Here is a 72,089-nt window from a genome sequence, read left to right on the forward strand (position 1 = left end):
GAAAATACTTTGAAACCTGAGGCAAATTTTACACATTTAAGAAATGACCATTATTATTAACATTATAAATATATATGTCAGTTGGGATACTAATTTCTAAGTAATAAAAAATGTTTAGGATAGATTTAAGTGTAAAAGAAAATTATTGGAAGGATATTGAATATGTCATAGAAGCAATGAGAAGGCTTGAGAATTGAGCTCAGGAATTATAGGAGTTTAAGAAGTAGGAAAGCCAGCCAAGGTCACATCCCAGGAGTAGTCTAGGAAACATACCGTCCTTGGCGCCATCAGCTTACTTTCTCTCTCTCTATTAGTAGCTCCCAATTGATAGAGCACACTATCACCGCCACTGGTCAATGTCACAGGAAATGAACTGCAAACTTTATTCTTAGATGTCTAATTCAAGTTTTAAAACTATGTGACTATCTGAACATTAGTCATGGGTCAATTCTACCGGCTGGGGTCAGAAGGGGAATCTCTTAGCCCAAGTCAGATTTTGTAGCAGAAATCAGAGTCCACCAAGATTCCATTATATCCGAATGAGTTACATCAATAGCATTTTCTTAATAAAGTTGGGGTAAAGGGTCATCCAGGGACAGGGAAAACTTCCCCTCAAGTTTTGAATAGCCATCACTCTGCATTAATTATCCCTATAGAGGAACATTTTGGCTGACAAATAGTGATAGGAAATATGCTATAACTGTTAGTCTATATCTATAATAATTGCTGTCACAGAAATGAAACTAGATAACGTAGCTGGCAAGGATAAGGTAAAAAATACAAAAGGAAAGAAAAATGACTTTATAATTATACCGATTGTTGAATTACTTGTGAACAAGAAAAAAATGCACAGTTCTAGTCAGACAATGGTAATTATTTTAAATGCACATTATATGGGTAATTTCTGAAAATGGGCTAAATTATTTATTAATTGCCTATATAATGGGCTAATTTTCCAGTTTTCAGAAGCAAATGTATATTTATTCTTTATAAAACCCTGAAAAGTGCGTGTAATTTTTAATAATACTTTGAATGTGAACCTTACTTCCATAGCTTTTTATTCTTGCTGATCAACATGAAACTTTTCATACAAAGTTTCAGCTTCAGTGACTGATCATATTGCAAGAAATACTCAGGTTACGAATATATATATCCATATATCCATATATAGAAATAAATAGATTTTATTTCATGACAACTTTCCAAGTAACAGAATTGTCTCTCAGTGAACAAAGGATGCTAGTTTACTACATGGAGGGGTTGAAGGCCTTGCATTGAGGAGAGGCATTAGATTATAGATTATGCTAGGGAAAAAAGAAGCACAGATTATTTTGTGTTTTCTTTTGAGATAGCTCAATCCAAATTGTGAAGTGTATCTCGCACAGCATATCTATGCTAATTCACCATGAGGAAGCAGTTGATATAGGAAAAATTCCCTTTTGGATTTTTTTTTATTTGTGAGGAAAACTTGGTATCATATGGACCAAAGGCTCAATCCCACTGTGCATCCCTTTACAGAGATTGTATAAACTTGAAGAAAGTACAAATCTATTAGTGTGACTTCCTGAGAAACATGGGTGACTGAGCCTTTCCCCAGTTTGTAACGGATGAATCGATGAATGGGTGCCCTGCCGTTCCCCTTCAGCACTCCCTGGAGCTCACCTGCTGTTTCAGTGGGAAGGTAACATTTACACCCATTGTGCTCCCTTGAGCACCTGTGCCTCTGTGTCTGAGACAGTCATTTGACCCCTAAGTGGGAGAGAACAGAAGTGCTGCTAGGGAATTAGTGCCCCAGGAGCAACTCTCAACCAAATTCAGTGGGTAAATTACCCAGAGCTGGGCTTTTTGGGTCCTGGAATCCTGAGATGTGCTCGCTATGGCTTCTCAGATGACCTCCAGGGAGACTCAGCCTCAGTTGCCTATAGTGGTAACCCTGTTATTAGCATTCACTTTCTGACTCTCTTCCCTCCCTTCCCTAACTCACTGCCCCATTCCCTCATTGTGCTTTCTGGAATCACCTCCCAAATAAACTCTTAGCACCAACACTTTTGTCTCGGGGCCTGCTTTTTCTTCTGTTTAATATAAATGTCCATTTGATTTATTTTTTTAAAAGCCCACAGTGTCACTCTTCCGGAAGGACAAGATTGATCAAGGAACAGTGAGTCTCTGCTACCTGATTGCATTTGTGAAGGGCTGCAGCTCTCTGATTGTCTCTGTATTCTCACCACGGGGGCCCCAGGCTGCTCTTTTGCTTGGATGTCTGCCATGATCTGAAGCCCTCTCTCAAAGCATAGACACAAAGGATATATGAAAGAAATTCATCTGTCAAACTACAAGAAAAAGCTGCTTCATTGAGACATTGTTTCTGATAGATTGCAGTACTCACTTCCTGTTAATCATACTTTCCTTGGACAGTTTCTTTATGACTGTTCTAAATAATTGCCTGTGGAAATGAGTCTTAAAATATTGAAATTCTGTGGTCCACAAAACTCAATATCTCTCGCCCTCATTTTCCCTTTGCTCAGTCCACCCCAACATCCCAACTTCTCTGTAAGGAGGGACTTTTTTGTTTATCACTAATACAGCAACAATAACCAAAAGTGCCTGGCAAATAGTAAATGCTTCATAAATGTTTGCTGAATGAATCAATTCAATTATTTGGTAGCCTTACAAACTTGGGTAAATTGATCAACACCTCTGTGTCTCAATTTTCTCATACATAAAATGAGGATAATAAAATTCTCTCCCTTAAATAGTCACTTTGAGGTTTGAAGGAAATTTTGTATGTTTAGTGTAATGCCTGACACATAGCAAATGCTTTAGAAAGCATGGCTTTTGTTATTATTATTACTATTAACTTAATGTGTATTTACTGAAGGACGACTGTATGCCAGTCACGGTTAGGTGTCAGTATTGCAGCAAAACATACAAACAAGTTGGGAGTCAGGGTAAGAGGATGAATGAAGACTCATGATGCAGCTGGGGAGAGAGGGATTGCTCAGAGCAGAAGTGAAACATGAGGAAGGCTTTCTATGAGTTTTCAAAAGGTGGTGTGTGTCCTTATTTCAAGGTTGTCATCACTTGTATTTTTAGGGTGACTTCATTTCTGATTCCACCCACAATGTCATTCTTCAACCCCCAAGAGGGAGGGAGTCGAGAAGCTTAGTTTGGTCATGCCAGGTCACCTTACTCTGGATAAGATGTTATTATTCCATCAGATCAGATAATGCTTTCCAATTTTTTTGTTTTCTTTTTAATCTCTAAAAGATAAGGATTCTTATCTTTTAACATAAACAGAATACCATCATCATGCTAAAAATATTTTTTAATATCATCAAATATCTAGCCAGTTCAATCTTTGTGTGTGCGTATGTGTGTGTGTGTTTGTGTGTGTCTCTCATCTATTTCTTATTTTGGCAATATATCAGCCTTAAATTTTTATTATTTCAAGACTTGGTTTTGTTCCTCCTGCCAAAGTAAAAATACAAAATAAAATTTTGGATTTTCATAAAGATTCTCCCACTCCTGTGGGGATTTAAATAAAATACCACTAACTAAAATCATCTGAAACAACCAGTTTCTATGATCACGAAAATGTAAACATGTCAGCAAAATCAAATATGACTCTTATATATCTAGCCCAAAGGCATTAAGACCTAAAGTAGAGGCCAGAGAGTACTTGCTTTCTAAGAGAGGAAAGGGCATTGCAAGTTCAGAACTAAATGAAAGCCTTGAGTAATTTGAATATATTTCTCAGGAACCAGGGGGCTTTAAAGGTGACTATGCAAGTCTTGTGCAAGACTCTGAATAAAGAAAATTAAATATTTTAGAAGATAGAAGTAGATGTCCTTCCACCAAGATTAAACACTCTAAGAAAAATATCTTACTTTGTGGCAGCCACTGTGTTAGGAATTTTATTTATGTAAGACAGTCTTCACAATAACTCTATAAAGTAAGGATTATCAAGCCCACATTAGATTTGTAAAGCAAGATTATCTAACGTGCTCAAGATCACTTGAGTGGATTTGCTCTTAGGCTTGCTAGGCTTTAAAATGCCTGCTCTTTCCTTGACTATAACAGGCTGCCTCCTCTGGATTTCATCAAGGTGTGATATCACCTGCTTAAAGGTGAGAAAAACCAAATTTGAGATAGACCTATGTAAGCATGATACCGACCTGTCCTCTAAGGAGAGGATCTGCCCTGTTCATCCCAATGACAAATGAAGTAAAGGATGCACTCTTAGAGCAGCTGCACCACGTGCTGGAATTCAATCATAACTAACTTTCCTATGTACATGTGTGGAATTAAATTTCCCCTTTCAATTGAACTCCTGCATCAATCAGAGTTCAGTCAGGAAAACAAAGCCACAATAAAAATTATGTGAATATGAGATTTATGATATGAATTAGAATAATTCATTATATTAATTAGACTTTAACACTAATGTGTGGCAACCTGGGGAAACGAAAGTCTAAAACAAGAAGGGACAGACATCAATCAAGCCATCAGACACACAAATACAGCTGTCCAGTCAAAACTTGCAGGATAAAGTTGCCAGATTTACCAACTAAAAATACAGAACAGTTAAATTTGAATTTTAGATAAATTAAACATAATTTTTAGTATTGGTCCCATGCAATATATGAGATATACTAAACTTTTTCCATTGTTTATCTTAAATATAAATTTAGCTGAGGGTCCTTTATCTTACCTGGACACATAATAATGATTCCATTTGGGAAGCCAAATATGTTTCCTCTGAAGTGAGACTATTCAGGGGAAGTTTGTGGTGTGTCTATAGAAATAGCTACCAGCTCTGTAGCTATACAACTAAGTATCTGGGTGTGGGCCTAGGGTTGCTATCTGTCAACAGGGTCAAGAAGAGGAGCTGGATATGGGGTAAAGGAGGGCAAGGACAACCTGGGACCCACTAGGTACACCTCTGTGATGGACAGATAGGATGTATAACTACAGTCACCTCTGATTCATTTCTGCCTTCTGAATTGTACAGGGAACTCTCTCAGTCACACAGGGAAGGAGGTCTGGGAAAGGCAGCTCCTAGTCTTTGTCAAATCAGTATAACTCAACGTAGTATATCTATTCTTTTTGTCCAAAACAGGCTCTCTCTCTCTTTTGCTGAGTTAAAATGTATCTAAAAATGGATTTTAAATATAGTTATATGAGTTTTGACAAATTTATACATCTATTTAAGAACTACCAAATCAGATATAGAATATTTCATTACACTAGAAAGTTCTCTCATACATCTTCCAATCATTCCCCTCTCCCATACATAAACACTACTGATTTCTTTTCATCATAAATTTTGCTGCTATGGAGTTCCCTATAAATGGAATCATAGTATATTTTTCTTTTGTATCTTTTTTTTTCACAGTATAAGATGCTCATCAATATTTCTTCAGATAGCTGTTTATTACTTTTTATAACTGGATTGTATTCCATCATATAATTATAGTTTACCCTTGAACAATGTAGGGTGCAGATTCCCCATGCAGTCAAAAATTCGAGGATAACTTTTGACTCCTTAAAACTTAATAGCTTTAAAAGCTGTTGACTGAAGCCTTACTGATAACATAGTTGATTAACACATAGTTTGCATTAGATGTTTACATACTGTATTCTTATAATGAAGTAAGCCAGAGAAAATAAGCTCTTATTAAAAAATGAGGAAAATACATTTACTGTATTTATTGAAAAAAAATCCACATTTAAGTGGACTCACACAGTTCAAACCCATGTTGCTCAAAATAGCCACATTTAAAGTTAAAAATGAATGTATTGGAAAGGTAACTTTATACCAAAACTTGAATAGAAAACCAGCATAATTGTCATATATAGAAGGTAAGCATGCAAAAAGTACTATAAAAGTGTAATTTAATTACAGTAAATTGTACTTATTTGTCAAATGCTCCGAAACTCCTTTCATTTCCTAACAAAACTACAATGGTATCCAATACATAAAGGCACCGACCACAGATTTTTATTTTTAAGTTATCAAAGCACTGATAGATAAAAGGAAAACATAATTTTTTTGATGTCCTAACCTTAATCTAAAATCATCTTGCTCACAACCAGTGCTAACTACCATCAACTCAAGTCCCCACACCCATTCTGAAAAATGTTACCCTGAAACATGATGTAGGAATCCTTGGGATCAAGGAAGTGAGATACTGTGGGGTTCCCTGTGGTCCATACTCCAACTACAACCCTGGAAATCAACTCTTCCCAAGGCTAGAAAACATTTTAGCAGAGCCTTGAATAACATTTTTGGCAAGAAGCCAGAACCAATTTATTGAGCTGGAAGGGACTAGACTTGGATATGACTTTGGAACAGCCAATGAGTGAGGGAGGGGGTGGCAGTTTTTAGTAAACGAAGGACACTCTTACTGGATGCTTAAAACCCTGACTATACTTCTCTGGTCTGCTCTTAATGCCTATTTTCTCCATCAATGGCCTACCTTCCTAAGGATTTAAGCAGTTTTTTAAGTTTATGCATCTCCATTGCCTAAGGGTGCATAGCATTTGCAGGTACTTGAATGAATGGCAGTGGCAATCCCAGAACATACCAGTGTCTGGACACAGCCTGTGAGGAAGTTGGTGAAACAAAGTGATGACTGAGAGTGATGGAAACTCTGACTATCAGGTTCATACTGGACTTTGGGATGCTCTGCTCTGATTGTCTAGAGAGTAAATGTTTCTTAAGGTGAAATATTTCAGATCTTGTTGAATATTTTGTCTGCCAGATAGCTATACCTGAATGGAATCATCTAGACTCAATATGACAGGTGCACTAAGAGGAGTTTATGAGTCCTGATGAGGAAGAGCCTCTTATTTGGGGGATAAATGGAGAATAGGGTTTTAAATCAATGCTCTCAGCAACTGGACAATCCATCCTCTAGTTAAAAAGCAACTGAAGCAAATACATCTATCCACAGATTAAGGAGGACAATAGGTCTTCTAACATAGAGTTGTTTTATACATTGACTAAGGACACAAAATGACAGTAATGAGCATGGGATATGTCTCCTTGCTGTCAACTGGAGGGATAGATAGATGGGTGATGGATAGATAAATAGATAAATACCAGGGTCTCTGTACCTGTTTATATCTATATTTATAGAGTTTACCTATTCTTTCTAAACTTTTATACAATTATCATGAATTATTTTATAAATAAATAATAATAAAAGCTTAAAAATACAACAGCAAGTGCATTTTATAAGACCAATGTACATTGAGAAGGGTTTCTCACTCCTGATTCCATGTTGAACAAAAAAGAAGTGAGAACTAATGACAAATTCATAGAATATCTGATATTCCATTTGTGCTAATATCAGAGTAATATTTTCAAAGATAGGAAAACATAAAGCATATTGTGAAATGATCTATAACTCTCCCAGTGTGATGTCTGACCTTAGGCAGTCGATAAGTATTAAGGCATTAATGTCTTTTCATCTATTAAAATCTCAGGATTAGAAAGTCTTGTATAGCCTAGAAAATAAAATTGATAACTCTCATAGATAAAAATAGTCTTACTTTTTAAAAATGCTTAAGACTGATAAAGAAGATCCTAAAACTTTTTTGAACTTTAACCTAGATTAGATCTACAAAAATGAATGAAGAAAGGAAATCATTTTGGTGTAAAATAAATAGTCATGTTATGAATGAAAGCTGAATTTACTTCATAGGTTCTCCAGAGGAATCATTTTATTCATACCATGTGTACACAAAGGAAGTTTTCAACACTGTTTTGTTATTTGGCATGGAAATTGTTTTTGGATTCTATATCTCTGTTTATAAGGCCCGGCATATTTTGACTTTCATATGCAACACCCAATAAATATTTACAGTTTGCAGGATGACTGGAAGGAAAATTAGGTAACAGGAGAGGCTAAGTGGGCAGAGAGGGCTCTCTTTACATGAAGCCAGAATCACGTTGGGAGGAATTGATGTTGGAAAACTTCCCCCAATATGTCAGGGGGGAAAAGTGCATAACGCTTTGAAGAATCATTTTTCCTACGTAAGACCAGCTGTCAGCAAACCCATGTTATTGATGGGTCACTTTCCCTTCCCTCCTGGTTGTCTTCTTGCTGGTTCCATTCTAGCCTCAACCCTGTGCCCTGGTCGGTGCAACCTAAACAACGACTGATGTGAAATAACCTGTGTGCCCAGATGAAGCTCCTCTCCCTCGGCCTCACTTTCTCCCTTGTCCCTGCCCACAGAGCCAAGCAAAGTGTCTGCTTCACCTACGAATCTTGGCTACACTCAGTTGAACTGCTATGTCTCCCAGAAGTATTTGTATTTTATACAGAGGACTTAAAATTCAAAATAATGCATCACTGAACTAAAAATTCCATGTTTAGGGGAGAGATTTGATAAGATGTTCTTCCCTATACCTTCCAAACGGTTTTTGTGGAGTTTTGCTGCCTCTGCTTATAGATGTCATCAAATTATTATTTGTCTTTGAACTCTAAGCCTCATTGTCGGTTTGAAAGCCTTCGTACCAATCAATTGTACCCAGCCTGCTTCTGTCAACCCGTACTCGTGGTGTTCATAACATCACAATCTCTGGCAGTATTCAGACTGCTCTGCAGGCAGGGATAAGTACATGTTCTGAAACACCTCCCATGGGGAAACCCAGCCTGTTAGACGGTGGAGAAATGCAGTTTGTTAGAGACTGAGCCAGTTACACTCAGCAGGACGCACGCACTTCAGGATAAATCAATCTTCATAAATTGGCTCCATCTGAAGTCTTTTTTCACAAAGTGCGAAGAAAAGTTACAAGATTTCTCTTAAATGAATGGCTGGAGGACAAGGAATGAATAGCGATTTGGGATTATTTTAAAGAATTATAACATTAATTCATTATTTTACTGCATATTCATAATCCACAAAATGTTTGCACTTTTCCCCACATGGCTTTTTAAAACTAGTATGCATATATATATTGAATCCATACCCAAGGATGTGCTTATTGATTTTAGAGAGAATAAGCTGGGGGCGGGGAGAGAGAGAGAGAAAGAGAGAGAAACATTGATGTGTGAGAGGACATCAGTTGGTTGCCTGAACATCCCATATGTGCCTGACAGGGAATCGAACCTGTAACCTTTCGGTATACGGGGTGATGCTCCAACCAACTGCGCCACAAAGACCAGGGCTAGTATGTTTATATTAGATCTTTTCTTTGTCTCTTTAAAAATGTTTGTTCAAACGACAGTGTTGGAAATGCATGGCTAACTGTAGTGCATCCCCACGACTCTCAAGGTTGCCAGTGGTGAAGATAAATAAATAAACAAATAAATAAATAACAATCCAATCTAGCTAAAGCAGAAGGCGAATCTATGAATGGCCTCAAATTTCTGGAGTAGCTCGGGTGTGATAATACAGAAGATCCAATGACAGCATTCAGGACACCTTGCTTGTTTTTGTCTTGCTGCTTTAGGTGTTTTTGTTCTTCGTCGTCTGTGTTGGCTTCATGCTAAGAAAGCTTCTCTCCTTGTGGTTAAGGGGTGGCTACAACAGATGCAAACTCATATTTTCTCAGGATCAAGATCAGTGATCCTGTAATTCCCTCTGTTGGAACTCACCCCAGTCTTCAGCCCATCCTTAAGCCAATCATTCTACCCCTACCTGGGTACTAGTAGATTAGGAAAGGTAGAGACAGACAGAAAAGGCAAGAGTGAAAGCCAGAGGGAGACTGATTTATTTCCCTGGAGGCAGTCACCATTTGGCCCTGAGAGCATACAAATTGAATTGACGTTAAATTAGTACCTGATTCGGTTCCCGCATATTTAATTTTTCTCTTTATTACCTTGTTTGATTATTTTAATCTGCCAAGACAATTTTAAAGTTCCTTCAACTTTTACTTATCTAACTTTACTTTCACTTACCTTTTTTTCTTTGCATGTTATTTTATTATTTTTGCATGATAGCTTCTTTTCTTATAGATTTATGCTTCTTTTAAAGTGGCTACAGCTGGTAGTAGCCTATGGAATATCATAAGAAGTTTTCTAACTTGTTAACTAAAGGGGAAAGGAGAGGGGCAAAGGAACAAGAGATAAACTGAGGGTTTCTGCTGGCTCTGTATACTCCATGTGTATTATCACCTTTAATCCTAAGAGCAAGTGCTTGAGGTAAAAGAATCACCTCCGTTTTACAGATGAGAAAACTGAGGCATAAGAATGGTAAGTTACTAGCCTATGTTTTCAGAATTAGGAGTAGATGGGTCACTCCAGAAAATAATTAATATTAGTAAGTTTGTTTGGGGTTTGGAGTGGAAGGGATAACATGCCCTGCCTTTGATGGTGCAATTTTCCTTCAGAGCTCCCATGTTGTGCATTAGTGGAGTTTTAAATATTGATTTTTTTCCTAATAAGCGGAAATGCATTCAAACCTGTATTTGCAGCCCTAGCCGGGTGGCTCAGCTGATTGGAGCTTCCTCTGGTACGCCAAAAGTTTGTGGGTCCGATTCCTGCTCAGGGCACATACCTAGGTTGCGGGTTGGATCCCTGGTCAGGGTGTTTGGGAGGCAACCAATTGATGTTTCCCATCGATTTTTCTTTCTCTTTCTCTCTCCCTTCCTCTCTCTAAAAATCGATGGGATCATGTCCTCAGGTGCAGATAAAAATCTACAACAAAAAAATACACCCTGTATTTTCAAAGCTGACTTGGGGGCTAGGTATTTGAATACCAGTCAACACCCTTTCTCAGTCAGTCATCTTGAGAACAGGACAATGTGCATGTTTCCCAGCCGAATTTTCATATTTTGCAGCTGTTTCATCTAGGAAGCTTCATATTCTTGGTGGGATTTTTTTTTTCCTGATCCTACTAGTTATTCTCTGACATGCTGTATGGGGGAGTATGTGAAAATTGCAATCGCCGTTTAGCAGTAAGCGATAGGGCAGCTCTCTGTGGGAGCAGACCCTGGCTGTCTGAGCGAGGGGCTATGCATTAGACGCGTGCTATGTGTCCTCATGTTCCCTCGGCTGGGGTGGTCATTATGTTCCATGAAGTAAAACACCCAGTTCCCTAATTTATATTTAGTAGAAAAGCCTCTCATATTCCAATAACATATTACATGATAGTCTTAATATTTAGGTCTTATTAATTGATATCTTTTTCTGGATCTCATAGATAATTTTATGGAAATTTATAAGGCTATTAGCCAGAAACCATTTTAAATCAGACAACTCATTCATTAGGTTCATTGATTTTTCTAATTTAACTATCAGAAGGCAATCTTCTATATTTCCCTTACTTACAAGTTATTGGTTGGGGAGAGGAAACTCATTTTTCTCTCCTGATTTCTAACATTATTATTTTACAAACAACAACATAAATATAAAGTAAATAGGAAGAAAAAGGAAATTTATTTTTAAAAATAGAACCATCTAAGTACACATTATGGTTTTTTAAATTTAAAATCAATCAATGCCAGTGATTGCTCAATTCAAATTTAACCTCCTTTCTACTTTAAAGTAAACATTTATTTATTTATTTATTTAGTAATTTACTTTGCTTCCACGAATGGAGAAATGCAAGGGTCTCAAAGGATTCCTTAAATTCATGGACTCAGCAATAGTAGGTACAGACCGGAAGGCAGGTATAGTGTTCTGGAAATCTGAAGTCAGAATACTGAGGACTAAAATCATAGGACTATGTTTCACTTTACACTGTTCTCCTCCAAATAATCACTTGCCATTGTTCAATGTTTTTTCTCTTCTTTAAAATGGGAATAATAAAATCTATTTTATAGATAATATCAATCAAACTATATGGATATTTATAAGAGATTATAGACATAGATGTTATAGATTTTAGGTAATATACTTAGAGATCAGATAAGATTATAGATAGTAGATTATAGGTATAGATAAGATGTCATCTATGCATATGAAGAATAATATTTAGGAAAATAATTTGAAGTAACAAATACTATAGAAATGTAGGAATTATCCTTATTAATAATTGTAATAATTGTACCCTGACCAGAGATTGAACTCACACTCTTGGTGTATTGGCACAATGTTCTAATCAACTGAGCTATCCAGCCAGGGCCATTAACAACTTTTTAAAAAATGACACCACTTGCCTGGCTGGGCGTGGCTCAGTGGTTAAGCGTCAACCTAGGATCCAGGCGATCGGGGTTCGATTCCCGGTCAGGGCACATGCCCGGTTGTGGGCTCAATCAATGACTCTCTCCTTATTGATGTTTCTCTCTCTCTCCCTCTCCTTTCCTTTCTCTGAAATCAATAAAGATATATTTAAAAAAAGAAAAAATGACACCACTGCCCAGCTGGTGTTGCTCAGTGGTTGAGCATTGACCTATGATCCAGGAGATGGTGGTTCGATTCCCAGTAGGGACACAATCCCCAGGGTGGGGCATGCAGGAGGCAGCTGATCAATGACTCTCTCATCATTGATGTTTCTCTCTCTCCCTCTCTCCCTTCCTCTCTCTGAAATCAATTAAAACCTTTATTTATGCTAAAAATAAAAAAAAAATATGACACCACTGAGTTTAAAGATGCTACTTACTTCATTTTATTTTTTTGAACTTTTGAATGCAATTAAAATATAAATAGTTAAAAATATGTCAATTTGCATCTCTGTTTCCATTTAAATAAAGTAGGGTCTAAACTCCTTGTATTTATCCTCCAATAAGAAAAGTGTACATCCATGACCAAATTACAAACTAATTGGAGCATTTTTATCTCTTCTTAAAGACAAATCTGCATGGTAAAGGTTTGTTCATTATTTCTCTGCTATTTAATAGCCTTTCCTTAAAAATGTTTTTAAAAAGATTTTAACATATTTTATATAACCTAACACTGCAGTACATAAAATCTAAGATTTAAAATACTCCTGGAGAGTTCTCTCACTTAACTCTCTCATCTCCCACTAATGTCATCGTCAGCATGCTTCATACATTTCAGCTTCTGAATCAACCCACCTGTAATTTATGTCCAAATGCCCTCCCTCCTTTTCCTCACCTAATTGTGTCCCTCTGCTAAGTACTCATCTCCCTAAAGCTCTCCAAGCATAATGACGCCCTACTCCAGGCACCCAATAGTGCCACTTTCACCAGCTTTCCCAAGACAGTGTATTCAAATTTTGCTTTTTATATTTTATTTTGATATTACCATAGAAATGTAAGAAATGGTTGTAATGAGATGATTGGTTTTTACTTTCTCTTAACACATGTTAGTGGCATTTCCTGAGTAATTTTGCCTCTCTAAATTTACACCCAAAATTTGCCATGAGGAAGGACTAAGCAGTGAAACCAGTTCTTTGTTCCCAAACATGCTTCTCAGTAAAATGGAAAGGCACACTTGTTACTGGATGACCCATCAATAGAACATGTCTTATGATGGCCTATGTTATCAAAGCTTTAAAATCAATATTAAGCCCGGCCGGCATGCCTCAGCAGTTGAGCATCAACCTTTGATCCAGGAGATTACGCTTCCATTCTCAGTCAGAGCACATGCCCGGGCTGTGGCCAATCAATGACTCTCTCATCATTGATGTTTCTATCTCTCTCAAATAATAGCTACAGCCAACTATTGTGACTTTAACAACACATTCTAATGCACTTTCACATTTATGGATTAAAGTCACATTACGGTCAACTTCAAAATAATAAATCACATCGAAATATGAGTATCATTTACTTTTTACAAAAGAAAACGCGTGATTTATAATGTTACGCTTTGAATTTATGGGCGGGATACCTATATCAATCATCTTAATAAGCTCTATTATTTAAGAGCTTTTTGAAGGCAAACAATCTGAAAACATTTTGCTATTTTGATTTTCCTATATAACGAAAACTTTATACAATATCTCAGCCATGATACAGCCATTTAATAGTATAGCAGGCTTTATATGGTGATTGCTTGATGTTTGGATGTATATAACTCACAATAATTCTCTTTTCAATATTATACTGAATACTTCAGAAAAAAAGAAAATAGAAGACTAGTAAACCTAGGCATAAATTATACTCACCAGTTTAGTTCTTTAAAAGCTTCCCAGTTTTTCGTAGGCTAGGTTATTTAGATTAGGAAACAGCAAACTATGGCTTGTGGGCCAAATCTTATCTATCACCTGTTTTTGTAAATAAAATTTTGTTGAAATAAAGCTGTGCCCATTTGGTGACATCATTTATGGCTGCTTTTTCATGACAGTGGCAGAGTTGAGTAGTTGGGACAGAAACATTAGCTCTCAGAGCTGAAATGATCTACTAGTGTCCCCTTTACAGAAAGTGTTTGCTGACTCCAAATTTAGATGATCTTGGAAATGGAGCCCTCATTTTTCACAGTGACAACTGTTTCAAGAATTTTTTTCTTAAATATCAGGAAGACAGAAAAGAGTCATTGCCCTTCTATTTAACAAACATCTTTCGGATAAGGAAACACCAATTTCCAGTCCCAGATGTTAGGATGATAATGTTGGTTCCCCACCAGTTTTTATTATGAACCTGCTCTATACCAAGTTATAGTTTGTGGATTAATTCTCCTAGAAATGCTTAGAGATTGATATTATTATGTAAAATTATTGTATTGGTGGCCCCAAGTAATGGCCTCCCTTTGTGCTGCAACTTTGTAGTTTACAACCAATTTGACTGTGCTAGTCTTGTAAATTGCATTGGTAGAAGTAACACTGGACCAATTCTGGACCTAGGCATCACACTCTTAGAGCCCTGCATTGATATGATAACAAACAGACTGAATAATCTAACCAAGGCTATCTTAGGCTAGCCAGTCCTCAGCTAACCTGCCAGCTGAGTGTGTATATACCTGAATAAACCAAGCTGAGATCAGTCAGGTCCAGCCCATATCATCCGACCAGCTCATACAAACCACAGAGCCATGAGAGAGAATAAATGGTTATTGTTTTATGCTGTTATGTTTTGGGGTGATGTGTTACACAGCAAGAACTAACTGATGAAGTATTGTTTTATATCTCACTTTATATATGAGTAAAATGAGGCAATGTTAGGTTAATCAAAATGATTAGTAATGCACAGATAGTAAGTGGAGAAAGCAGGGTTAGTACCAACTAATCAAATTCCAGAGACTTTTATGAAACACTAAGATCAAGGTAAGCAGGTCCATGCATGAAATTCCCAGTTGCAAGGGCTCGTGCAGTTCCTCACTGGTAAAATGTGGTTGGAGGAGACTAGAGAGCATGCTGTTAGCACTTCATCTGTGGGGTTCAGTATCACAGGGACCAGACAGTAATAGTGTTGTCTGAGTGAGAGGCTGACCAATAAAGCAATATGTTCCATCCTTGAGGTAGTAATAAAACTGCCGAAATGGTCTGTAAAATGCAGTAGCCAAGGGGGAAAAGTAGATGAGCCTCCAGGAGGTGCAGGCATCCGAGAGAGGAGAGGAGCTAAATAAATCAGAAGTGGACACTTGGTGCCAAGAAACTTACATTGACAGAAGTTTCTAAACAGAAATTCACCAACAAATTTCACAAATGTTTCAAGTAAAAGCACATACTTTAATACACTCAGCGTGAAATAATAAGCAGGAGACAGAGAAAACAGAAAGATTTCCTTACTGTTTTCCTTACAATGGCCAGGACATGTTTTCTTTTCCAATGTGAAAGGAAGTTTATTTTTTTCCAGTAGGTTGGGAATCCTGGGGAAAGCAGTTTTGATGGCAGAGAATGAGAAGCTAGGTCCAGACTAGAAATGGGGGAAGAAGACAAACGAGCCTCCCTTTACCAAACCCCATGAAAATCTCCTCAGTCATAAAGCTAAAGAGACATCTGTGGCCTACCTCCTAGGTAGACTCAAACAATGAATCTTGCACAAAGTAGTTAATTTCTTTGTGGACTTAACATTTCCTGATAACCTAGATTTTGTTTCACATGGAACAATGTCTGATAAAAAGAACCAAGCAATTTTTTCATAGAGAAAAGAAAACAACCTGGAAAACTGGAGGCACATCAAGTGTCCATTGACTAAAAAATGAATAAAAAGTGTGATATTTATACCATGGAATAGTATTCGGCAATGAAAACAAAGATTAGTCTATCATTAAATGAATGTTACAGATTACATTAAATAAACAAGGCAAATGCAAAATGAATGTATGATTTCACTTATATAAAGTTAAACACATAAAACTACATACTATGTGTTTAGGAATACAGATCTAGCTGGTGAAACTATCAATAAATGTTATGAGTTACCTCAGGATGGGAGTGAAGGAATTGCTATTCAGGAAGGGCTTTGAAAGCAGTAATGATCAGTTGCTATCAGGAGCAAAATGTGCCCGTGTTTATTTTTAAATATTCTATATACCTTACATGTAAGAATCACTATGTGTTAATGATAGTGTCCTTTCAACAGGATTGATTAATAAGTACATTTATTTCCACAAAAAACTTTCGTATAAAACAGTGTCATTCATCTTCTGTGAGTGACAATGGAATTAGGACTTCATCCAGATTGAGAAATTACTTATAAAAACAATCTTTTGGTGCCCAAATATTAAACCAACAATTTTTGGTCCACAAATGCTAAATTGAAGGCGTGTCAGGATATGAGTATTCATTGTTCATTTTGATTGTTGCATGTGAAGCCCATCAAAATAATTTAGTTTTCTTTGAGACTGATCTCAAAAATAAAAGTGACAGAATACTGAATTTTAAAGAGCTAACTAAGAACATGAGACAGTCTGTTAGCAGATTCAGCATGCATAAAAAAGAAACATTTCCAGTAAAACAGCTGGGTTTTACATCCTGATAAACTTATGATAAGGGTCTCTTTGTTGCCTTCAAAAACTACAGAACTCTGTATCTCTGAGCAGTGCTGGGTCCTGCTCTGAGGGTCACTAGGAGGTGACAAATAGTTGCATAAATAACAAAGTTTGTGTTTTCTCTCACACTGCTAAGAACATGGAGATTTTATATCTCCATGAGAGATCCCCTTCCTGTCTTGTTTTCTCTGTGTGTCTTTTTTGGTCATTGTTCCTCTTTCAAAACCATAAAGAAAAGATCTCTCTACTATCTCTCTCTGTCTCTCTCTCTCACACACACACACTCACCACGTAAAGAAACTGTAGAAGTGCTGGCATCATTAGAGACTGGAGCACAGGTCTTGTCAGGCACTGTCAGTTGAACCAGACTGTTTGACAACTCTGATAAAAAGCATCTTGACCTGCAGTGCAATTTCTTTGCAATTTGGGATTGCTCTCGGGAATAGTTCAGTGTCTTGGGAAGAAAGATCTCTCTAATAAGAACAACTCAGTAGGGGCAAGCTGAGGACCAAAACACCGAGGCCAGGATTCTGAGGGCCTCAAGCCCTGCACACTACACTATCTCACAATTTCACACTGGCTCAAAACTCCTTCCAAGTTCAATTTTGAAAATCAGAAGTTAGAGGGAAAAAAGGTACTTCAGAAGGCAGAAGAGTAGTTTATGATGTTTCTCTTTTGATGGATTACCTGCTCTCTGGTACAGCAACTGAGAGAGACCTCAAGGTTACAGGGAACATAAACAGAAGGGGAGCACTGGCATTTGCTGAATTCTATACAGGTCCAGCAGCTTTGACACATGACTGCTCCGCACAAAGCCATCAATTCTCTGTGTGGCACCATGCTGGGTGGAATATGCAATATGTATGATTATAGTTAACATTATTACATCAAGCTGAACAACATTTTCAGCTCTGTGAACTAGAGGGGGGAGAGGCTCCAGAGGGACTTGGATGCAGACAAAGGAGTGGAAAAGGGAGAGGACGGTTTTGGGAAATTCTTTTATTATTCCATTTTCTTCTGGTTTCCAATTCTTGACATCTGAGTGCATATCTAGGTTGTAATAGGACAGATTCTGATTCAGTGGCAAGTGGGCCAAAAAATTTTCATTTTTATAAGTACCCCAGGTGATGCATAGGAAGTTTTCTAAATGCCGCACGACTGGATACATTATAGTTGGTTCCTGGTGAGATTAAGTTCCCTGAAAACATTTGTCTCTTTTCTCCTAGAAACCTGATGTATATTGGTTAAATCTTTGGATTTTGTTTGATGATGGGGCATAATCTCCTTGAGTGACAGGACTTGGTTTGGTTTCCTTGCCCCTAGAAGAGTGCTTAACATGAAGTAGGCATCAGTCAATAATATAGATTTAATGTAGGAGGATATGTATACTCTGAGTCAACATTATTACTAAACTTTAGATGTATTTGAAAGGTTAAAAGCTGTGCAGGCCAGCTAAATAGTCATCTCAGATGGGTGAATAAAGAAAAATTAAATTTATTAAAAGGGGATGGGAATATCCAAAGGGAAGTGTTATCCAAAGGGTACTGGGTCCATAATGGCAGCAAAAATATGCTTGAGACAGTGAAATAAAAAAGAACATAGAAGAGGCAACAAGAAAGCCTAGGCTGGGCTGCTTTGTCTCACTGAGAAGTCAGAGAGAGAAGGGGGCCTTGGAGACAGGTTCGGGGACCTTGGAGACAGATTCAGGAGGTAAGCCCCAGATGAGTTGCTGCTGCCCATTGCTCCCCTGGTTGCAGGTCTCGTGGGGTCCCCTCAGAGGGATGGATGTGGTGCTGGCATACTCCCCTAGTGGGGATCCTGCTGCTGGGCCCTTTGTCCTGAACTGTTTATCTTTCTTGCAGATGGGAATCTTAGGGGAGGTCTCAAGGGAGTGTCTCAATAGAATATTCATCAGTTTTCCAAGTGTGCTCTTTCAGGTCGTGGTCTCCACTGATTGGTTGGTGCCAGCCAGGGGGTCATTAGTCCATGTAGCTGGTTCTGAGGCAGCCATGGTGCCACTTGTCTGGTTTCACTGCCTATCTGGGCCTGGAGCTGAAATACAACTGAGGCCTAGATGTTATCTCTAGGGAGGAAACGCTCAGGGGGTCTAAACTGAATGACCAGAGATATGCTAGGGGAGGTTACCCTGGGGACAAGGTTCTTGTTTTCCCAGTTTTGCCCCTTGTTAGGCATCCAGGGCTTCCTGCCCTGGTGAATTTCTGTACACTACTTTCTCTACCTGGTCCTTCTAACACTATTGGACATGAACTTCTTTATGTGGCATCTATTTTGGTAGATTGAGATACAACTTATTTCTGTAATGTCCTGATACACACAAAAATTAGGCTCAAGCCTCAACCTAAATTTCTCACTCATTTGCTCTAAGGTCTTAGACTGTAATTTAAGAAAAGGTAGTGTCAATGGATGTAATGTTGTATCTCCTAGAAGTAAAGTAAAGCCTCTGCTTCTCTCTTGAGAGCATGGCTCCTGTTGACAACTGCTTTATTCTTTATTGGAATATCTTCCCCAGTAACTACGGCTAAATTTTAGTTTTGGACATGAGCTTTAGACAGATCAAAAGGATCTGTGTTCGGTGCATTTCTAGGTTTTCTTGTTCTATAAAAAGAATGAATGCTACTAAAATTGAGGTTGAAATTAAATTTTAAAAAATAAAACTCTTTGAATTGATAAAAATCAAAGATCATTCCAAATGTTTCACATTTTGGATGTGAACTGATTCAGTTTAAGTAGACTATCCTGAGTATGGAAATGTTCTTTCCTAAGCCACTGACTCTGGCATGTCAGCCTGTCATGTCTTTGTTTTGTTTTGCTTTACCCAGTAACATTTTAGGGAGTCTTCTTGAGGATACTATAGGGGAGTATCAGGAGCACACACACACACACATACACTCACACACACGAGTGGGGAATACCAACAATAAGAAAAAATTATGTTGCTTGAAAATATCTAATAAAAATGCTTTGAAAATTCAAAGGGAACAAACCTTATAAACATTGTAACAACAGGTAACTTGAAAATACATAATTTAAACTTACTTTGCTGGATAAATAAATGGAAATTAATTCATTTCAAAGATTTAATTTTCTTAGGTAGATGAATTCAAAGGTCAAAATTTAACTAGCGTATTGGCATTATGAAAATGCTAACTATATGTACCATGAGCTTATAGAAACGTCCAAAGGACCACAGCATTGTCAATTATTTAAAAATTGAAAGCTGTGACCACAGTGCCAGAAGTTATATAATGTAAATTTTAATTTAAAATTTTTTATATATGTTATATATAAGGTACTATATCAAATTATAATTTATTCATAGGTAACAATATTTTGAAGAAAATGTGTAGAGCCTTGAGCTTCCTCCAAAATAGACATTTTAATGGGTTCTAATAAAGGGATACTTGGGAGGGTAAATACTGTTTTATCCTACTTCTAACTGCATTTGAATGAAATGTTAGAGGAAGTTCACTGACATTTTCATTTAATTACTTCTGTTTTTGTCTCGGTGTTTTGTTTGTCTTCTTAAAGTCTACTTCCTAGAAAAGTGCTAAAACTGGTAAAAGTTCTAATATTGGGAGACACCAGTCTTCTCCCAGCTGAGATACTCTGAAATGTGTGTTCTTTGTGAAGGATCTGGCCTGACATTATGCTAAACAGTCAGTGGTTCTTCTGTGGTATTTTGCTCAGTTTGTTTCTTATCAAAAAATGAAATTGTTCAATCCATGGAGTAAAATATTAATTTAAGTTGTTTCCCAGGAAATTAAAATAGCTTCTTCCTATATAGTTTGTAAGAGTGATTATCTCTTTTACATTTTTACACATGTATGAGCACATACATCATACATATTTTCTCTGTAAAAAATATCACTTATCTTTTAAAAAGAAATGGCAATTAAAAACACACACACAAGTGAATAACGAGTGATCTCATTATGCAAAATGAAAGGGTAAAATGACTTTCAATAAAACAGTATTCTATCTGGCTGTATTGTGCATATTCTTGGAAACATATTGAAATAAAAGTTCATTCACATCAATAAATAGTATTTAGCTTCTACCAGGTGCCAGGCACTGGTTGAGGTGCTGGGATATAGCAACGAACAAAGGAAAGTTTCTGATATCAGAGAGCTCGCCTTCTAGTTTGGGATAATAGACAACAAATGATGTAATATGTCCAATGATGACAAATGCTGTAAAAAAATACTAAGAAGACATGTTGAGGGGATGAAGAGTGATGCAAAGGTTTTGTATAAGCTGGGCAAGGAGTAACGAATACATCTGAATAGATAAAGAAACATTCCACTGGAAACATGATTGAGTGGGTGAGTCAAGCAAATATCTCTTGGAAGAACTTCACAGGGAAAGGATGTGAGTGGAGTCCTGCTTAACATTTTCAAGATGAAGGAGGCCAGAATGAATGGGGTGGACTTTAAGAAGGGATGTAAGGCAGAATATAAAGTCGAACAGGTTAGCCAAAGGTCAGATTATATGGAGTCTTGCTGGCCATAATGTTCTGAGTGGGATGAAAGGCTGTAGGAGGTTTTGAGCAGAAATGATGTGTTCTGTTTCATAATTAATAGGATCATGCTGGCTGCTATGTGGACAATAGACTGTATCAGACAAGTGGTAGAAGCCAAGAAATCAATATGGAACCAATGAACAATTCAGGGAAGAAATGATGACTCACTCTCCCTGGGTTTCTGCCTGAGTAGTTTTTGGGTATTAGAAGTTCTCAGCTTTTCTGAATGTTTTCTTGGGAGGTTTCTTCTGTGACATAAGTGAGTCTCATTTGCTTATTATATAAAGCAACTGTGAACAAAGCTACCAGCCCTGCCTTGAAATTATATCTAATTTATTGCCTGTGATGAAAAACAGCATTATAAATTTTGACAAAATTTAATCTTTCAATTTTATATAATCTTTCAATATTATATTTAGTATATAATTCAACCCTATTGAAAAAATGCTTAGAGAGTAAGAATATTAGCATCTAAATGATTTACATTAAAAGCTATTATACCTGTTTAGGTCCAAAACTAAATATTATCATTATGGTGTGGGGAAGAAGAGAACAAAGGATCTTAAATTATGAATTTGAAATTGTTGAATCTTTTCTCTGCAGGAGGCAGTGTTTCTTGTATAGGAGGGTCAAGCGTGTCCAAGAAACCAATGCAGAAAGAAGGACTTGACCTCTAAGAAAATGTATATCTAATTTTGGATTTCTCATGGCAGCATTAAAAAGGAGAAATGAAGACAAAGGGTAGAAAAGGGTAGATCAGATAGCAGAGTAGATTGTTTACTTGCCTTTGCCTCCTGGATTTTTATTCTTTTCCTTTATCTCTGCAGCCCGGAGGATTTATTGGCACCCATTTCATTTGTCTTTCTCCAGATTTAAAATTGAGGTGATGAGATGGAATATTACCTGTGTGCTTCAAACATCTATGAGTGACATGTGATAGTTGCCTGGGAAACTAGAGATGAAATTCTACAGGCCTTTGAAATGCTTTTCATTTGAGAATAAAGCTCAGCTGAAGTTTAAACAGCATCCTGACAGTGAACATTGATTCCTCATGTTATCTGTTAGGATATTGAACTGCATATATCAGAAAACCCCCAAGTGAAAGTGGTTTAACCAACAAAAAATTTTATTATCTAATATAACTGGAAATCCCGAGGTAGGGTGGGCTCCTAGCATGTTGTAGTGAGAGGCCCAGTATAATCAAGGTTTCAGGTCCTGTTCTTCTTTCTCCTCTGCTGTACTCAGCTATCTCCTAAGGCTGGTTGTCCTTGTGGTTTCAATATTACTGCCAGTAACAATCTGAGCAACAATAATTCTTACGTATTGCTAGCAGGAGAGGAAAAGGGAAATTTCTCCCTTAAACATAGAAAATATTCCTTCTCTTCAATCTGATTGGGAAAACTGGATTCACATTTCCCCCTCCAGACTAAGAAATACCATAGTTTGACTGGCTTAAACAAAGTAAAACCCCCCTAAAGGATAGAAATATTATAAATCTTTGGACTAAAGGGCTTCTATGAGGAAAAATGTGGGAGGATGGATTGGGTGTTAGGTGTCATCTATATGAGAGAGGCAGTGGTTAGGAGCACTATAAGTTAGGAGCAGAATAAGTTTCATTATTCTGTCCCTTGTCATCGACCTGGGGAACATGTATTTCCCCCATTAAGGATAAAAAGAGAGTAAAGAGAAAGGGGAAGGGGAGAAAAGGGGAGGGGAGGGGAGGGGAGGGGAGGGGTAGAGGAAAAGGAAGGAGTTCTAGTGACTCCAACTTTCCTCTTTTCTACAATATTTTGAAGCACTCTATTAAAGAACTTAGAAATAGTTACTTTTAAATGTAAGTGATTCTAAGGTCTTTGATGAGTAGCTAAGAGTTAAGATCCATAAGTACTTATGATGTAATTGTAATCTCTTTCTAACAGTTTATTGTACCCTGAATTCCTTACTTAAGATACTGGTAATTTATTTCAGTATCTATATTAACTATACCTAGAAATATAAATATTATTAAGCAATTAAACAAGTCTTCTGAGACCTTTTTCCCTTTCTTTCTGGAATCATAAAAATTTCTTTGTGAAGAATAAGTTTAGCAGATGACATCCTAACCAATCAACAACAGTTATATGGCAAACTTCTTTGCATGCCCAGGTTGTGGGCTTGATCCCCAGTCGGGGGCGTGCAGGAGGCAGCTGATCAATGACACTCTCATCATTGATGCTTCTATCTCTCTCTCCCTCTCTCTTCCTCTCTCTGAACTCAATAAAGATATATATATTTTAAAAAGCAGGCATCCATGAGAGAGTAGAGAGTTGGTGTCAGAGTTCTACAGGTTTGAAATAAAGTTAGAACAAAAGAAAGCACTATAGGAAAATAGAGGGATGGAAAAAGCAAGGTAGAGATGACAGAGCTGAAAGTAACAATAATGATGACATTTGTGGCCATGGAATTGCTTTAAATAAGGCACTCTGCTCCATTGTCCTAAGTAATTTCCTGTGGTGAAGGAAGGCTGATGGCAACACATATTTGTGTATATATCTTGATTTTGTTAACCGCATTTTTCAACATTCATTTTGTTATGGTCTGGTTGCTGCTTCGAGGAGCCAGGCAAAGCAGTTAATATTATACTTAATAAAAACATGTGAAGGCCAAAAACATAGCTACAAACAAAATAAATAAAAAATAGCCCAAGGTAGTCTTATAATGAGTCTCCTTGCAACAAATTGTTTGGATAAGAAGGTGAGAATGTATATAGTTCGGTTTCTACTTTTTCTTTTCAGTATACTAAAAAGAATAGATGCAATTTAAAAGCAACTTCTTAAATCCATTTTCCCCAAAGCACCATAGAATAAATATTGCATATGGATACCAACTGGTTCTTAGTTACTAAATCAGAAAGGATCAAATGAAGTTAATGACAGAGGGTTGGCTAAGCTGAGACTTTTGCTATCTGGTTTGTGTTGTGTATGTATGCATGTGTATGTGTGTGTGATATCCAGTATACATGTGTTTCAAATAGCTGTCCTTTGATCAGGTTATACGTACCTCTCTGTGGGGTAGAAGAGGTCAATGGGGAAAAAACAGGGACATCTGTAATACTTTCAACAATAAGGATAAATTTTAAAATAATAACAAGATAAATTATGACTTATTGCAGAGATATTTTTATTTTAAGAAGGAACTTATAATATCACAAATATAGGAGGCTTCATTCTGGCTTCTGATTTTTTTGATGTTCCTGATCCTTTAGGTTGTTAGCACCATAAAAGAAGTCAGAAGCTGAGCAGTCCTATGACATCATCAGTTAGTAGCAAACAAAGTGAGCATATATTCCTGGCTGTTCCTAATGTCCTCTATAAAGATTCACTTTTGTCTTTAATGAGACACTGTTGACCATAAAGTTATGCTGTTGGCTCTTGTTTTTTTTTTTCTTATTGGAATTTGTAAGAGTGTTACAAAGAAAGGAGAGAGATTGAGAGTCAATATCTCTCTCTCTGTGTCTCCCTCTCTCTTTCTTCCCCAAGAAGTTCTAGGACATAGCAGTGCTATGATTCAGAATCCAATATCCAACATTCTTGTGACTCTGATGCCCATTCTAATTATATAACTACTTGTTTGAACTTTTGTAAAACATCTCCCTTAAGAATTAAGAGGAGTTTTTCTAAGACTAGAGCTAGAGATTTGCAAGAGTGTTGGTAATGGCTGCCAAAGACAATGATGCCAAGATCATTAGTCTAAAACAAAAGGCACATTTAACCTAACATTTTATTGAATTAATTTATTAATTACATTATCAACATTATCTTCAGGTACGTATTACTACTTTTCCATCTGGCTTACAGATCTGGCTCCCCGAATATGAATTACCATTCATGGATTACCACGAGTTGTTTCTCTCAAGTCCTCAAATTTAAAAATGTGTTCTCTCTATTCCCCATGCCATTCAGGTTTAAGTGTTTGTTACTAAGCTACCAGAAAGCTCTGACACTTTTTGGTTTGGGGGATATGTGTGGCTTTTCAAAATGCAGTTCATGAAAACCTCCAATTTCTGAAGTAGGCAGTGATATTTTCATCACTGAGCACTCAGTAGTCCTAGAATTCTTTGGGTCAGGAAAATGTGCCGTATCGTTTTGCAAATTATGACTACAAAATACTGAAAGCAATCTTGTCAAGCTGATATGTTCCTTCTGTTACTTGAACTTTATCTTGGTTGGGTCTCAGCTCTAATGAGGACTGGCAAGGATGATTCTGGTTTGAAAAGGTCACAGTTATACCAAAGTCTATACAAATATTTTCATCTTATCACTTCTCCACCACACAGCTGCTATTTAATTTTCCTGGGAGACTGTACTAGAAGGGCCAAGATCAATGCTCTAGTTTGTGGACATCAGTTCTTAATATATATAGCTCTTAGGGAAAATAGAGTGATTTAATGCATAGTAGCATTCACTAATGCATAAGTGGGATCAAGATTACTTATTTCTAAGTTGTTTAAAAAATTAGAATTTCACTTCAGAGTAAAAATTACTTTAAATATACCAATAATGCCATCACTATGCATCCTTATTCTAAAACTTGTGAATGTGAATGACTTGATCATGTTTCTAGAGAAAATTCTTATGAGTGACATTTTTGTTTATTGCTTTATTCTCATATAACAAGCCAAGCTGGTAAGTTCATAGTAATGGGTTAAAGTGATTCTTTATATCTGGAATACAAGAGTGAATGAAGAATTTATTACATTAATTGAGTTATTTTAGTCAAATGCTGCCAGGGTGATTATCATGATACCTAAGTTATCAGACTCAATCTAAATAAATTAATTCAATAAAAGATTAGCCTAATTTGTGCTTAATGAGATCATTTTATTAATACTGTCAGGAGTGAGTAGAGAAGCTTCCAGACATTTTAAAGAGCACAAGCAGGGTAAATGTGATCAATACATTATGGCTGACACGAACTTACCAAGTTTAGGAAATTACTCGTTAGGAAAGGGGTGATAATATTCCTCCTTAATATACAGAAAAATTACGACTTCCCACATGCAAATACTCATTTTTCTTCCTTTTCATTTCTAAAATCACTCCATAGCTTCTACTCTTTTCCATTTTACTGCCTCTGAGAAAGAAATAATCTTTTTTAATGAAGGCTGATCCTTCTGCTTACACTCTAATCTACTCATTGTTCTCTAGGGCTTTGATTTATCAAATACGTTCTTTAAAATTATCTATCTATCTACAGTTGATCCTTGAGCAACACAGATTTGAACTGCATGGGTCCACTTATACACTGTATTTTCCGATAAGTATACAGTTGACCTTCTGTATCCCCAGGTTTTGCATCTGCAGATTCAACCAATGGTGGATGGAAAACAGTGTTTTCCATTTCCAGTGGGAATCTGTAGATGTGAAGGGCCAATATATGCTCTGTTCTATGTCATATTATGTAAAGGTACTTGAGCATCCGCAGATTTGGGTAGCCACAAGGTCCTGGAATCAGTCCCCAAGCACGTACCGAGGGACAAATGGGGAATCAAAACCTGCACAGGTATTCAACTGTGCCGGGGTCAGCTCACCTAACCCCCATTTTGTTTAAGGTTCCACTATACATATATTTAATTTATTATTTACACTACTCTCTTTCCCTCTGCCTGAAAATATGCTTGGCATGAACAACAAACAGCCCCTTCAGAAAAATAAACAAAAATACAAACAAACTGCTCTGAATGTTGCTGTACCCAGACTACTTGCTGTTCTGTCACTTTCTTCCCATTTTCAATTTCAGCAATCAGAAAGTTAATGTGTCCTTGGTGCCTTATCTTCCACATAGTTTGCATATTTTATGTGCTTAGAATTCTGTACCTAATGAAACATCTCAAAATCACTAAATACTTTTTACGTAAACAAATTTATTTAATTTCTTTTCCATTGTGATATCAATGTCCAAGTTTTTCTTGAAATATTTTCCTGGCCAGTGTTTGCCTTCTAAATTTGCCTTCTAAATTTCCGAATTCACAATTTTCCCCTCTTACTTTTCCTTTCCACTCACTTTTACTAATTTTCAAAGCTCTGGCTCTACCTAACAGCTAAATTCAGAATATGTGAAAGCTCTGACTTTGTTTTCCTTCACTGTGCTCTCAACTTACTTTCTTGGTGACCAAATGCATTTTCTTAGTCATAAATGTATTCCTATTCTATGAAGTTACACGTCTATTTACTGCTGATCTAATTCATTCATGGACTTCTGACCTTTATTTTAGATATGATTAACTTGCTAATACCACAGTTTCAAAAATAATGGCTTGAAAATATCTAAACTTTAAGGTTTCAATCTTTTGAAACTTTTTTTTTTTATTTTTACTCCCGATAAATATTTCTAAGATACTAACTTGAAATTTTCGTGATATATTTTGCTCTTTCTCTCCTCTAATCTTACGTATCGACTCAGATATTATGTTCATAGATTAATTCTCTTCAGTGCTTCATTTATATCTCCCTTCCTTTCCATGATTACAGCCAACACTTAAGTTCAGGATTTTGTTATCTCTTATGATATTGTCTTATTTAATATGACAATATTCTGATAGGGTTCCCTCATTCAATGTCTCCTTTATAAAATTGGTTTATACTAATAGCCTCTACTTACTTACCACTGCTTTATTGCCAAATTATGTGAGATTGGAATCTTCCCCTATTGTTCTTCTGACACTTTTCTCTTAATAACTGATTTTTATTCCTACCATGTAATTTGATAATGTCATTTTGGGCAAGAAGACTTTATGCATTCCTGATCTCTAACCCAATTAAAGAAAAAAGCTTATCTTTAGATTTATTTACCATTATCATAAAAATCACGGCTACTATATTTGATACCACAACTTCTATACTATCATTTTTATACATTTTATAGATACCTGCTCATTTAATTATCAAAAACCCTATGAAGTAAATATTAATATTTCCCCTAGGTACATGGTGGAGTTGTAACTGAGAAAATTAGTTGCTAAAGGCCACTTTGGAAGCTATAAAAATGTGCCTTTCAGACTGGAGCGTGTCACTGACCGTGGGTTGCGAAGTCCATCACTGTGTGTACACCAGAGTGTACCAGCTCCCAATCACTAGGTGACACAAGACTCCTTTAATGAATAACTTTGTCTGGAGGAGTCCCTGCTGACTTTGTAGAAACTTGCTTGAGTTACATTGCAGTCTAAGACCGTCCATGGCATTAATCCCAATGGGTCTCTTGCATGGCTAGTGCTGTCTTGGTAGTGCTTTTCAGAGGACCCTGACTAAGTCTAGATTATTGATCTCCAAAACTTGTGTACTTAACCACTAATATATGGCCTCCATCCACACTCCAGGATTTCACCTGTTTTTAGTACACCACTAGGTCACTATTCATTTCCATTCTATTGCATTCTATTTTGAATGACTTCCAATTTCCTCTCAACAGATGTTACTCTTAAAGGTCTATCTCAAATACTACCTATCTTTTGAAGCTTTAAAAAAAAATTATTTGCCTCAACTTGAAGTGTCTCTTCACTTTATCTCTACTTGTGCTTCTTTTATTAGTTTAAGAAAAATTTTAAAATATTTTGTAAAATAGCACCAAAACATGTAAATTAACTACATTCTCATTCCTACTATTGACTTCCTATGTCACTGACTTTAATCATCAGACCATAAGATATGATGCCTTCCATGCTTGACTGTATTTAATCTTATAGTGAGCAGATATACACAGAAATAATTTCCAGGCTAGAAAAATAATCTTCATAACGCTGAGGTCTTATGGGACTTGAAAATATATATCTACTTTGGTATTTACATCAAGATAATGGCTTTTATTCTTTAGGATTTCTATAGCATTAATAAAATAACTGGCCAGATATTACTGGTGAATTACAAGCTTCCTAGGAGTAACTTTTAAAAAAAAATTAATAGTATCTCCTCCCTTCCCCTCTCTCCCTCTATCTCTACCTTTCTTTCCAGAAGAAGAAGAAATACCATTTACATCATTTCCCCCTATATTCAGTTAATGGAGGTTATGAAGAACACAAGGTTTTCTTAAAACATAGTTAAAAAGATAAGTTGATTCATCAAAATTGATTCAGATGTAGGCATTAAGCTTTCATAGCTGCTAACATCACAAAAAGAGAGATGACCAGACTTGAAGTGTCTCGTGATAGAACAAACAACTATGAAGTAACCTTGTCAAAAAAAATTAAGTAAAATAAAGGAGAAACTTGATTTGGGAGAAAACTCTAGATCCAAATGCTAACTTAATGCAAATTCAGAGATGACTGATGAACATGCCAAGTGACACTGCAGGGATTCGACCAGCACATAGGTTCTTTTTTGCAACACCTAAATTGCAAGTGAGAAAAACAAAATTGAAGGAGATCTTTACAGATTATACAAAGATTTAAACAACATGACCAGTTGAGATTTATTGCCCTTAATTTGATCCTGATTCAAATAAGTGTTAAGAAAAGTAACATGTAGGAGACCATTGGAAATTTTGAACATTAAGTAAACATTCAATGATATTAAGGAACCATTGTAAACTTTTAAGTAATAACTTGCATTGAGGTTGTTTTCACCTTTTTAAAAAGACATTGTTCAGATATATGTACTAATATATTTATTGATGATGGATTCTGGCCACATGGGCATATTTTTGTGCTATTTTGTCTTCTGTGTTTTAATGCCCATAATAAACTGCTTGATGCAATTAATATAAGATAAAAAGATAGTGGCTGACTGGATCAGAAACAAAGACTAACAACATTTTTGCTAACTCCCCAAGACTCAATTTTTGATCCTCAAATTGTCTTGTATCAGTTCCCACTGCATTAATGAGGCCTTATAGAGTAGTCATAATCGCTAAAGTAGAAGTACCTTATTGATCAGGCATAATATAATGTTATTAAGTGAAAATGGGGATTAGAACAGCCAAGAGACCCAGAACACACTTGTTTTTCATTTGTTTTGTTAATAAGTTTCATTCATAAAATAGTAAAATTGTCAGAAAGTTGCCCCCCTCCCCTAGACTATACCATGCTCTCTCTCCTTTGCTACAGGAAAAATATTTAAGGAAGGAGGAGTTAGATTTGCCAAATACAGAGAGTTCAGTTTCCAATGCCTGGAGAAAAAAAAAGACAGAGAAAGAGTTCTATAATCCCTTTCTTTAGTGTCTTCTTTCTGCTCAAATTACCTCTCCCTGACTAATGGACAAACTGAGAAATACAGTTCATTCAACCAGTCAAAAACTAAATAAAAATTGAAAAATTTTAAATAAGAACAGTCAAAATTTAGATATTGGATAATTTAATGAAATACTCATATCATCATGAGAAATATTGATATGTGCCCACCTTTGCCAAAGGGATAAACCTGCAAAGCAAAATGGGATACCTGAAATAGCAGCCAAAACAGCCCATTCCAGTAACAAAGCCAGTACCACCCTGAGCAACATATGCTGTTTGTCTCTTAGATTTCAGATTCAAGGCAGATCATTTTTGTTATTATATTGTCATGTGTTAGGATGCACAGGACATAGATTGCTTATCATTGCATCTCTGCATCAGCACTGTTTCCTAACATGTAATAGTGTGGATGGAAAGGGGCCACAAGCTAAACCTGAGATGCTCAGGAAAGGCTGGCATGGTGGCCTTGCAAACTCAGAGACCTCAAATAACCACAAAGGATGGTCGGAAATGAAAACTTTTTAAACATAATCAGTTTATGGTTGGTAGCCATGTCCTGAGGCAGTCTTTTTCCCTAACAAAGGTTAATTTTCACCTTAACTAAACCTGTCGTCTTTTGAATCTGAGATAACATACCTGATTAACACACCTTTGCAAAACAAAGTAATTTCCCCTTTTTCCGGAGACACTAGGGCAGAGACCAAGAATCTTCTCATTGTCATTGGTATTTTGTTAACTTTTGACTGTTAACTATCCTGTACCCACCTAGTAAAAGAAGTGTGTGTCTATCATTTTACTTTTTATCCAGTCCCAGAGGTTTTCACGCTTTGCTTTCTCCCACCACCCTAATCTATCTCCAATGGATTTCATGTAACCCACTTACGCCTCCCCCTTTGATTGTAATCTATAAAGCAAGGTGCAAAACTGCCATTCTCAGGAGATTTATCTCAGTCTGCTCAGGTTTTGGCTTCTCAGCACTTGTCTACAGTTTGGCTCAAATAAACTCACAAAAATTCTTCACAGGTTAGAATGAGTCTTACTCTAACAGTAGGTACTTAATAAATATTTGTTGAATAAACCAATAGATAAATACATACATGTAGACTTTATCTATACATTACATTCACTACATTTTAAATTAGCATCTTCCTGGAGGATTTGGGATTCTAAGTAATGACACATTAACTAAATGCAAGTTTCATTAGTTTTATATTAATAATCATTAGCTTCAGTGTCAAGGGGTGCATTTTCTGATCAGATTTCCAAACTCCAAGGCTGTAGCCTGTAAGAGTGCGAGGAAAGAGTGTGGATTTAAATTCCAGCTCAATATAATATTTACCAACTGAACTTTGCTCTTCCCCAAGTGTGATAGCTTTGACTTCCCTGTCTTTTCTCAAGCTGTTCTTTATGCCTTAGTGCTCTTTTTTCCTTCACTTGGCTAATCCTTATTTTTCCTTGAAGACTTAGCTCAGAACATGCCTCCTCCATGAAGCTTTCTGTAAGCATCCCTGGACTAAATGAGATAATGCCTCTTCCCACATACTCAAAGACACTCCATGCATGCCACCATAGACCTTATAGTGCTGTAACATAATCATCTATTTATCTGTCTCTCCCCCAGCCCTGGTTACTACTCTTACTCTGTCTCGTTCCAGAACACACACATATACGTGCGCACACACACACACACAATAACAAAAATACCTAAAAGTAAAGACTATGCCTACATTCTTGTATCCTTGGTGCTAGAGTAATGGCTGGTACACAACTGATGCTCAATAAATCTTCACAGTTGTTGATGAGGCTTAACATTAAATAATTGTATGAAGTTGTTATGAAACTTTCATTTCCTATTTAAGTGGAAAACTTTTTTTGTCATGAGATAAAACAAACATACACTTCAAAATGACATGACTCTTATTGTTATTAAAAGGAGAGTCACCTTCAAACCAATTTGACATCATAATTACCTGGTATGATTTAAGGAGCATCAAAAGGGCCCAGCCTCCCTACTTGAAAACAACATTCTGGCTGTGACACAATGCCTTAAATAACCATAATTATTCATTCTTATAGTTTAGGTAATAAATGCTGCTGTTAAAGTAAAAAGTTAACTTATAGGGAAACCCTGCTTGATAGTTCGCCAGGAAGCATGACATTTAAGTAATGAGCTTAGGTCAGGGAAGTTTGGAGAGAGGAAGTGAATTCCAAATACATAGACAATGGTTCCTTGGTAACCCCAAGAGAATAACGAGGACACAACTCTCATGAGGAGTTCCTGGAATGTGGTAGGTACTGAAAATAAACTCACCCATCTTCCTTAGTATAGGTTCTGAAGAGAGCTTAACAACGCTCCTGACTAGAGATGCACAATAGATCACTAAAGAATTTCCCGAAGTTCAGTCAATGACATATCACTTTTCTTCCTGGTTTTACATATCTGGTACAATCCATACTGTTATTTAATATTTATATTTAAATTAATTTACTTTAAAAAATTAAGTGCCTATGATGTTTATGATAGATCATGGGTTAAATGTTCTATGTTCTTAAAAATGCACACTATGATAATAATGTAACTACTGAAATAATTGAATTCACCTGCACATCTTAAACTGAGAAACACTTAAGAAATTATCCTCTGTAAATGTCATAAAAGACAAGGAAAAACTTACAAATTGAAGGCAACTAGAGAGAAATAATAATTAAATGCAATTTGGCATCCTACATCAGATCCTGGAAACACAAAGGGACATTAGTGAAAAATTCACAAAATTGAAATAAGGTCTGTAGTTTAATTAATAATATTGTACCAATGTTAACGTCCTACTTTTGGTTATGCAGATATTAACATTAAGGGAAGCAAGGTGAAGGATATAAGAAAACTCTATGTACTATTCTTGTAACTTTTCTCTAAACCTAAAAGTAGTTCAAAATAAAAAGTTTTAAAAGCGTACAGACATTGATTGTAACAAAAGCACCACTCTGGTGTGAAATGTTGTAGTGGAGGAGGCTGAGGGGAGAGGGGCACTGGGTACATAAAAACTCTACTTTCTGCTCAATTTTGCTGTAAACCTAAACGGCTCTAAAACAAGGCCTATTAAAAAGATTAAAAAAGGCGCAAATAAAAAAGAATGAGATAAGAAAAAAAGAAATTATCCTCTGAAATTAGATTGACCAGGGTTCATTACTGAATCTAAAATTTACTTGCAATATCTTCAGACAATTTATTTCAACTATTTCAGCTTTAATTTATTTATCAGTAAAACAGGGCCAATAATAGTGCCTTCATTTGAGAGTCCCGAGGATTAAATACAAGGATGCCTATAAAGGATTTACCACACTGTGTCTTGGGAATATAGCAGACACCCAGTAAAAGTTAACATTTACTTATAACTTAGTCATCAATAACAGAGTCTCAAATGTTACGTGGCCTAGTTGTCAAAGAACTCCAAACACATTACTTTCATTGGCATTGCCTGACATAGTGAGACCTTGAGGCAGGAGACAGTGTTATCACCATTTTATTAAGCCACATCTTACTGAAATAGAAATCAGCTAACCTATGGGTTCCCAGTATTTCATGATTAGAATGCTTCTCTGTTTAGACTTTGTGTGTGTAATTAAGGTTGATTTAAATCACTGTATACCCAAAGATTTAAGGAATTGTTTACTATAAATGGGTTAAATAAACCATCCAAAATAACAGTATAATCATTAGAAAAATTTACATTTTGAAAAGTTATGAATTTAAAGAAAAATTAACCTTTATATGGCTACTGAATAGATGCATTTATACATATAAATGTGGAATTTGAGAGAATGAGGTGGGGAGAAAGAGAGTTCTTTTTCTGTGTAGGGCCCTACAATCACAGAAGGAGATAACAGTTTACTTAAGCAAAATACACAGCACTTTTTTTAGCACCAAGAAAGTGATACACTAATGTGCAGAGTAACTTCAAGGAGTCTGGCTGAGATAGGAGAGGAAAATGAACCACTTTAGCAATTCAGAACATTGGTTTCTAAAATTTTAAATCATCACTTTTGTTATTTGTCTGAGTTTGTATCTGATATCTTCACTATAACAACAACAGCAAGACCCCCAACATATTCAAGAGCATGATCTGAAAGTTAGAGTTGGATAAACAGGAGCTACTATTCAAAAGCTTAAAACTCTCTTACGTCATAATATTTTAATAATATCAGTGGCCCCAAATTTTAAATTTCCATGGTTTGTTGAGTCTGGTTTATTGAGCCCAGTCTCAACAAGTGACATCTGAACATCTGTGGCCCTGTTGCTCACACATCACAGCTTCATTTCGCGTTTCAGTTTTGCAACATGTGGTTCGTGCCTCTTTTCACCTCTATAAAATGAGCTAGCCTGTCATTTGAACAGTTTATCCCTGCGAGTGCTTTTGTCACACAGTAAATATTATTGAAAGATTAGGATAATGGTTTTAAAACATCTACCTGTTGAACATAACATACATTGGCTATTTAGATAAATGTAAAATGTTTACATACCCTTTGCGTTTCTTTTGAGGTGAAAAGAAGAAGTGAGTTCAGTCATCTTTCTACATTCAGCTCTTATTCTTTCTTACCTTTCCCAAGCCTCTTGTAATAATCTTTCCTGTTTGGTCCTTAGGTTTTTTTCTATTTGTTTTTCCCTCATCTTGTACTTTTCTGAAAGTGTGGTGTTTGCATATTTTCTAAACTGAATATTTCACTACCACAGAACGTAAATCCTTTTTAAATTACCAGAGTTTTGCAAGAAATTTATTTTTCCATATAAACATCATGCCATTTGTGGGGAAAATTCAATACAGGAAACTGAGTGGAGCAAGTCTACTGAATAAGAACAAATAACATTAGGCTTCTTCAATTTAGAAACACAGAGGTTAAACAATGAGGTGTATTTATTCCATAAATAGTGATTGAGTACATTTTTTATTTTAGATCCTAAATAGGTTTTTGATATATAGCAGTGAACAAAAGAAAAACATGTTCTGCTCTCATGGAGCTTGCATTTAAGCATCAATAAAAAGTATGACGGTACTTCTGGTCACTCTTCAGTTTAGAAGACTTGAAGTGTGTATAATTGCGGGACAGGGGTATTTGAGGGGGGAAAAAAAAAAGAATACAAAATTAGAAATGCAAAGTTGGGTATATAACTAAATATTTTTTAAAAACTAGAAAAGATTCACAAAATTTAAAAAATTAAAGCTGATACATATCACAAGCATAAAATTCAGGAAAATAACATAATATTTCTATTAATAAACTTTCTGACACAATTCTATCATACTTTATTCCCTAAAATTCTGGCTCTATAATTTTTTATAGCATCTTCATATATTAATGATTTAATATAATTTTCTGTAGAGAGTATTAAAAAACTCAGACTTTTATCTAAAATGATTTAAATAAATTTGTTTTAATTATTGATAGCTTATAAAATTTTCTTTTGATTTCACAATTCATTGAAAATACAATGCTAAGGTGCAATTTATTGTGAAAGACAAATGCACGATCCTTTACATTGACATACTCTGTTGTATACCTACAGGTTGTTGCCTTTAAAAATTTAGGAATTCTGATCATTTCTATTTTATGCAAATTAAAAACAAAATGATATTATTGTGTATTTACAGTAATTGGTACTTTTTATTGAGTATATGCTCAATAACAAAAAATTATTTATTGAATTTGTATCAGAGAGAGCTGAGTCTTCTTAATGTTTACATGTCTGATGGTTGGAAGAAGTTTCTGCTGACTATATTCCAATCTTGTGTCTCCTCCACAGCCCACATATTTCCGGTGCTGGGTACTATAGGACTCATTCATCTCACAAGATGGCTCCTAACCATGCACATATCATGAACATTTTTATTAGAGAGGCTAACCTTAACTCTTCATAGAAGGAGACATGAATCACATACATGTATCTCATTAAGGCCAAACTAAATGTTATCTCCAAGGCAATTTCCATTTAGTCGTATTCTCCCTTAGTTGGAATCCCCAACATAAGGGGAAATGTGCTTAAAGGTAAGTCAGAGTGGAAAGAGGCAGGTGTCTTATGAAATTGTGGCTAAAATCTTACCTTGGAAACTTTTGCAAACACATATGAGCATTGTTAGAGTTCCTCCCAGATCCCTGGAAGAGGCTTGAACAAGGGAGAAGCTGTAGGGTCTCAGGTACATTAGAATTACCATAAATCTGTCTCCATCATCACAAACAAATTGAACAAAGTTGTTTATTTCTCTAGGACTGAGGTTTCCAGGCACACAGCATTAATCTTACCTATTCAAGATAAACTCAGTCATATCAAATTTAGCACTTAGTATCTTTGGGGCAACTATTTAGTTAACTTAGCATTTTTCTAGGTCAAGCTCTCTGGAAGTGATTATATATGACCTTGGCATTAGAGGAATATAGATGCAAAACTGATCTCTATCCACACTAGTCTCCAAGGAGGATAACATCCCACTTGGTTCCCATTGTCATATATTCATACCCATTGTTGCTGGGTGTGGTGTCCAAATTCACGCTACATCCACTATCTAAATCTGCCCTGAACCAGGTGGCTCACTTTCAGTCCTTTTCAAGGTTCTCTCAAATGTTACAGAAACAATCCAGGTGTTTCCCTTCCCCACAGTGGTGGTGCTGACAATAACGTTCTGCCTGCAAATCCACCTACCAATCCCATCTCTCAGCACTTGCGATTCTACTACTCTGTCACCTCAATGGAAGAGAAATATGTCTAAGAAGTCTGCAGTCTTTCTGGTCTTTGTTGTGAAATGTTTTCTATGCTCTCAGATTCCCCTTAACCTATTAGAGTTTCTAATATAGTAGTCCTCCTTTATCTACACAGGATATGTTTCAAGACCTCTTAATATCTTGAATAATACCAAACCTCAATATACTGGTTATTTCTATACATACACCCCTATAATGAAGTTTAATTTATAAATTTGGTACTGTAAGACATTAACAATATCAAATAATAATAAAATAAAACAACTTTAACAATATACTGTAATAAAAGTTAAGTGAATATTGTCTCTCAAAATATCTGTAAATTTACATTTAATATTTTTTGGACTGTGGTTTACCTCAGGGAACTGAAATCTCAGAAAGTGAAACTGCAGATAAGGGAGGACTACTATACCTTTGCTCTTCTAGGCCTTGGTTTGGAAGTATGGACATCTCAACTTAGTTTTGTCATTTATAGATCTATCTTAAGTTAGACAAGTCAAACTTTTACCTCCTTCTAGGATAGATCTAAATCTTCGAAAGCATCTGCCTTTCTTTCCAATTCTATGTCGACTAGTCAAGATTCAAGAAATTAAAAATCATGTATTTCTGTGAAATGCATACTTTTACAATTGAAAGTCTGAATTTCAAAATATTTTTCTCTGCAATCAATTTTTAAAAAATCTGTAGGGGAATTTAATAAATTTTTTTCCTGGACATTAACTACTTTGCCTATTAGGCAATGGATAACACTGGAGCAATTAGTGGGTTGTTGGTATCATAAAAGAGTGTGGCCATAAAAATGCCTCCATGTAAAACTTCTAGGTTTTATCTTGCTATAACTAAAAGTGATGAAAATGAGTAATTCTACCAAATGCTAATATATTGAATATTATAAAAAAGGTATCTTTAAAATATTGCAACAAACCCCACTGAGATACATTAAAAATGCATGACAAAATTCTACTTCAACTACATAATAACAATAAAGTCTTATTCTTATCAAAATTAAAATAGCTTTGTTCTAATTATAAAATCGTGTCATATTTATTTTTAATATCATATTATATTTTTATAATATTATATAAAATTACCCATAAAACCACTACCCAAAAATAATGCTAATACTTTATGCTCTTATTCAAAACTTGAAGAATTGCTTATTCTAAGAACTAATATAGGCAGAAAATAAAAACAAATTTACTAGTTCTTCCAGGAGTTTACAAATGAAAGTAATGGATCTATTAATGTAAACTGGAATATAAGTAATAACTATCATAATTTCCTATTACATATTCTTCAGCTTCTATTGAAAATGTAGTCCTGGAGTGACCCATGGTCAGCACAACACAGTTAGTCAGGAAGCCTCTGAGGATATGGTGAAAAAGATTGTTTGGAGGGGTAAGACGATGAATTGTTCACAGAAAGGAAGGATTCTTTTTATAATTTGAGCTGGAAGTTGCCCCAAACTCCAGAGTAGTCTATGTAACTCTTCTACTGTGTCAGGAGAAGATAAAATGAAGAGAGGAAATATGGGTGCAGTGCAATGTGGCAGGAAATAAAGAAGCCCTGGAAACCTGGCACCTATCTTGGGCACTTTGGAAAATGTATTTTGGAGAACAAACATTTTCATGTTTCAGCATCACACAAATCTCTAGAGAAGTAGGAAATTAAGAAAGGCAGTACATTGAGCTTTAGTAGCAGAGTTGATGACAACTCTGAACTCAAGGTCTGACTTTTGAACAGTTGCAAAAAGCAATATTGAAAATCTCTCTCACTCATTCACATAAAAGCCCAGAAACTCAAATATGCTTGCTCCAAAGCAGTCTGGAATGATATGTGCAATAACAAACCAAGCTTTGCAGTGATGATGATGAGAAGGTCTCGGCGAGGCAGGACAGCAATAACTCTTTCAGCTTCAAACTAGCTTTGGGAAATAACAGTTCCTTACACAAAATTAAAATCAGTATCACACACTATGAAACATTTATATGGCAAACAATGTACAATATAATTATATCACAAATGCATAATGTAGAAACTAAACCTGAGAGAAAGTCAGGCATAGATGAGTAGGTTTGATCTGAAGTTTTTATGGAAAATATCTTAAGGCAAGTGTCATTTGAACAGGACCTGAGAGTTGGACAGACTGATAACTGAAAAAGCTTTGGAAGGCTTTCAAAGCAGAAACAACAAAAATTAAATTGTACAGGTGATTATATTGTGATGTGAAGCAAGAGACACATGATAACAGTGGGAAATAAAGTAAATAGGTAAGGTAAGTCACATACTTTTTTTATGGTAAAAAAAAAATATTAGTATTGGGTTTACTAGGTCAGGAATTTGCTCTTAGAGCTGATCCTAGATCTCCGATTTATTTTAGGCAGTTCTCTTGTCTGCATACCATTTTATTTTTCTGTAAAATGATGTTAGACATGGCCATTTTAGTTCTAAAACACAATGTAAATGATAATTTCTAAAATGTATTAAATGCTTACTCTGTAAGCTGAGACATGCAAGCATCTATTCCATACTTGCAGCTTTATGAAGTAGACTATATTATTATTCCCACTTTAGAGATGGCAAAATTGATCATTGAAAAAATATTCAAGCTTATTTTATAGCTAGTTGACTAGGCAAAAAATGTGATTGAAGGAAAAAAATTTAAGAAAAATGAGTTGAGCTACAGTATATAGTATATAGTAGTGCTGAAAATTCTGTAGGGAAGCAAATTGGCTAAGAGCATAGTCTAGAAATCAGCATATAGACTGATCAGAATGTAGAATTAGGAAGTGGTAGTAAGGAGCACAGAAGAAAGAATTAGCTAAAGAGACACTTTAGTGAATTTTATTGAATAATGGTTATGGATGTAAAAATGAAGACTGGCAGAATGCGGCTTTGGTGTGGGCCTGAATTTTATAGCCAACTCTGACACTTTCTGTATTGGTCTTGAGCATGTGCTTAACCTCTATGAACCATAGTTTTCTCACTGTAAAGTAAGATTCAGAATACGTACCATGTCAGGTTATTTGAAGGATAAAATTAGATGTCATGCAAAGTGCCAATACTGTCCCTGGTTTTCCTTAATTGCTAGCTCTCATCATCACGCTGCTGGAAGTTTGGAATTCTCATCAAAGCATATTGTAAAATGAGACATTAATGGTGTATTTATTATTTATAATATTAACAATAAATATGTATTGAGCATGTATTATAAGCAGTCCACTGCAAGCTATGGGAAAATACAAAGAAATATGTGATACCCCTTATATTAATATTTTATCATCCATTAGAAAATATAAAAAAATACATAAAGAAAAAACAAAAATTCAAACCAGCATATTATAAATGCAATAAGAGAAATACAAAGTACAATGAAAATTGAGAAATGATAAATCTAATTTCTGGTTATGAGATGAGCATAATAACCGTAATCTTGGTCTTAGAAAATGAGTAGCATTTTCAACATACACAGTTGGAATCCTATTAGGCATTGAGACTAGAGGGAACAAAAACACATTAATAGGACAATGACAAGGATGTCATGGTTAAGGTGATGAGTGATTTACATGGACTTAAGGTAAATAGCTCTTTACATGGCCTTAACAGTGGTTCTTGCCCCAAGCTCATAGAAATGGGAATTGAAGGGAAAAAATGACTGGAATTGGACCAAACAAGGTTAATGATTTCCCTTAAATATACAATATTATTGGAGCTATGTGAAAAGAAGTCAGATATGGAGGAATAATGGCCAGTGTATAGCAAGAATGGGTTATAAGACTAGATATGCCTCCATATCCAGTCATCTTTGCAAAAGTGAAGTAGGCAGAATCTGGATTTAATGGTAGTGTTTAAACCTTTTCTGGTAGACTATTCTGGAAAACTGAGGGGGGGGGCAGGGAGGCAAATTAAGTCAGAGCTTAATTTCGTGAATTTTCAGGGCAAGATCCACATGATTTTGTTTTGCAGCCTTGGTCCATAAAAAAGAAAGAGACCAGGAGCGAGTGATCCAAGGTTTAGACTGGCTGTCCTCTGAGTTCAAAACAGTGACAGTCCTAGGGAGTAGTTAATATGACATGGAAATAGCTGATCACAGAGTCAAGTTTGCCCCCAAATAAACTCTAGAACCGTATGTTGGTGGCATACATTATAGCGGTGGGTGCCTGTTTTAGAAGAAACTTGATTATTTCTTAAAGTTGGCTGTAAGCCTGAAAAGGATATGCACTTGTAGTCAAAGGAGGAACCAAGACCAGAAGAACAATAGCAATTAAGTGCAGGTTTAGCCGCCTGCTCACCCTTCAGCTGTCTGGCCTGACAGCCTGCACTGGGCCAGGGGGCCGCTGGGCCTGCGCCGTCTGCCCGCGGCACCTGTTTCCAGCAGGCCCACTGCTCCCACGAGCCCTGTGCTGGCTTAAATGAAGTGGGAGCTAATGGGACTTGAATTACACGTGGAATGGGGTGGAAATGTGTGAAAAGGGGGGCTAAGCAAAGCCGATTAGTTGACCCGGCCTGGATACCAAACCAAGTAATTGGAAAGTGGCAGAACAAGGTTAAAGAAAATAGCAACCAAGACGATGAGCGCCCTGAGAATAAAGAAGCAGGCAAGTTCACGGGCTGGGGGGAAAAACAAAACTCCATCTGCCTACTCGAGTGGCTCCAGCTTCTCATTCATATTAAAGATCATTCTGAGCTGTGCTCTAGCAGCATCCCTGAAACGAATCACTTCAGAGCACAGGCTTCCTCTCCTACCCGCCGCTTGATGACTTGTGTTTAACGAGCGCTGCGCTGCCCTCAGAGGAGCAGGATCTGCGCCCAGAAGAAATTAACTTCAAGGGGGGGGGAAGCCTCCAGAATAGCATGTCTTCCTCCCTACGTGAACACTAATGATGTTTTAAAGTAAAAATTGCTGAAATGGTGGAGATGTAAAATTTCCTTCACTTTATACATCGTTTTGGATTTTCTCAATCTCTTAGCATTACTTGCTGTTTTAATCACACTTACTGTCCCACCTTCTGTTTGCACAAGTTCACACAAGCAAAGTAGTGTCATGGGTTTAATATTTCTTTTGTTTCTATATTGTAATAATGAGGATTTATGGCGTAGTCATGCCATATACATGATATATGAATAACTATGATAGTCTTTGGAATTGAACAACCTTCGGATTGCTCTGACCATAAAATAATTAAACTTAGGTGCCTGAATTAGGACAGAAACCTCTTGGAATCACTTGCCCCAGAAGTTAATCAGTAAACAAATATTATATTGAAATTCTCTGCGTGTGTGCACATGTCTCTATGTTCAATTATCTAACTCATTGCCAATTTTTCTTTGGGAGTAACAAGTCTCGAAAAAATGCATATCTTAAATTTAGGTTATTTTTGTTAATCAGCACATCTCTGAGCAAAACATTTTTTTAAAAATGGAAAGCAACTATTTTCTGTGACCCCAAAGTTATATAGCAAATCCACATGTGCCCTTACATTTACTGAGTTTTGCTTCTTTATGCAAAGGCAGAAACACTATGAATAGATTATTTTAGAAGAGCTCAGTTGTGGCAAAATATGGACATTTTCCATATTTTTTAACAAATTTCTGTTCCCATATTTTTACTCTAAAACTCATGTAAACAATTGGGAATTTATTAAAGTTAATTATTTTGGAAGAAGGGAGAAGTTTTAGAATTTAAAAACAGAAAACAAAAACAAGTTCCTCTGTGTATGTGTGTGTGTGTGTGTGTGTGTGTGTGTGAGAGAGAGAGAGAGAGGGAGAGAGAGAGACTAGATACTTGTAGGTATTGGGTTATAAAGCTGGTGATTTTCTGTCCATTTTCACATTCTGTCTCTGTACTTCAGATCTCCAACTATGAATATGTTCATTTGAACATCACGGTGCCATATGATAAAACTCAGGGAGATTAACAAAAAGAAACACAGTGGTTTTCTTGGGGGTAGTCTGAGATACACAGGTTTGGTTTGGGTTTTGTTCTTCATATGAACCAATTAGATACTCTGTCAGGAAGAAAAAGAGAACTATTAGAGTTTATGTAAACTGCTATAAAAAACAAATGAATTATTTTGACTTCAGGAAACTTCTACTTAGAGATTATCTTCTCTTTACCTTATCTGGCCCATCATAAGCACACACACACACACACACACACACACACACACACAATTTTACATATTGACATTGCTTTTCTTCTTTCAAATTAGCCTAATGTGTTTCTTTTATCAATGACCTAAAAAGAAGGCTTTGATTTAGAAATAATTGCAGCCACTTAAAGAAATTTTTTTTTCATTCATGGCGAAGTCTCAAAATAGCCTTACTCTCCCTAGGATGCTCTGTAGGAGTAAATAAAACGAGACTAACTGGGCTAAATGCCAAGAGAAAGCAGCCATGAGACAAGCCCGGAAGAGGTGCCAAACCTTCTACACTATCAGAAAAAAAGCAAGGAGAGAATCTGAAATGGCAATATGAACACAATTTTAATTTCACACTTTTCTCAAGATTCAAAGATTTCACTGTCGTTAGGGAGAATTTAGGACAAGCTACATAATAAAATACTTATTTAGAAGTCAAGCAGCTTAAATTTAGGTCTGAAAGAACTGACTGTAGATTTGTAGCTTAATCAGGCTACTTTCAGTCAGAAATGCATGAATTTTCTGCGTAAATTCACACTAATTTTCTACAATTCCCTCTTTTCTGTATCTGTAGCTATTCTGTATTCTTTTAGCTATTGTAAGAGATCATTCTATGACATTAATGAATGTATTTGTAGAATTCTTTCAAAAGATTTTGAAATAATTTTAGAATATTCCAGACACTTCTTCCAGATGCAAATGGGACCTCAAAATGGAAGTGAAATGGGGCTTTGAAATGGAAACAAAGGATTTGTTTACTTTCAAATGAATTAGGGAGTTGTTTTAAAGATTTTTTTTAAACATATATCTTTATTGATTTCAGAGAGAGGAAAGGAGAGAGAGAGAGAGAGAGAGAGAGAGAGAGAGAGAGAGAGACAGAAACATCAATGATGAGAGAGTCATTGATTGAGCCCGAAACCTGGGCATGTGCCCTGACCGGGAATCGAACCCCAATCGCCTGGATCCTAGGTCAATGCTCAACCACAGAGCCATGCCTGGCCAGGCGGGAATTGTTTTAAAGAGACAGATATATATCTACAGATCATGATATACATATGGGATCCTGCTTTTGCCTGTGGGGAAGGAGGTGAGGTGGATAAAAGAAGGTTCACTTATTTACTAGTGTTGTATAGAAAACATCATGGCTTCCATGTCTCCTGATAATTGAGCATCTCTTTCTTTCACCTTCCCTAAGCAAGCAAAGACTTTAAAGAATATCTCGTCCTCTGTTATTCCACAAAAACAATTTATAATAACGATGAAGATGGTGATGTTTTTACCACAAAGAGAATAACATCACCAGCAGACATGGACGGAGCCAAAGGTTAATAGAGAGCTGCAACAACACAGACCCAGGGCCAACATTTTGCAAAGCATACCCAAGGGTAACAAAACCTACGGTTTGAAAACTGTGGCCATACCAAAAACTTAATAACAAGGGCCTAGACATCTAAGAAGCAGACATTCCAATATAAATGCTGTGGGACATGCAATGCTGGGACAAGAACTATTCTATCAGGTGTACTGACTAAGGGTTGTTGACAGACTATTAGAGCAGAGGAACTCAAGACTGAAATCCAGATCCTCTGTATGAACTCTTCATTTCACATGAGTATTTCTTAATCTCCCACAACAACATTTTGTCACCTCAACAAACTCTTAATTTAAGACCTCATCTTTCTTTTATAAATATAATCTAGTAAAACCAACGTAACTATTATAGTAAAGGTTCTAGTTTCCAGTGTAGAAAAAAACAACTAAACAGGAGCCTTTTCCAAATTGTCTTTCAAAGTTTATATTCATTAGGTATGGAGCGTTAGAAAACAACCAGAAGACTCTTCTAAACTGAAGATATAAAACTCATAGCCAAGATTGTGGTGATGGAGCACATTTTAAAAGCCAAAGCTATTGGACCATATCAGGTCCCACCTTTGGCATATCTAGACATATTTGGCAACCACAAAGAGGTCAAGTCCAGAGATACCATTTTTTTCACCGCAACTTGTCACTAGACAATTCCTTAGCAATGCTCTGTTACCAGAGATTTCTCTGATTTTGTGGGATGCAAAGCATGAATACCAATAAACCCATCATTGATAATATCATCAACTCACACTTCTAACCACTGGGGACAATTTCTTCATTAAATCTCAATCCTCCTTTTGGACTAGATCTTTTTCATAACCAATCAACTGATAAATGAAGCCTCACATTGTTTAGAAAACTATGCTTGTCATGGAGCCTCCATTTGTCAGATCACCCCCCGAGAGACTCCCATTCATCAGACCTTGTCAGGTTGCATTACTCAGCCTCATCAATGCCCCCTCACAGGCTGCAACACTATATCCCTCCTGGAGCTGCCGGATAGACTGCTCCTCTCCGAGCAGACTCCTAAGGGGCCTTTTGAGAAATGCTTTATTGAGGGGTCTAGTGAAGGAAATAGCACCTTAATGAAAGACTTGCACCAGAGCATAATTAACTACTACAGTGGGCACATCATAAGCAGGCAGAGTTCTTTGGAAAAGACAATAATGCTGGGAAAAATAGAAGGCAGCAGGAAAGGAGGAAGACCAAATACCAGATGGATTGACTTCATAAAAGAAGCCATAGGCCTGAGTCTACAGGATCTGATTAGGGCTATTGAGGACAAAATGTTGTGACTATCACTCATTCGTAGGGCCGCCAGGAGTCAGAGCCTACTCAACAGCATGTAACACACACACACACAGCTTTTGCTGTCAGTAATTTTATTGATTTGTGGCCTATGAGGACGATGACTAATTTTCTTAACTGAAAATACAGGTGATAGGAGAAACTATTTAAGTAATATTGGAGGAGGGGTTGTATTTTAAAGCTGTTTTAATAGAAATGTTTTCTATTCTCTTGGCTTAAACAGGACCAGCCCTTGATCTCTCAGTTGCAGTTGGATGAAGGAAAACAGCCTCAGGAGAACAGAAAACAAAGTCAGAACAAAGGCCAGGGATTGTCAAGAAAACCATTTAGCACAAGAGGTAAATGTTTATTTGAATTATAACAAACCTTGTCAGTGCAAGATCAAGATGTGGTAGAGTTAGCTCTTTGTCATTGCAAATACCCTAAGCACAGAGTTTGAGAGAAGGATCACTTAAGTCATGGCAATGCATCCTGAAATTAAAGGTGACAGGAATGAAAAGCAGAGATTGATGACAACTGTGCTCTTTCACAAAGCTCTCTCTTGTTCTTTTTTATTTTCCTAATGTTGGCTTCTTTCACAGAGTTAAAGTAAATAAAAAGATTACTTACTTACACCTGCTTTAAAATGCTACACACATAAACACACGCACACACACTCCCCATTTAGCATTATTATAGAATTGCGTGCAGTTGCTGCTGCTCAGGTCTAATTGCCTTTGCAGAGCAACAAAAGAAGTGAATGACTTTGTTTTACTTAAGGTGCAAATCAGGTTCCCCTCAGCTATGGTGACATCTGTGAGCATAGGGTTCCCTTTTAGAATGATAGTGCCCAATTACTAACAAACATTGCTATGATCCCCAAGGAAAAGGGAATTCAGAGGATCTGTGAGGCAGCACATGGCCAAATAATCTGATGGTTTGGTTACCTTTGACATTGCAATACTTATTTAATACTAAAAGTGGTAAGATGTATTCCTGCCTACATGGAATTCACAATTCTAAAAGGTGGGTTTAACATATCAAGTGCTAAGGCCAGATAAAAGCAGTGCGTCCATTCAAAGTCTCTCAGCAAATCTATAATTATCTGGAAAACCCTGTTGGCAAGATTTTCAGTTTTATTTATGGGAGAATGTTACTTTTTACCCTACTTTTTAGAATCTTATTTTTTTGCCCCTAAAAAAACTCCTCTGAATGTTTATGCCCACCTACAATCACTTATTTAAAATTCCAAAAATAATAATAAGGCTATAATTAAGCATGTTTCCAGAGAATGGTGAAATAATATCCTCTACTGAGGGAAAATGTTGACTTAGAACTCCTCTGATTGCTATGGACTCAATTAAGAAAAAGGTTGAATAATACTTTCAGCCAAAGACTCAGAGTTAGCTACTTTCAAAATACACTAACAAGGAAACTGACAAAACAAGGAGTGGGATGCAAGGAGCAACTAGCAAAGAAATTGATGAAAATGTTTGTAAATTTAAATAATCACTGACTGGTACTACTACTACAAATACTTCTACTACTAATACTAATCATTGGCAAGAGGTAATGATTAATAACAAGCTGAAAGTAAAATGCTGAAAATAATAGCAAAGATGGGAAGATGTACTACTACACAGCATTTCAAATGAACTGTATCAACAGGGATACGTCTTACAACGTTGAGTGATAAAATGTTAAAGTGAAGAAACACTGAGTGCAGAAAGCAAGATAAGGAAGAATATGCATGGTACTATGTCATGCAGTTTTATTTAAAAAAATACAAAAATCTATGCAAACTGTGGCTTTGGATGTATATATACATAATACAGTTTTAAAATGGGTGGGAAGAATACACACCAAATTCAGAGAACTGCATTTATTTGGGAATGGTGGGAAGGAAATGAAAAGAGGGACAGGTTCAAAGAAGTCTTCAGTTGTACCAGTAGTATTTTATTTCTTAAAAAATAAAAAATAAACTTCTAAAGCAAATATGACAAAATATTTACAATTTTAAAATATGGTTCTATGTTATATTATACTCTGTAATATCGTGTGTATTTGAAGGATTTATTTCTTAAAAAGAAAGGAAAGTATATTGAGCATCAATAAATAAGATGAATTGGAAGAGCTCTGTGAAGTAAAATCAGAAAACTGTTACAATTCTATTGTAGTAACCATGCAAGAGATGATCTATGATGGTGTCTCCAAAAAAGGAAAACAAATGAGACCTTTCAAATGTAAAATCAATATGACTTGATGATCAAGTTTGTATGAGTGGCAAAGGAGAATGTCGAATCAAGAATGACTGTTTGCCGTCTTGGGAAATGAAAGTTAGTGCTTTCAATGTACTGAGACAGAAAGTTGTAAGGTCTTGATAGAGTTGTCCAAAAGGTATCTAGGAATGTTATTCCGGATTGTAGAGAGAGTTTGGAGTCAATGGATGGATGGATGATATGTAAACACCTCTATGTCTATTCATTCACTGTTTCTTTATTCCTTTCAAGGTTTCTGTTCTTTATCTTCTAATGACCCAAGTTACTCATTTTCTTGCCTTCTAAATTATATTTTCTTTCATTTTATATTATTATAAATTGCTGAACAGTATATTGCTTTTTTTAAAATGTAATTTTTGTCCTTCTATGGTCTGCTTGCATTTTTCCTGAAGCTCTTAAAGATAAAGAAGGAGCTATGAAAGGAGTTATAATTATAAAGAGCATAAACATGGGTTGTAGGATATAATCATAAAAGAAACCTCATGACCACAAATTAGTAAATTTTTCACAATTTGACTCAATCGAGTTTCCTTAAAGTTCGAATTTCAATTTGAACTTATTATTTTCCCCTCTCTATTATTTTAATTATAGAAAAAGTCCACAAACTTGTAATTTAGAGAAAGTCTAACAAAGGAAGTTTATTTACAATATGGGTATTCTCCAGATTATATAGTTTGTTTCCAAATAGAAATCAATATAAATGGTTGGTTCCCTGGTTGGGTGGCTCAGTTGGCTGAAGCATCGTCCTGTGCACCAAAAGGTTGTAGGTCTGATTCCCTGGTCAGGACACATACCCAGATTGCGGTTTCAATACTTGGTCAGGGTGAGTATGGGAGGCAACCATCAATGTTTCTCTCTCTCTTTCCCCCTTCCTCTCTCTCTAAAATCAATTTAAAAACATATCCTCTGGTGAAAATTGGAAAAAAAAAAGGGGGGGTGAAGGATTGCAGAGTAGAATTCCTTGGAAATAGTTAACATTGAAATTTATTACAAATATTGTTGAAATTTGTCCATTCCCTAAAGCTGTAGATATCTTTAAAAATCAAACTCTACTTTTCTATGCATGTAATTTTATTAATCTCCCCCCTTTTCTTTAGAATGACATTTTTTATTCTCTCTTTGCCTAAGTCTTTGGATTTTTCAAGGGCCTGTGAATATTTAGACTCCTCTCATGCAACTTGAGATGCTTAAAAGATACTGGTAAACCAACTATGATGCTTCGTTAAATAACTGGAAATATAGTTGGCATTTATTTTATATTAATACAATTTTTCTAGTAAAGAAATAGGTCAAGAGAATCAAATATATTTTTTCCAATAGAGATTGATGAAGAGACAGTAAGAGAGAAGGGATTTGAAAAGGAATAAGACATTAGGATAAAAATCATTCTACCTCAAAATTTAAGCTAAACTGCTAAATATAAGTATGGGAATTGTTTCTTATTGTAATCTTTCATTCATTCAACACATTTTTCAAGTACTTACTACAAGTAAGGCCCTATGCCAGACCCAATAGTTTAATGCAAAAAACTTGTACCACCAGTGTTGCAATAGATGGTAGAATATGTTGAGTGGACACATCCTCTCTGTTCCTTCAAATGTTTTTTTTCCCCAGTGTTTTGCTAGATTATTGTCTGGAAACTATATTTCAAGGAGAAACAGTACTCCCTGCTTTCCTTTGAGATGGTACAAGCTTCGTATGCTGATTGTATAGGATAACCTCTCCAATTATTAATTACATTTGTGAAAAATAATCTCATTTTTCTTCATTGAATATTATTAGAAATTCTTCACCATCAGTAGGCATGAAGCAATTGCCCTAGGTATGACTCTGCTGACCTCAGCACCCCACACCCTCTAATCTCAGGGTTCTATGGACCATAGCCTTTCGGTCCACATTCCGCTGGCTCCCAAAATGTGTCCCAATAGCCTCTCTGCATCAGCCTCTTTTTCTCCTTTCCTTGGGCTATCAGAGAGTGTCAGGGTGAGGAATGGAGAACGGTAGCAGAGACTGAGCATTTTAGTCAAAGGCAGCATACCTGTTCCAGTGACACAATGTCATATGTCTCTTGAGGGTCGGGCAGCGACATTAAGGGTTTAGGCCTCACCTACTTCCAATGTTAGCCTTCAGATCTCACCAAATTACCACCATCATCATACCCCACCACCAAATCTCAAATAGATTTCTCTTTTACAAATATGCTGGATTTGCCTTAGAATATTCTAACAGTCTCTAACTAAATATTTCAGTGGCTATTTGATCTATGTTTTTCTTTCAATCAATAGGAAGCTCCAAGAGTCCAGGAAGCATGCATGTTTGAAACCACTATGCCACCAACAGAGCCAGCCAATAGCTGGAAGAAAATATATTTTTACCTAGTGTCTGTTGAAGAAACTCTGATAATTGAAATATCACAGACTATTAACTAGACTGAAAACAAAGAAGTAACGTCATACTTATTTTTCAGTCTCTTACTGTCTCTAGCCTAGTATTTTGTGTAAAATAGGTACTCAATATTTTCAAAACTGAAATAAAGAGAAAACACATGATTAAAGTACCTGCTTGAGAATTGTTTCAGGGTCTCCTCTGTGTGACAGGGTCATGCTCACCAGTAGCTCTGGGATCACATTTTTAAATAGCTCATGATTTAAAGGGAAAGAAGAAATATTTCCTTTAGTACCTACATAAAGTGCCAGATAAAACACTAATTTGTATAACTTCTGTCTGATGACTTTCCCCGGGCCAGTCTCTGTGGTCGGAGGGTGAAGTGTTTTGATCGGTCCTTAATTGTACACCATGGAAATCACAGCAGTGCAGAGATTGGCAGCCCAAAGAGAATCACATGGAACAAAGAACAGGTGATTCCCAAGGAAGTAGAATTGCTGTCACCCAACGAAAAAGGGAAGAGATGCAAAACATCCACCACCTGTGCCACCGCCACAACCTTCATCAACCACCGCCACCGATATTTACTTCAGTGTGTGTGGATTCCACAGCGTGGTGGGGAGAAGGTGGGATAGTTCCATAAATTATCTATAATCTTAAAGGCTGCACTTTGAATTACTGTTATTAATTTACGAGGGAGAAACTCTTTAAGCAAAATTAGTTTCAGTCAAACTTCATAGTTAGTGGTTAAAAAAAGGATTGAAAATAATTGCTGTCAGGCCTGAGGTTGAAAGTTTTCTATTATGAGTGTTGATAAGAAAATTGTCTCTGCTTTGATTTTAAAAAATCATTTCACTTGAAGTCTCAAGAATACTGAATTTCTCTAAAAACATACCGTTTAAGTGAAACTATTGTGGATTTTTTTAAAGCACTATTTTTTTTCTTTGCTAAGTGGAATGCTTACATTATACATGATAATGAATCGAGCTTTAAGTGATTGGAAGGACTACCCAGGGAATCACATGAAATAAAAATAGAAAGGTTTGTGTTTTTTAAAAAGTAAGTGGAAGACCAACCATAAAAGTCTGGAGTTATGTTTGAAGTGATGTTTGAATGGATTCTATATTTGCTTAATTGGGGTTCTCAGCTTTTCTCTATTTGTTTCATTCTGCTCTAAAGACAATTTCATTCTTTCTAATGCTCAAAAATCAAAATTTGCTAATCCTTCCAACTACTGTTCCATTCTCCACTGCACATGAAAGCTTTTGCTGAAAAGTATCACATAGTCTTGTCTTCATTTTCATTTATTCAACCTCCTTCTCAGAATATTTATTTATTTATTTATTTATTTATTTATTTATTTATTTATTTGGTTTTGTTTCTTTTCATCCAATCTATCAACAACTCTTTTGGATGGCTGCAATATCTTGTCAATTTTTCAGCGATTTATTTTGAATTGCTATGCTATCTAATGTTTATCCCCAACTTACTCATAACTCTAACCCCTCTGGACATTCCATTATGCCATTATGCCTGTTTCCAAAGACATATGTCCCCAGGTGGCCAGAATGTATTCTTCTTTTCTGATGATTATTGACCACCTCCTTCAGAGAGAATGCAGTGTCTGTCTCCCTACTTTTATTTTCTTTAAGATTCTACCTGACATCATATTGACTTCTTTTTTTTTTTTTCTTTTTTTTAAAATATATCTTTATTGATTTCAGAGACAGGAAGGGAGAGGGAGAGAGAGAGAGAGAAACATCAATGATGAGAGAGTCATTGATCGGCTGCAGCCCGCAACCCGGGCATGTGCCCTGACCGGGAATCGAACCCCAATCGCCTGGACCCTAGGTCGACGCTCAACCGCTGAGCCATGCCCGGCCGGGTCATATTGACTTCTAATTACCTCTAACTCAATGTCTGCATTTCTCACACTAATTAATTTTCTTCTTGCCCCAGAATTAACATTGTTCAAAGGATATCATTATGTGATTGAGTTATGTTGGCAAATTCTGAAATATAATAGAACATATTTGTAGAATGTCTTTAAGTCTTTGCTATTTCTACTGGCTTACTCAAACATAGAGGTATATAGAGTGAATTCTGGACTATAACTCAGAATACTAACAACTAATTAGCTGTGTGATTTAGAGTAAGTTCTCTGTGTCTCCACCTTTCTTTTATATTATAAAATGAGGATAAAAGGTAACTCAAGTAATCTATATTTCTCTGATGACAAAGCTCATCTCATTACATTTGTTCCATCCCAATACAAAGGTGTCACATATTGCTGAAGATGAAATTATCCAAAATGCAGATTCCATAACTGCATCATTATTACCACAGCTACAGAAAACATTCTGCAATAAATTCCAGTTACTATTTTGTATGAGACTGGGAAAAGTGAGGCCCATCCGACTTCTTACAGCGATGTGGTTTCATTAATGAGAATTGAGAATCTAAGTTTTTTGTGGGCCAGGATTTGGTCATTTCTGTTCACTGCTGTATCCCCGAATCCAGAAGACTGCCTGGAATGTTTTACATAATCAAAGAATATTTTGAACAAAACGTCCCTTCTTTAATCCTCCTAGCTGCTGATAACTCAGGGATCAGGTGCTGCTTTATGCCTGTTCTATTATATAAACCCGAGCAGGGAGTGGTACCTTGTAGAGTTATGCTGGAGAGGTTCATGGCCAGAGTGGCTTACCAAATGCCCTCTCCTCCAGCAAATTTGGCAATTGACATTCCAGGTGGAGTGCTTCCCTTTTCCCTCATTTCAGTGTTTACCTAACTGTTACCCTTTTATGCTCAGAATATGACCATAGCAACATTTTTCAAGAATAGCTGATTCAGGGACTAGGTTCATCTGTTAAGAGTACTATGATTACAGAAGCTAATTAGGTATAGGTAAGTACAATTTTAAGAATTTGCACATACCCAAGTATTATTGGAAAGAGATAAAAGAAAAATAAAGGTATAGAATAGATTAATCAGCATTTCAATCCTCTCTATTCTGTCTCTATCTCCTTCTGTTGCTTAGAACCATTGTCTATGGCCCACAAACGTAAAGATTTAGCACTGTCGCCTGAGGTCTCCATGAAGCGGAGCCCTGCTTTTCTCAATTCGAGATGAAAAGGTTCAAGCATACAAGTAGCTGGAACTCTTAGCACTGTTGTGATTTAGTTTCAGATCAAAGTCCAAATGCTGGCTTCAGCTCTTTTCCTGTTTGGACCTCAGTTATCCTCACCTGGGCTGAGCTATAAAGAGAAGTTTCCTCGGCTACCCTGTGGGTCAGAATAGCTGTCTGAATGATATCCAGGCACCTGAACGAAATCTTGGTTAGGAATTCTCGTTCTGAGAAGCCCGCTCAGCTTGCTTAAGGGAGAAGTGGAGAAGGGAGAAAATTCTAGGCCCAGAGTAATCACTGAACTCAGAGCAGCTCATCTGTCAGGCCTCACCTCTCATTCCTGCTCATGCCTGCCCCTCACTTGTCGTATGAGCTTAAGCAAGTTTCCTAAGCTCTGTGTGTCTGTTTCCTCGTGTGTTAGAGAAAATCGTAGTACTTCCCTCATGAGACTGCTGAGAGGGAGAAATGTGTCAAGGTATGTAAAGTGCTTAGTACCCTGTCTGACAGTAAGCGCTCAGTAAGTGGTAGCTGTTATCGAAGAGATGGATGTAATATGTGAGAGCCCGACCATAAAACATTCATAACATATAAATAACTCCCCTCTTCTGCGCCTGAGTTCTCTAAGCCCCCTTCAGATAACTTGGCTTTCCTAGGGGATATGTTATCTACAGAGGTAGAACAGGTTTTAGTTGGCCATAAATATCCATCCTCTTGAGGGTTTTATTTATCTCTTAAAAAATATATGTACCCGCAGGCACTTACCTACTCTTAACTTATTAAAATCTATGAATTAACCTTCTTTGAATAGATTAGAAAATTGAGTCTCACATGGGTAATGCAATTTGCTCAGTTGTTTGACTCTAAGTGGCAGAGGCTTTGCTCAATCTCAGAATCCTTCCTTTATTCCCACCCAGGTGGCCCTTCCTATGCTGGAGCAAGAGGAAGTCTTGAGTGATGATAACCCACGTTAGGGAATTTCTCTTTTACTATCAGTTAGACTTCGAGTCAGGTTGAAGGTGGGAATCTAGGTAAACGAATCCCTTCTATTTTAGTTAGAATTAAGACCCCTCAGCAAAAGTGGATCTAGGTCAAATCCTCCTTGAGGAATGAAAAATAAACCTATATTAAAAAAAGTCACTTTGAGTAGCTTTTACAAGGCAGCTCCCTCTCTTATGTGTTTTGTTTGGCTGGTTTTTGTACAGTGGTTCACAAACTTCAGTGTGCACCAGAGTTACGTAAAACTCTCATTGCTGGGCCCATCCTCAGTTCCCAGTTTAGGAAACCTGGGCTGAGGCCTGAGGCGCTGCATTTCTAACGAGCTCTCTGATGAGGCCACAGAGAGCCACACTCTGTCTTAAAATCAACAGAACCGGTGTTCTGAATTGCTCATGTGCAAATTCAGTAAAGCCCAGCTGATCTGATATTCACCTTTACCTAAAATCCCTTTTTCTTTTTGTTGAGGCTTCTGGTTTTATTTATTAACCAAAAAATTCCGTTGCAAACCAAAGACCTTGAGACACAACGCAGAATTGAAGTTAACCATGTAGCCAGCCTCTCACTCATCTCAAGGGTGTGACACATACAATGTTTATATCCTTTCGGTCTTTCTGATAATATAATTATTAGTTCAGTGAACGTGTAAATGTTTTTCCTTTTATTCTCTTTAAGAGGGCATTTTATATAATATGCTATATTTTGGTGGCATGTTGGCCCCAACTTAAAGAATGCAAGACAGAAACTTTGTATAGGGATTGTTGGGTTTTGTCTGTTTGTTTTAGTATTTGGTAAAGGCTTATCTGAGTTGCTGCTTCTGAGGAGAGTACCAGGGAAAACATTCACAGAACAGAGTAAGCATCTGGATTTAAATGGTTGAACACTCATATAAGTAGTAAAGCACTTATCAGCATATTTTCCTTAATGTGACTGTTCTTATGACATTTTATTTTGGTTTGTGACTCAAAATAGCTATTAGTACAAAGCAGGTTTTAACTGGCATGGCTGTGTGGTCCTGAAACTGAGGGTCCTTATCACTTTAATTGAATTTAGTTTTAAATCTGACCTCTAGAAATCCTCTCTCTTTCCCTCAGAGACCTAGCCTTTCCCCAAATAATTGACCCCTGCTGCAGCAGAAGACAGTAGCCTGGACCCGACTGATGGTCACAGGGTCTGGGCCTCTGGCAGCCTGAAGATAACATCTTGGCCTAAGTTTTGTTTCAGCTCCTGAGCCCTAATTGGAATGATCCCCTGGCCACTTTCCCATAAAACCAGATAGGGGGCACCAAAACAGACCCGGAGCTGTCCTCAAGACCTGAAGAAATGATTTATCACCATTATCTCACTTCTGGCCAATCAGCTTCCAGCACAACACTGAACCCCCTACCCAGTGTCTTGTGATTTTGCCCTGTGTAATCTGTAACCTACATACCATGGAGGAATTTGGGTTTTTGAACATTAGCTTCCCATTCTCCTGGATGGTGCCATTCAGAATAAAATAGCCACTATTTCTCCACTGCAATTCTCAGTGTCTAGTGTTTGGCTTTGCTAGCACTGGGTGGATGAACCCTTTCTCTTCAGTAACTGCCTCCAGTCTCTGGTCACCAGCTAGGTAGGGTGGGATCTATGTCTTAGATATACATTTGTTTTATTATATATTTTCTTAATTGAATCTTAGAATATTTTTCATGTCATTTCTTTCCCCCCCCCTTCTTGTTATAAAGTCCAAACTTGTGTTTTTTTTAATGATCCATCAGACAAATAATATATGCATAAACTTCAATTGAAGTTGGGATATATTGTGTATTTTAGATCAACCACATGCATATAGATAAGTGATGATAGATATAGACGATAGATAGATAGATATAGATAGATAGATGATAAATAGATAATAGATAGAAGCAGAGAGACAGATAGGTAGACAGGTAGAAGTCTGCTCTTTAAAGCATGAAATCTACATTATTTCTAAAAGTCAGTTGGGGGTTCATGTTCTGGTCCTAAATGAAAAGAATTGGTGATTGTAATGACTCCTTTGAGAAAGAGGATGACTTACTAATAAGGTAATTGGGAATAGTCAGAGATGAATAATGTAAGGTCATTTACTCTAGAATAGGACAGGTTGAAGAGATATGGAGTTATAAACTACATATCCACATTAAGATTATTGTAGATAAGAGAGAGGGAGAATTTATAATTTATTTTTTTCCCTGTAATTTTTTTTCTTTTTATTGAATTAAAAAAATTTTTTATCCACACCATGAGGATAACTTTTATGGATTTTAGAGAGAGGAGAGGGGAGGGAGGGAGGGAGGGAGGGAGGGAGGGAGGGAGGGAGGGAGGGAGGGAGGGAGGGAGGGAGGGAGGGAAGGGGGTTAGAGAGAGAAAGAGAGAGAGAGAAAAACATTGATGTATGAGATAAACATTGATCAGCCATCTCTCGAACTCACCCATACCAAGGTCTGAACCCAGGTTCAAACCCACAACTTAGGTGTGTGCCCTGACCATAACTGAACCTGCAACCTTTCAGTGCATGGGTGGGAGCTCCAACCAACTGAGCCACACCGGCCAGGGCACATTGGGGTCACGCTGGTTAACAAAATACACAGATTTCAGGTGTACAATTCTACAACACATCACCTGTACACGGTATTGTGTGTTTGCCACCCCAGGCAAGTTTCCATCTATCTGCATTTGTCCCCCCTCTACCCTCCTCGGCCTCCCCTCGCCCTTCTCTCCGCCCCCCACCTTATTGTCTGTGTCCAGGAATTCTTTCCTTTTCTTTTTCTCTCAACCCCTCCACCCACGTCACCCCACCCCACCCCCGACACTGTTCTTCCTGCTCTCTATCTGTGAGTTTGTCTCTATTTTGCTTGTTAATTCATTTTGTTCATTAGATTTCATGTATGAGTGAAATCATATGGTGCTTGTCTTTCTCTGACTGGCTTACTTCACTTAGCATAATACTCTCCAAGTCCATCCATGCTGTTGCAAAGGGTAAGATTTCCTTCTTTTCTACAGCCACATAGTGTTTATTCCACTATGTAAATGTACCACAGCTTTTTTACCCACTCACCTACTAAAGGACACTTGGGCTGCTTCCAAATCTTGGCATTATAAATACGTTGCAATGAATATAAGAGTGCATATATTATTTCAAATCAGTGTTTCGAGTTTCTTCGGATAAATTCCCAGAAGGATGGCTGGGTCATAAGGCAGTTCCATTTTTAATTTTTAGAGGAAATTCCATACTGCTTTCCACAGTGGCTGCACCAGTCTGCTTCCCACCAGCAGTGTCCAAGGGCTCCCTTTCCTCCGCACCCTCGCCAATATTTAGATTATGGTATAAAGGAAATCGATATGCCTTCTCAGCACAATACATATAGACACACACACACACAAAATCATATATTTGACTTATTGCAATAGATACCATACCAAGATTTACTGGAATTAACTGTCATAAAGTATACTTATATGCTTTTATATGCTTAGAAAAATATTTTTAATGGTTAAGACCTACATGAAGAGAAACATAAAATTTTATTAAAAGATATAAAATAAATTTCTCAACATATGGAAAGACAAATCAGGTTTTTGAATGAGAAACACTATAATTAAAATTATTTATGCTTTTAAAATTAATATGTGGGCTTAATTCAATTCCAATCAGAATCCCAAGTGGGGATTTTTTAAATTGTAAAAAAATACTACCTTAAATTTATATATGCCAGAATAGATTCTCTCTCTTTCTCTCTCTCTTTGTCCATATATATATATATATATAAAGAGAGAACAGAACATAACCACATAACCATAGAAAATCCTATGAAACATCGATAGCAAACTATTCTTTATCAACATAACATAGATAAATAAATCTTTTGTTTGACAAAGGTAGGATTTCATTTCACAAGGAAAGGTGGCTCCTTAATAATTAGCTCTGGCACAATTTTTTTTTTTAAATTATCTTTATTATTGAAAGCTTTATAGATGTCCCCTTATTTGCATTTATGCCACATACAAAAAAACAAATTTCAGATGAATTAAAGACTTATTTGTAAAAAGTAAAATAACAACAGCTGTACAAAAATCTAGGAGACTACGAATGCACTAAATAATGGCAAGGATGACCTTCTTAACTGAGACTGAAAATCCAGAAACTATAAAAGATAAGGGGTATAAATGTGGCAAAAGATAACAAACAAAATGGAAAGACATATAATAGATTTTGGGGGGGAAATATGTGCACTGGAGAGTACAGACAGAATGTGGTTTGTATAATACACATAGGACACAGAAAATAGGTCAGGTGAGAATATAAGCTCATAGGGAAAAAAGATAAAAAATCAATTCACAGAGGTTATCTCCAAATGATCAAATACAGGAAAATGATGCTCAAAATGTGATTCAGATGAATGCAAAGCAAACTAAGAAATATCACACTATACCCATGAGGCTGACAATAATTTGAAAGGTGATAACTTGATTGGCAAGTGTGAAATCTAAAGTATTAAAACATTTAAGAACGCGATGCCTATTAAAATTAAACATGCATTTATCCTCTGACACAGAAATGTCCTCTTGTTTTTAGCTAGACCATAACAGAAAGCCAGACTACAGTAGGAAGGATATTTTTTGCAGTGTGTTCATATTAGCCAAATAATAAATATGGAACAATGACTCTTTAATAGAATGAGTGAAAATATGGTAAGTTTATATTACAAACTATTTTACAACCATTAAAATAGAATGAATTAAAGCTATACCAGTAGGTTAATTGATTTAGAGAAATTTCTATGATTTGTTGTTTAGTGAAAATAGAAAGATATAGGAAAGTAAGTATTGGACAATCTTTTTTAGTAAGTTAAACAATAAACCAATAACTAAAGTCCTGCATTTGTATATGTGTGTGAGTTTCTGCATGGGGGTTCTTATATATATGCTTGAGTGTTATCATATGAATATGTGAAAATGTGGTTTAACAAGACAGCAAGAAAGGTAAGAAACTGGGAGAGAGGCGGACCGAGCATTAAAATAAATGAAAAATTTTAAAATGCAATAAAATGCATGTTTGCTTGGTTACTACTTACTAATTTATACAATATTTCAAATGTGAATTAAAGTTAAGGTATACTGATATTGAGATTACTCTAATTGAGACTTAGGTTTTTTCCAGACTTTAATCAGAGACTGTTTCTTAAGATTTCAAATACAGATGCGCAAGACCTATTTCCTATAGAAAAAAAAGTAAAATTGTGGGTAAGCAAAAAGAAAAAATATACCTTAGTCCTTACAGCTTGAAGCTCTGTCAATTGACTGTTCCCCCATCCCTCACCCAGAACTCTGTCCCCGGGCTTCTTTCCTCTCTCCAATCTAGTCTAGGCACCAACTCAGAGGAATTGTGTCCCGTGTTGGCATGCCTTTGTTGACTTACACATTTCTGTCCCCTTGGGCAAGGCACATACCCAGCCTCTAACAGACATGGGCCAGCCCTAAACTAGAACATTTCATAAAAACAGTCGCTGATCCTGGGGAATTCCACAAATTCAAAAACCTGGACTTCAGCAACATATCCTCAATGAGTGCTCTACTGGATGGTTGTGAAAGATTCGAAAGCATGAGACAAGATCTTTCCTCCAAAGCTTAAAAATTCACAGAGGGGCTGATCCTTACATTGATTTAAATTAAATGGATGTGTTTCCATCCATGACTCTGGATGCTTGCTTAAATTAATTGTAGGTTAGAGAGTCAAGGCGAAAGTTTACTCAAAAGAGCCTATTACACCAGGTAGAGGGAAAAACAAAGATCTGAAAATGAAGTGCTCCAAGGATCAAGCCTTAGCATTAGTCATTTCCTGTGCTCAGGCCTGTATAATTGAACAGGAAAAAAAGGGCCACGTCTGAGCTAGTAAAGTAATAACAATTGATGTTGCTGTCTAAAAGCTCTAATGTGATACACAACAGAGGCTTCCTGGCTAGAGGCAGAGTTTACCTTTAGTAATTAAAAGGAGATATACTATTTCCAAACAGCCAATTCTTGCTCTGGGCATGTTTCTAAAATAAGCCACATGTTTGGGTTTTTTGGTGTTTTGCTCCCCCCCCCCCAAAGTACTATTTTCCGTACTTCTCGCTGGGGCTGGGGTAAGGAGAAGGTATTCAACAGAAGTTGGAGTTCCTTCCAGATGCCCAGGCCAACCCAGGGTTGCTGGAGGGGCCTAATGATCGCTGGGCTTCGGAGACCCCACCTGGAAAGTGAAGGCCGCAGCTGCTGAAAACAAAACACCCAGATGCCCAACTGACAGTGTGAAAAAAGCTTAAGGAAAAGAGAGTAGGAGCCGGTGAGAATTATCAGAAAAACCTTGGGACCTCTGGGCTTCTGCCCTGGCTCCTGAGGTGCCACAGTTAACGGTCACTGCCCATGTCAGCGGGGGAGTGGGGGGCTGCTCCTGACAGCGCGATCAACTGCTAAAGCTGTAAGTCGGGGAGGTACAAACAGGCCTGGGTGTCGTCTTCCCCATTGGCTTATTTTTTTGCTTTTTGTTTTTGTACTATTATTCTACATAGTATGTCTTAGCAGGGACCTGAAAGTCCATCTTTTTTAGGTTTTTTTTTTTGCTTTTCTATATCTTCACCCGCCTTTTATCCAAGCCTGCCTTATAAAATGGGTCCCAAGGTTCAGCCACAGTGAATATGCCACTGGCTAAGCCACAGTGATTTTTAACTTAAACATTGTTGCTATTAATCAGAGCAGAGAAACTGATAGAGGATAATAAAAGTAACTGGCATAGAAACTTTGCAAAATCCCAGAATCTTGTTATATTCTTATAGTCATCATATGTTTTACAGTTACTGACTTCCTTATGGGGTGATAACTAGAAATCCCCAGGGGATTGGAGTATGATTTTTTCCTGAATCTGAATCACAGATAGATCTCTTTTCATTACCCTAACTCTCCCCCCTCTACTCCTACCCTAGGCTAGGTGGCTGTAGAGTTAGTTCCCTTTCCTCAGATGGGCCCCTCTTCCCAGCAAATGGTTCAAGTCCAATCTCAGCGGAACAGAGATAGGAACTAATATTTCCCTTTCCTTTCAGGCTACCTGACCTCCCCACTCAAAGTCAGTTTGCCATAAATGAGATCTGCATTTATGTGGACTTCCCCTCAGTATATCACCTCCCCCCATATTTCTAAACATACCTTTATACTTTAAATTCTGCAGTGATAAAGATGATACCACTCACTTCTTAAGTACACTGTCTAACATGATACTTTCATTAATTGAAATAGAAATACTGACTATCCACCACAGACACAAAGGTTAGTGATACAATGTTTATCACTATAGAATTTAAAACCTTGGAAGCAGAATAATGGGTGTGAGGTCATTGCAAAGAGTAAACTTATTCATTCATTCATTTATTTACCCATTCATTCATTTTTTCATTCATTCAGTTTGAGACTATTAAGTACACAGGATACAGTTAAGACTCTGGAAAATATTTAAGACAAATAATTGTAGGTAGTGAGAGATATGTCTTCTCAGAGGAGTTCACAGGTTATTATTAATCAGGGACAATTTTGTTAATTATATATACTGAGTTGTGTTCAACTGAAATGTAAAGGGGTCATAGATGAATTAATACTAAGAAATCTTGAGAATAGTACTGAAGGCTTCTTTTGAAAATAATTCCATTATAATTTACTAAAGTGCTTTACCGAGCCTGTAGCTTTATCCTAGCATTCTTATTATGTATACAGACATAATAATTTTAAGAATTATTGAACTACATTGGCTTTATAGCCTGCATTTTACTGCATGATACAAGAAGGCCTTTGATTAAATGGGCATTTGCTCAATAATAGCCCCACTTCCAGAAAGAGGTTGTGCAGGTTCCTTAATTTGGAGGTACTTTCTTGGAGAATTAATTCTAATTAAATGTAAGAAAGGTGCACAGTGACAGGGAAGGCTCTGTTGTTTCAGAGAAGGCTGAGTAGTATTATTTGAGCCTAATGGTTTTAAAAATATTCAGTTGAGATAGAAAAGAATGGTTTGAAGGATTAGTTAAAATCTGTGGTAGTTTAAAGTATATCCACAAATTATTTGAGCCCCTTCTCGTTGACAGGTGGGAGCTATATTCCCTCCCCTTCAGTCTGACTTTGTTTAAACCCATAGCTGTGTGACTTCACAGCTAGGTAAGAAAAGGCCACACAGCTTCTTTCTGGTTTTCTTGAAATGCTCCACATTAGAGTTCTGAGCTGTCACGTAAGTGATCCTGTTGCCCTGGAGCTTCCATGCTGTGTAGAAAGGAAACTCGGGCCATGTTAAGATTCATTTGAAGGTACCTCAGTCAACAGCCCCCACTGAGGTTCCAGTTGACATCTAGCATCAACCACTGTCTTGATGACTCCAGCCCCCACCTACCATGTTATCTCCATGGAGCCATGGAGTCCTCCCAGACAAGGTCTGGATCACATAGAGCGTAGATAAGCCAAATTCCTGACCCACAGATGCTGTGAACAAAATAAAATGGTTGTTTGGAACCCTTAGGGGTGGGGTGGTTTGTATGCAGCTGCGGTCACCGGAACAATCCCCTACAGCCCTCTCTTCCTAGAGATTTGTTCTAATGATGACTATTGAAAATAAAGATTTGGTGGAAACATGACTTGGAAAAATGTCTGAGTGTAAGTGATTAGAAGCGATGGTTTTTAGGAAGAAAATAAGGTGAAAGATGCAAATCCATGCTTTCTCTCCGTTAGCACCATCCACTCTCTTCATCCATGCTTCTCCCGTGTGAGAGCCTGTTTCTCCGTGTTCTGTCTTTCTCCCTCTTGTCTATGTCTCTCTGCTTGTCTTTTCTTCTGTCTCTGTTGCTTCTGTCTTCCATTGCTTCGGGCACTTTGTGCCTCTAGTTATATCATTGCCGTGTTTCCCTTTACCTTTTCATTGTGTTCATATTATCTCAGTAGTCTTTATGTTATAAAGCAACTTAGATAACAAAGGCTTGTTCTATGCAGTGAAAATCAAAAACAAGAGGAATGCATCTACCTGACAGACCTAGAGCAATTAATGTCTACGCCCAAGGTTTCCACCACTACAGATGGAAAAAAAAATATTTCCTTGTACTTTCTGTCTCTCTGATGTGGTAGCCAAGAATGAATGAGGGAAAACAGGGATTACTAAAAACATCAGCGGGGTGGGGGCTATTTTTTGCAACTCAGAAATAACCTTTTAAATGGAAAAGAGCCTGTTTTACTCCAAAAAAAAAAAACACACACAAAAAAAACCTAAAGTGTGAATTACATTTAAAAAATCAAAGACAGATCAGGCAGCACACTAAATGTATGCCAGCAAGATGAGGGGTGCGGACCCAGAGGCACGGACATTTATCCATTAGATACATCAGGCAGATTGCCTGGTTTCATAGTACTTTTAGGAGCCCACACAATGTTTTAATTTCCTCTAAAATCAGAAGGAAAAAAATAGAATTTTAGATAGAAGAAAATATTGCAACATATAACATTCATATCTTTGTCTTTATCTCAGTCAAAAATATAACCCTTGATTTTTTATTTTAATAATGTAAGAGTTTCATGATACCTAGGACCTATAAATATCATACTGTGATCCTGCCCAGAGGATCATGTGAGACAGGACCAAGAGGAAATGGGACTGCCCCACGTCCTGCCCGTATACCAGTAGCTTCTCTGCATACCTGACGCAGCAGGTTTTGTATGTCTACACCTTAGGCCCTGTGTTTGGAGTTTCAGTACAGCATTAATGATGCTTTATACAGCCAGTTAGTGCAATTCCATAGCATGTAGGCTTCATTGCCATGCTCCTTCAGGCCAATTTTCTAAGTTATAATAGGGTCAGGAGTTTGAAAAAGGAAAGACACAAAAATATGACCCCTCCTGAGTAGCTATTATCTCCTGGTAGCAGTGGGTGCCTGAGCTCACAGGAGACTGAGAAGCTCCTCCTACCTGTAGAAAGAATACTGTTGGGTGACCCTTGTCAAAGACAGTCCCTTTGAACTCATGCTGCAGATCTGCTCAAAGCTGTGGCCTTATTTGCTCAGATTTTTTTGATAGGATATTCAAGGAGGAGTTGGGGCTTATCAGCCATATTCAAGTGCTCATTGTTAAGAGGGAAACTGGGAACTGTACAAATTAAGAACAAACTTTTAAAATCAATACAATCTGAAAGAGTCAATGTTGATATTGGGCATACCTGTGCAAATATAAACTCAAACGGAGCAAATACTAAGGTTTACACATTATGTATCATTACTCATTTTTAAAAATCTTTTGAAAAACCACTTAAGGAGTCTGCTCTACCCAAAGCTACCAAAAGGAAAGTCTCACTGCATCCTTCTTAGAGGTAGTTTCCATCCCAGTTGTCTGTGACAGTACATAGTGGACAATAGAGTAGGAAAGCTGTTTAGAGGAACATTTTGTTCACCTGAACTTCCCTAGGATTCAACATAGTGCCTGGTATATACTAGTGCCAACATATACTAGGCATGCAATAAATATTAGTTGAATCAAGAATGAATAAATATAAGGCTCATTCTTTTTTTATTATTATTTTTTATTTTTTTAATCCGCACTGAGGATGTGTTTCTCAATGATTCTAGAGGGAGAGGGAGAGGGAGAGAGAGAGAAACATTGATGAGAGAGAAACATGGATCAATTGCCTCACACACATTCCCCAACTAGAGATTGAACCCACAATTTATTGTTGGGCCTGTATTTCTGAACACAGCAACATTAAGCCATCTGACTCACAGCAGTTACTGCTCCTTGCTTAGGTGGAGGAGTGGGGTTGTGGGGAGTGAAGCAGAGTCAGGCCTAGTGCAAAATAGTGAAGGGGTCTGAGGTCCCTCAACCAGGAGCAGCCAGGATGCTCCACAGAGAAGAGATCTCAGAAGTTCTAGAGTGTCTCCCCACTTCTGCATTTTTTCAGCATGTGTTGTAAGGGAAAGGAGGAATGGGGAGCACACCACTCTCCAAAAAGGACATTGCCGGGATGTTCTGTAGAGCCCAACGCTCTAACCACTGAGTCACATCAGCCAGGACAAGGGCTCATTCTTGTATATTCATTGTAAAATTCTACCTATTTGCTGGTTCTGCAGCACACTGGCTTCCTAAAGAGTATTTCCTTAGAAGAGCCATGGGTTCCCTTTATTCATTCTTGCCTCTTTCTCCTAACTTCACCTTCTTGTTACTGACCCTCCCTTTCCTCTTTCCTCTGACCACCACCTATCTCCTGCTCCACTGCTCCCAACTTCTCATTCTGACTGTACACTTTTCTGATTTCAATTATGCCATCCTAACTTTATATACTCATGTATCTACATGTAATGACCTCTTTCTGATGGATGATTCTTGGTCTATCCTTTCCTGACTTCCTGCCTCTTAGGCAACCTTCAATTCACCAGGATGATAGAACCCGGTCAGCTATAACTTCATAATGAGCTCAGGGTTTAAATAGGTGATTCTTTCTATGTCTCTTACCTTCCTCAATATGCTGCCTCGAGAAGCTTCCTCCAAAAGGTTATATTATAGTTCACTTGGCTCTCAGTTACTGGTCCTGCATCAAAAATTGCATTTCTTATACAATCAAGGCTTTGAAATTTCATATTAACTCTCTATGATCTTATTGTTTTAAATTAAGAAAATAATTTCTGTTACCTCCCAAACTTGAAAGATTTGGAAAGTTACCTATGGTTATAATACACAATGTAAAGCTTCGGAAAGAGAGAGAATGCTTTTCACTTTCTGCAAGACTTTTTATTTTCAGATAGTGGGAAGAGGGACAAATTAAAATCTATAAAGATTTTTATGAATTAGTTCTTTACAAAGGAATACTACATAACCATGTTTGCAATGTTATAGGATAAACAGTGTCAAACAAAGCAGACAAATGTGCCGTTTGCACATTTCTGGTGTAAATATTAGCAACTTTTTAAGTCCCTAATACATTTTGCTTACATATTTATGTTTTCTATGCCATTGTGAAATTCACTAATCTTCCAAAACATGCACACACACACACAAATAATCAAGTAAATAAATCTGAGTAGCAGGTTTCATGAAATCCCAGTTGTTTTCACGTGTCTGTACACTTGCCAGTTGCATTTTTTTGTCTTTACTCTCAGAAACTAAAGTAGCAAACTAAAATAGATGGGTTTGATTCTTGGTAGTACTTGAAATAGATTGCTATTTATTTCAGCTAATCACAAAAAAAAAAAAAAAAGCCAGATTTTCTCCTGGGTCTTTAGAACATTTTTTTTTTTTTTCTGTCTTAATAGATAGCTGCATGTCATGGTGTGTGACATTCAACTGAGTGGATTTAAAAATGAGAGTGGGAGGTAAAGCGGGGGTTAAGAACCTTTGCCTAAGGACCAGGTGTAAACTCACTTATGGATACTGGTGGGGTTCCAGAAACAGACTGGAGCCTTCTACCCCAACTCCATAATTTGTGCTTATCCTGGTCTGAGGACTGCCTAAAGCCAGACAGCCCAGAGCGGAACCTTTGTGAACACAGTTTATTACATTAACCTTCCAGAATGCAAAGGATTTCATCTTCCATTTATTTGAAGAAGCAACAGATAGGATGAGCTTTCCACTATTTAGGAACCCTGAAATCGAGTGATTCAGGGTCTATTCTGCCCCCTCTTGATTTTAGTATCACAAGTGTTTTTAAAGAACTGGAAATGGGGGGGTGAGTGCGTAAATAAAAAGCCAAGTAGCAAAGTTATAGGCAAGATTAATGAATTCATATACTGTTACTGTATAAATACACAAGTCAACTTCTTTAAGCAGCACCATTTCCAAGTGTGTACACAATATGATTATAACAGCACAGTTTGTAAAGGTGGAAAATGCCAGTTGCTCGTCTGGTCACAAAAGATCTGGTACGTTAAAAAGACCCACAGCCTACATTGAATAGCTTGAATGAACTTAAAAAATAATACTGATGCCCAGCTCCACCCTGGATCAATTAAAACAAAATCCTTGGGGTGCAGGGATGGCATAGCAAGGGTGTAGTTGTAAACACCTCCACAGTGATTCTGATGGGCAGCCAAAGAACCACTGATTCAGAAGATGCATTCACTGTGTTATTTTTCTCCTCTTTAGCTGCAGAAAGGCAATTTAGATGACTTTTATATGATCCTGGAAAAATGAAATGAAAATATGCAAAGCGAGGAAATACTTCAATGGAACCAAGTAAGTGAGTCAAAAGGTTTCTGATTTATAACCTGATAGACTATTGTCAGAGTATAAATAAGACTAGGTTAGAACCCACTTAGATCCACAGAATTTGCAGCAAAAGCTTCCACCTCCAGAAAATAAACCCAATACACTGGGTTACTTCTGGCCAATACACTTTCCCAAACTCTCCTTTATATTCGGCACATACTGTTTCCTGAAGATAGTGCTGTGTTTATTATTTGCTGGTTAATGCTAATTACATTTGTTCTTTAGAATTACTCACAATACATTTTGGAACCCAGTGAATACATTAGTGTCTTAGAGTATCAACATTTCTTCCAATTTGTTCTTGATTATTACAAAGCTGAAGACGGCGAGCTGTAAAACAGACGCTGCTAAATGATTTATTTCTCACCCATTGAAATATACTTTTTTGAACAACCAGAGGAAATTATTCAAAGAATTTAATACAAAATCTATGCACAGAACTTGAAGTCCTGGTAAATAGGGCAATGACATTTCCTGAGTCCACACAGATGCTTAGCACATTATATAATCGGAACCAAAAGTATCTTGTTGAGATTAGACCTGACTTATGCCCTGAAAATTTAATAGTTTTTCAAAAGAGACGAGATAGGTAGGGAGTCAGTGAATATTCTGACATAAAATGATAAGGAAGGAATTTCGCAGATCAAAGAATGAGCCTAAGTTAATTGAGAGAAATTTCCCCTGCGACTCTCTCCTGAAATGGGCTCTGAACTTCAATTTAAAGTGAGGGACATGGTTTGGAGGACAGAAACGTTGGTATTGTTCCTCGTACATGTGAGAAATTAAATGAAAGCTCTAAGAAGTGGATAAAAAGGAGTGAAATGGAAGGGAAAAAAAAGAGAAAGCTCCTTGAAGTTTCTAATGACTGTGAATCATTACATCTTGCTCAGCAATTTTTCTTTAAAATTAACAATTGACTGACAGGTTTTGGAATTAGCTGCTTTCTATAAACACTGATGGATGAAAAAACATGTTTCTCTGATGCTGAAGTGCTTTTCTTCTATTCTAAAAGCTAAGTATCCTTTAGATAGGAAATACTCTTATTACACCTCTCTTGTTATAAATATCGGCACTCCTTGTTGGATTGTTCTGGAAACCGACCCCCTGTGGCAGACACTTCTACCCTTACCAAATATTCACGTGCTTTTCCAAAAGTGTCAGCCCCCCTTGAAGATAAGTGGGACCACTTAACTAGTTTAGGGCAAGCGAGCTGTGAGCAGAATTGACGTGTCACTTCCCTGCCAACGCGTTTAAGAGTCAGTGTGTCCCCTCAAGTTCTCTCCTCTCTGTCATCACCTGGAAGCCGATGAAACAAAACATTCAGGTGAAATAAATCTCCGAGTCACTGTTTAGAAAGGGGCTGCCCAGAAGAGCCCTAGCTTTGTAGTAAACTTTATTAGGTTATGTTACTGAGATTTCGGTTTCTGACTCTCGTAGACACTAGGTTAATCTCACTAATGCACCTTCCAAGCTTTCTATATGAGTAATCTTTTTCTTTTTTTTTTGGAAAAAATAGATAAATTTCAGGAAAGTGTTGGCAATAGGGGAGGTGGGAAGAGCAAAGTATTATTACAATTAAAGACTCATGTTCCAGCTACATATCTTTTCCCCCTTAAAATAAATTTCTATACACCTTATCAGATTAAACTGTCTTTCTTTTTCACAGAATTCAGCTAGAATAGGCAAAACCTTTCTTTTGGGTTTCTAAGGAAGATATTATTTATTCATAAGATTGTACTTTGGCAACAGAGTCAACTTATCTCACTTTCATGTTAGCTGGATCGCTCTCAATTCTCCTATTTATTTGTATTAATCTTCTAATAAATTAAGGCTATGACCATGCCTGTCCTCTGAAATTCAGCTGCGAGTTATCTCCAGCTGCAGAACTCAAATATGCCTTAGGACTTGTCGTATGCACGCTGGCCGTTATTAAGACATTTGTGAGGAGAATGAGGCTTTCACCAGGAATGAGGGAGGGATACACTTTTGTAGGGGTTAATCAGAGCCTAATGTAATTGAAACAAATAAATTATTCTTAAGTGAAATCAATTTCATTAAGGCTCTGCCATTTCAGTCCTTCACCTTGCTTGTCCATCCCTGGCCCACACTAGAAAAGTGACCCTGCTGCTGTCACTGGGACGGAAATGGCTCAGCTCCAGCTTTTAAGAGCTTGTGGTTGACTAGATAGTAGTCAATAGTCTTCTTTGCATTAATGGTATTTTGTTTTTTAATTTGGAAGAAAGCCAGGCCCTTCTGAACATTCACCCCATTCTTTAGAGATAGTCATGATAGATAGATGCAAAATATAGCCAAGTAAAAATGCACAGTGATAGCCCTTATTTAAATAAACTTCAGACTGCATTAAAAGAATTTTTACCATTTAAGAAATGCAGCACATTTAACTGCCATTTTTCTGTTTTTGTAATGTATCAACTTTATTACCAAAAATATTTCAGAAATAAAAATATATGTATAGTTATAATAAGGGATATTGTTTTTAATGACCATTGTTGCCCGGCCAGCATGGCTCACTGGTTGAGCATTGACCTATAACCCAGGAGATCGTGGCTCGGTTCCTGGTCAGGACATGTGCCCGGGTTGCGGGCTCCATCGCTAGTGGGGGGTGTGCAGGAGGCAGCCGATCAGTGACTCTCTCTTTATTTATGTTTCTCTCTCACCCCCTTTCCCTTCTTCTCTCTGATATCAATAAAGATATACTTTAAAAAAATAAAGACCATTGCTATGAGCAACATGGTTGATACTTTTCGTGTGCTGATATATGTATCTGAAAATACTAAGTACAAATCAAACTTCATAAACCAAAACAAAAGTAAAGGAGAATGGTTAAAGTAAGACAAATATTTTCATTGTAATAGAAATTTTAAGCTTTCCTAGAGTAACTCTATGTGTACATGCATAATCCTCAAAACTGTGTGTTAGACATTTAATTTTATCTGCATATCTTATGGTTTAATCCATATTTGAAGAATATTTAAATATATATTTATAAATTTCTACTATCTATAATATACCTGAGAACTAGAAAATAAAGCATAAAATGATGTACACAGGTTGTCTGGTTTCTCAGACATAGCAGATGAAGTGAATTCAAATGAAAGGAGGGACTGTGCAACCAGCAAACACATGACATTGACCTTAGATCCAGGTAAACCCAAGTTCAAATCTTCACATTACTCCTTAATAACTGGATGAATGTAGTGAAGTCACTTAATCTCCATGAGATTCAGTCCCCTGCCTTGCAAAGTAAAAATAATTCCATCTACCTTGCAGGATGTTGTGGAAATTAAATGCAGTGACGTGCACAATATGTCACACATAACATCCCACTCACACTGTATGCTAACAATGGTGGGGCCATCTTTTATTTATTTGTTCTACAAATGTTTAGTCAGGAACTGCTATGCTATGCTAAAAACCATGTTCATTCACAGATGGATAAGAGGCAATTCTAGTTTGAAGTCTAGTAGATTGTTTTGGGAGAAATCACAGCCACTCACTGTTACGTAGTCCTCTCTACTTCTTGGGACACTGGAAAAATTATGGCCTGAGCCCCTTGAATCATCACCTAGCCAATCCTGACTTCTAATTTAATAGGCATATAATTTAATAACAACAAGAAGGGACAATAGAAAGGAAAAAAATATTAAGCAAATTCAAAAACAAAGAAAGCAAAGAAATATGATACCACCTAGTGAAGGGAAAATTATCCTCATGTAGCATCCATGAGAGAACGGCTATATTTGGCGAACAACATAATAATCTGGGGCCATTAAAATAGTTAAGAAATAACATGAAAGAATTACTGAAGGATTTAATTATCTTTTTAAAACCTACACCACAATTTTGTGATTACAGTGTCTAATAAACAGTTAAATTTCGTTGTGTGCAATACTATTTCACGTGGAATACCCCACCTCCTCTTAGCAACACAGCAGGCCTTT

The sequence above is a fragment of the Miniopterus schreibersii genome (assembly GCF_964146895.1).
Source record: "Miniopterus schreibersii genome assembly, chromosome: 5".
Lineage (NCBI taxonomy): Eukaryota > Metazoa > Chordata > Mammalia > Chiroptera > Miniopteridae > Miniopterus > Miniopterus schreibersii.